A 60,948-nucleotide genomic window follows, 5' to 3' on the forward strand; every position below is an offset into this window, starting at 1 on the left:
GAGGGTTCTTGGGCCAAAGGAGGACAGTGGCGTGCCCACGACTACCCAGCATGCGTCTCGCAGGTCGCTGAGCTTGCAGACCAGGCCAACATGGCGCTCACCCTGGCTGAGGCTGGTGGCCAGGATCTGGACTCACTGCCTCAGGAACATCACACACACACACACACACACACACACACACACACACACACACACACAGATTCACTCCTGAGACCCACCAGAGGCTCACACTCCTCCCTGGGGGCCACAGGGTCCCATCACAGGCCATCTAACGCATACAGCACTCCCAGGCTCGGCCTGGGGCCAGGCCTCTCCTGCCACCCACCTGGTCTGTTGACTTCCACCCTATCGGTTTCTTCCTGTCCTTCCACCATACACTTACTTATCTCCTCTTTCCTTCCTTCCTTCTTTCCTCCCTTCCTTCCTTCCTTCCTTCTTTCCTCCCTTCCTTCCTTCCTTCCTTCTTTCCTTCCTTCTCTCTTTCCTTCCTTCCTTCCTTCTTCCCTTCCTCCCTCCTTCCTCCTTTCTTTCCTTCCTTCCTTCCTTCCTCCTTTTCTTTCCTTCCCTTCTTTCTTTCCTTCATTTCATTCTTTCGTGTGTGTGTGTGTGTGTGTGTGTGTGTGTGTGTGTGTGTGTGTAATGCCAGTCCTGGGGGTTGTACTCAGGGCCTGAGCACTGTCCCTTAGCTTTTGTGCTCAAGACTGGGGCTCTACCACTTGATCCACAGCTCCACTTCTGGCTTTTCACTAGCCAATTGGAGGTAAGAGTCTCCTAAACGTGCCTTCCTCCGGCTGGCTTTGAATGGTGATCCTCCAATCTCAACCTCCTGAGTCGCTAGGAGGCCCAGCTCACTACACACTACGGCTGATCTCCCCGTGTCCCCGTGTTCTCCTGTCACTCGACTGAGAGGGGTGACGTTGGCCGCCATCATCACTGCCCCCAGCTCTGGACTTGGACTGTGGCTCGCATAACTCGCATGGACAGCCTGAGGGGGACTGGAGCCAGGACATCTCGGGCCGAGGGGCTGATCGGTGGCCACCTGCTCACCTCGTCCCCGGGGCCCCGTGGGGACTTCAGAGTCCTCCCTGTGTGTCCCCCAGAAGGTTCTATCCTCAGGATCCTGCAACACCGAGTCCAGTCCCTTCTCTCACGGGAGGGGAGACTGGGGCTCAGAGAGGGTGAGGTTCGTGTGGACTAACACACAGCAGGACTCAACTGGAAGCCAGGACCCGAGCCAGACTCGCAGCTCAGCTCTTTACTCAGCCTCACTCTGAGGGGTGCAGGGTAGATGCCAACTGGCCTGGTCACCAGCCTGACCCAAATGCTGCCCTGCCCCGGGGGCCTCTCTCACAGGGCAGCGTCTGGGACTCTTGGGCCGGCCAGCCAGGCTCCTTGGTGACAGTGTCCAGAGTTGCAAAGCTTCCCAGAGCTTGTGTGAGTTAGCCCCTCTCCTTTCCTGTTTATTCAGCCCCTTGGCCAGGAGCCCTGGGGGAGGATTTATGAGAAGAGGAGAAGGAAAGGGGGGCAGGAAATCACGTAAACGACATGCAGACACCCTTCTGCTCAGGTCCGGGAGTCTGGGCTCAAGGTGGCTGGGGTAAGAGGCTTAGAGTCAGGAGGCCTGGGGCCGAACTTTAGGGTGGCTGGGCTGGAGTGACTTGGAGACCTGGGATTGGGGGGGATGCTAGGGGTCAGGAAAGGGGTGACGAGTAGCCACCCCAGGTAGCCAGGGACCTCTGTCATTCTCAGGGGGGCCCAGGGCACTGGGCAGGCAGCAGGGGCTCCACAAACACTAGCTGGACCCCAGGCTGGACACAGGTCAGTCCCTGGGCTCCCCAGTCCTCTGGCTGATTCGATACAATGGCGTTGAGCGGAAGTGCCCCCTCCCTGGGCCTCGCTCTCTTCCTCGGTGGGGTCAGGGAACCTCACGGTGGTGGCTGCCTCTCTCTCTGCTCTGACAGCCCAAGGTCTTGTGATGCTAAAAGCCAACAGCAAAACATCCTCTGAGTGTAGTCGCCCTGACCTTCTCCAGGCTGCTTCTGGCTCCAGAGCCCCCAGGAAGAGCAGGGACTCCCCAAGTTTCCCGTGCCCCCTAGCCCTGCTGTCTCTTGGATGCCGGCTGTCCCAATTCTCCAAGGTGACACTGTCCGTCCATAGGAAGCCAGCCGAGCACGGCAGCCTGAATGGAAAGCTTCAGGGAGCACAGAGTGACACGGGCGTCCCCATGCCTTCCGGTGCCCAGAAACCCAGAAGGGGAAAGGGCTAGGGAACTGGGGGGGGGAGGGGAAAGGGAGGTGACAATCCTGGCATCAGTAACCTACACGGAGCTTATTGTTGACAACCCCCTATAAGTACACACCCCTGTGAAATGCATAGCAGGACTTATTGCATCCTCTCCATCCTCCTACCCATGGTGGCCACACTTGACTTATGAAATGGTAAACCCCTTTCTACAACTCCTGCAAAAAGAACCATTGAAAAGAAAGAAATGAGTATTTATTTGCAAGGGTTTGTCATGATTTCTCCAAGGCTCACTTAGCCACTCCACTCCAAAGAACACTGCCTGATTGCTACTCTTTATCTTGGTGTCATGAGAGTGACTCTTTGCCTATTTTTAATTAACTGTGTCCAGAGAATTTATAACTCCTTATTCTTGAAGGGAAGAGGGAACCACTAGAGAGTCACAAGTATTTTCACACCATTTAAGAGAAACCTAAGCAGGGTGCCAGTGGCTCACACCCGTAATCCTAGCTACTTAAAGAGGCTGAGATCTTGAGGATCAAGGTTCAGAGCCAGCCTTTCATCGCCAATGGTCCACCAGAAAATGGGAAGTGGAGCTGTAGCTCAAAGTGGTAGAGCTCTAGCCACGAGCAAAAGAGCTTAGGGACAGCGTCCAGGCCCTGAGTTCAAGTCCCATGACCAACCCAAAAAAGAAAAAGAAACCTGTCATCCTGGGTCTGCCATCCTTACTTAGCTTCTCGTCCTTGCTCTCTTCTCTCTCCTCCTCCTTCCACCCGCTGGGGGGGGGGGGAGTGTGACCCCACCCCTCCAGGCCTCCCATGCCACATCCTCTACAAATGCTCAGCACCACTGTTCCTGCTCCATGAAGAGTCCCTTACCCACAGACCTCAATGTAGGACCTGGCAGCCCACGCATGTATGGGAATGGGGGAAGGGCCGTCAGCCCCTATAGAAACATTTCTTGTCCAGGAGAATGATTGCATTGCAAGCAATTTAGGGACCCGTGTTCTGCTGTGCCCAAGTTTCTCCCAGGGGATGGGTGGTTCTGCTGACCCCAGACCCAGGTTCTACAACCTAACCCAGCACCAGAACCAGAGCCAGATAGGATCCAAGGAATGACAAGGCTGAGGACTCACTGAAGATAGGAGGAATTCCCACCCAGAAAGGAGACGGCGCTGCTCAAAGTCGCATGGCAGACTGTTCAAGGCTTAGACTGTTCTCCTGAGTAGCTAGGATGACAGGGGTGAACCAGATGGCAAGATGGCAAATGACAGCCCTTCTCCCCCTAGTTTCCAGTAGATTCTCATCCACACACAGTGAGCAACTGTCTCATCAGTCTGCCCCCCAGGTAGAGCCAGGGTCCCTTCGTTAATAACCAAGGAGCCTCCTTCCTGGAGCAGTTCCTAGGTGCCGTGTTTTCTCTACAGGTTGAATGGCTGAATAGATGGATGGGTAGCTGGAGAATGGATGGATGGGTGGGTAGATAGGTGTTGGGTTGATGGGAGGGGTTGATCAGTGGGTAGAAATGAGAAGGAAGAGGATAGGTAAACGAATGGTTAGGTGAGTGCTAAGTAAACAGATAGGTGGATGGATAAGTAGCTAGATGGATAGGTGGATGGGTAGATGAGGCATAGGTAGGATAAATGATACCTTGGTGACGCTGGGGCTAGGGAAAGAGCACTTGCTTGCTGCTCTGGAGCTGAGGACTTGGGTCCTGTTGGGAGCCTTGGCCACTATGACCAGAGGGTCAGCCACTGAACTCCAGGCAAGTGCAGAGAGGTAGACTAAAGAGGAGGCATTGGCAGAGAACATAGGCGGAACAGGGAGGAGACTGGACAGGGCAGTCCAAAGCAAAGTCAGCATTTATTGGGTGGGGAGAATGGCAAGAGGGACAGAAAGGGCAAAGCCGATGCTGGAGTAAAAGAGGACTTAAAGAAGAGGCACAGGGGGCCACCACGAGCCACCACTTGCTCCTTCCCTCTCAGCACTTCAAGAAGCCTGCTTGTGGGAGAAATCTCTACCTTCCCCCTTAGCTCCTCGCAGGCTCCTAACACCCCTCGGTGGGTCTTGTTCCTATCCTCCCCCACCACCACCCCAAGAAATGAAGACTCAGCATTTGCTCCCTGCAGGCTGGGTGACCCACCCTCATCTGGGGGTAACTATCTGGCAGGGCATCATGGGAAAGAAACAAGGGTGGAGGGCTGGTGTCTGGACATCGTGTCCCCCTCACCTCCCTCTGCTCGCCCAGTGTCTTTGGTCCTGGTGGAGGCTCTGGGACTTCTGAATTCCCAGGGGTGCCCTGCAGCCCAAGCTGGGCATCTCTGATCTCGGTGCACACGCTGGGGGAGGGCAGAGGCCATGAGCAGACAAAACCTCTGCCATGACACCCATCTCTGGGGAGGGCAACCAGGCAGCCAGAGTACACAAGGGATTGTGGGAGAAGGAGGCAGGCTTTTCTCTGGAAACCCTGGGCCCTGTGGGGTTTGCTCGTAGGCACGTACCGTCTAGTCAAGAGCAAGTCAAAATGCTTCTCATGGCAGGCGAGTGGGATGTCATGAGGCGCAGTCCATTCCCACGATGGGCAGGAAGTCCTTGGCCAAAGCCTTTTTAGGTCTTTCCTCCTGGACAGTACCAGAACCCCGGGCGACCTGCACCCCAGAAAATGGAGGTGGTTGCTGGCACCGTCTCTGCCCCACAGCTAACATGGGCTGAATTATGTACGGTCCCCTAAATCCATATTTTGAAGTCCTAATCCCAGGGCCTCAGAATGTGACTGTAGAGTTGATTTTGTTGTTGACTGTTGTTAGTTGTTTGTACCCAAATGGGAGCTTGCACTCAGGGCCTGGCCACAGTCCCTTCACTCTCTCGCTAAAGGCTGGTGCTCTGCCACTTGAGCGCTACACCTCCACTTTTAGTTTTTGGGTAGTTAATTAGAGATAAAAGTCTAATGGACTTTCTGCAACTCTGATCCTCAGATCACAGCCTCCTGAGTAGCCAGGATGATAGGAGCAAGTGACCAGCTCCCAACTAGAGATGAGTCTTTGGCAGTTACTTGTTTTGTGTTTTGAGACAGTGTCTCAAATTCATGGTCCTTCTGCCTCTATCTCCTAAGTGCTGGGATGAACCCTGAAAGATGAGATTGTAGTTTTACAACGTGACCTGACAACCAGGAATTAATTCTCACCCTGACTGACTATTCTATAGACTTTTGAATGTGGCCACAAAGCCACAAAGCTTAGCCTGCGTAGTGACTTCACTCATATAACATTGTCTGCACAGCTGCATGTGGATTTGCTGGGGGAAGCTCCTGTTGCTTTGGCCCAGACAGATGTGCAGGGCTGGCTTCCATGACCACAAGTGGCAGAGTCCCACATCTCTCGAGTTGTCTGTCTGAAGGCAGCTTCTCAAAGCCCACTCCGTGAACAGGTTTGGGACTGCAGATAGTCTTTTCCAGGGTGTGCCAGCTTTGGGGCTCCCTCTGGGAGCCTCAAGTCCTTGCTGAGCTTAATTGTTCACTGCTGGTACTCTCCCACTAGAGCCACACCTCCACTTCCAGCTTGTTTTGCTGGTTAATTAGACATGAGAGTTCATCAGATTTCTCTCAGATCTCAGCCTCCTAAGTAGCTAGGATTACAGGTGTGAACCACGGGCACTGGGCTCCTCACCATCTCTTTAATGGCAGACTGGCACTTCTCACCACCCTCCTGGGAGTCGCTGAAATGTGGGGTGTGACAAAGCTTGGAGAAAGCAGATTGGCAAGCAAAGTGGAGTGAGCCTACACCAAGTCCTCCCTCCTCATGCGGCCCTCCACACCTCTCAGATGCTCCCAGCTCAGCTGCGGACAGGGACTGTAAAGAGGAAATTAAGCTACAAGATAGTCCTTAAGGCAGGCCAAATACAGTAGGAATGGCGTCCTTAAATGAGGTTAGAATACAGACACACACCAAGGGGGACCAAGTGAGGACATAGCAAGAAGGCAGCCATCTGAAAACCATGGAAAGAGGAAATCAACCCACCACACCATGACTCCAGCCTCCAACTTCCAGACTCCTTGAGCCAATCATTTCAGTGCCCCTAGCACATCCATCCTTCAAAACATGAAGGCCTGGCTAGTACATGTGTGTGTAAACCCGTCTTCAAACACCCGCGGTAAACAACTTAACAGGAAGGTCTCCTTGGACTCATGGTTTCAGTTCATGGTCTCTTGGCTGTACTTGGGCCTGTGGTGAGGCAGTGCATCATGGGAGGAGCTGGCAGTAGGGTAGAGCTACTTACATCATGGTGGCCAGGAAGCAGAGGGAATGAAGGGGTTGGGGATAAACAGGGCCCTCAAGAACACACCTCCAGGCACCTGCTTCCTCCAGCTAGGTCACACCTTTTACAGTTTCTACTACCTCTCATTCCAGCCATGAACAGGTGAATGGATTCATCTGTTGATGAGGCTAGAATCCTCATGATCCAATCGCCTCCAAAGGCCCCGCCTCTGAACACAGGTACTTCAACGGGTGAGCCAAGGTGGACAGTTCAGATCCCAACCCTTAAGCCTTCCTTCTGCCCTCCTGTGAGGTGGATTCTCAGTCTTCTCCCTTTTCTCCTCCCTCCTTTCTCCCTCACCACTCCTGCAGGTTTAACCGACACTTTCTCATCGCAAACTCGCTTAAGATAATCAGCTGACTCATAGAACTCAGGGAAAGACCTAAATAACAACAGGTATGGACTTCAGGCCTGGCCGCTTTACCCCAACTTGTGAAAGGATTGTGTCCACACCAAACACAAGGCCTACAAGAGTGCCAGTGACACATCCTCAGAGAGGATGCCAGCGGGGCGGGCTAGTCACTGATGTTATTCCTCAGCTAAGGCCAAGGGCTGGGGACATTGTGTTGTCAGCCTTCCCCCCACGCCAGTGCTATGCAAGATGGAGGATAGAAGCATTTGGGCCTCATCCATGTTTCCCACACGAAAGGGGCATCGGTTACCAGATAAAGGAGAAGGGGAGAAGGGGGTGTGGATGTCCACTTCTCATCTCTTTCATACACCAGGTGGTAGGTGCCTAGCTTCTGAGTCCAGTCTTTAGCTGCTCTTTCCTCAGCCCACCACAGAAGTTCCGAAACAAGGCCACGGCGCCCCAGGCAAGCAGCTCTCGGGCCTCTGCTCCAGCCACGTCTGCTCCAACATGGCGGGAGCAAGTGCGTCGTACAGCCTAAATCAGCGAGGCTGAGGGAGGAGAATGGAGACTGATCGGAGACCAGCAGTGAGGATGGGCAGGAGCCCATATTGTTCCAGTGGACCTAAGCAGGCCAGCAGCGATCTTTGCCGAGAAACCCCAAGAAATAGACGAAGTCATGCTGCCGGTGGCTTGTTGTGGCCAGTTCTTCAAGGTGTCCCCGGGGTTTTCTGGCTCCTTTCTTCTCTTTGCACATTTGACCCCCAGGGACTCTATTTCCCACCCTGAGCTGAAGTCCCCTGTGGTATCATTTGGGATACTGGGAAGGAGTTGGGGAGTGCACAGATGTCCTAGCTGTGACCTTGAGCACATTGCCCACCTTTCTCTCCTGGGGCTTCTGCTGGAGCAGAGGAGGAAGGATGGGTGTGCAGGAGGAGGGGGCTCCTTGGGACTCTAAGCAGGCAATCCCCAGCCTCCCAGAAGCTGTAGTTCATTGAATCCTATTTGCCACACCCGGGGGGGGGGGCTGACAGCAGGAAGGAGCTCAGTGCAGAGACAATGAACTTGAGGAAGCTGGGGAACGTGAGAGCCGCCTGCAAACACCGGGTGCCAGCAGCTTCTTCCTGTAGCTGTTACAGCTCCTGGAAGCTGGGGCAGCTTAAAGCAGCGAGGTAAGTCGCTCCTGGGGACTCTGTGTCCTCCTGAGGGTCACGGAGAGTGACAGGCAGGGCAGTAGCAGTCAGGTAGGTCCTGGGGCACGGCGCTGTCGCCGTGTCTCCTGGGAGCAGCCCTCGCTGGCACCCGGCACCCCGCCCACACTCTGTGACACGCTGGGTGGAGGGGGCAGAGTGGAGATGTCAACGTGTCTGACACGCCAAGTGCCACGTGAGCCCCGGGGCTGAGAAGACGGCAGAGAGGCTGCTTGAGGCCAGGGAGATTATGGTACCAGCTGCCCCGGAAGGCTTCTCCGCTTCTCCGCTTATGCAAAGTTCCAGGAAGAGAAGCTGAGCTCTCCCCAGGCGCGCAGCTAGGCAGTGGTAGGCGCCCACTTGTAACCTGGGTCAGCCACCTCATCCTTGCTGTGTCCTGTGACCGCGTGAGGCCTCCGTGTCCTCCGTTTGTCCCCTCCTGCCAGTCCCCCTGCCCATCGCCTAACCCCAGCCTGGCAGGCCTCCAACCTCTTCGGCTCCCTCCTCCTTCCATCCGCAGAGGTGCCTTTGTCCACACAAAACTTGCACTGTGATTCCATTCAGACCCTGCTGTGGCTCCCTATCACTTCTAGGAATCAAATCAGGGGTCCCCAGGCAAGCATAAGAGGACTCTAAAGCACCTGATTCCATCTTGCCTACAGTGTCCCATGTCTCCCTTACCCAACCACCCTCCCAACCTTTATCTCTACATGCTGTCTGCCAAGCCCTTCTTCTGAGAAGCTTCCGGCTGCGCATGCCCACGATGGCTTCTGGCCTTCCTGGGCAGTGGGCAGAATAAGGGCTCCTCAGAGGAGTCTGAGTTCTAATCATGGAGCCTGTGAACATGTTGTTATACTGCAAAAGGGATTGAAGGTTGCAAAAAGGAATGAATTGCACTTGTATTTCGGAGACGGGAGCAAGGAGTATAGCTCGGTGATAAGAGCATTTGCTCAGCTTGCAGGAGGCCCTGAATTTCTTCCTCAGCATTGAAAAGACGCTAGACAGACAGACAGACACGTGGGTAGATGGAAGATAGATGGATAGATAGATGGATGGAACAGACAGACAGATACGTAGATGGGTAGGTGGATGGAATAGATAGTAGATACATAGAACAGAGCAGTATCCTGGATTATGCAGGGAGTCCACAGTCATCCATGTCCAATGAAACTGCTCATACCTGTAATCCCAGCTACTTGGGAGACAGAGATCAGGAAGATTGAGTTCAAGGTCAACTGGTGCAAAAAGTTTATGAGACTCCATCTTAACCAATAAAAAGCAAAGCATTAGCTGGGTGCCAGTAGCTCATGTCTGTAATCCTAACTATGCAGGAGGCTGAGATCTGGGGATTGTGGTTCAAAGCCAGCCCAGACAGGAAAATCCATGAGACTCTTATCTCCAGCTGACCACTAGAAAATCAAAAGTGGCACTGGGGCTCAACATGTTAGAGAGCTAGCCTTGAACAAAAGAGCTCAGGGACAGCGCTCTGGCACTGAGTTCACACACCATGATCAACAATCAGTCAATCAATAATTTGTTTGTTGCCAGTCCTGGGGCTTGGACTCAGGGCTTGAGCACTGTCCTTGTCTTCTTTTTGCTCAAGGCTAGCACTCTACCACTTGAGCCACAACACCACTTCCAGCTTTTTCTGTTTATGTGGTGCTGAGGAATCGAATCCAGGGCTTCATGCATACAAGGCAAGCACTCCCGCTAAGCCATATTCCCAGCCCATAAATAAATAATTGTTGATGGGAGTCATAGCCATGTTTCCTCTGGTAGCTTGTGGCCAGGGTCCGTTATGACTGTAGGGGACATTTGACAATGTCTGGAGAGTCTTGGTTGTCACAAAGGAAGGCTGCTGGCCTCTAGTGGGCAAAGGCCATGGATATGTGGGATGTGGCCACCACAGAAAGCTCCACAGCTACTGGTTCCCTGGTGCAGGCCTGAGAACTGGACTGCTCGTGCGCTAGGACCAGCTCAACGCATCTATAAGCTTTATGCAAGACACAAACTCTGCCTGTGACACTGGATCCCTGAGGTGTAAACACTGAGGCCAGGACCCCAGGGTCCCATCTTTTCTAGCCTATGTGCACTCTGTCCCTCATGCTGGGACAGGACAGGGCTGGGCGGGGCTGTAGCAGGTTGAGGAAGGGAGGCCTCCTTCCTCAGGAGTCTGACTCCCCTCTGAGTATCTTTGTGGCTCCATCTACCTCTGACTCCGCCCTACCGGGACTGCCACCTCCCTATGTCCTCTGCCTCCGTCTGTCTGTCCCTCTGTGTTCTCATCCCTCTCTCTCTCTCTCTCTCTCTCTCTCTCTCTCTCTCTCTCTCTCTCTCTCTCTCTCTCTCATTCCCACTGTCATTCTCTCCTGGCTCTTTGGTTGTGTGTGTGCTGATGCTGGGGCTTGGACTTCAAGCTTCATACTCTTCACTTCACCTTTTCACTCAAGACGGGTGCTCTACCACTTGTGCCACACCTCCACTTCTGGCTTTTTGCTGGTGAATTGGATATGAGAGTCCCATGCACTTTTCTGCCCAGGCTGGCTTCGAACCCCAGCCCTCTGATCTTAGCCTCCTGAGTCACTAGGGTCACAGGCATGAGCCAACAGCACTGGGCTCTCTCTTGGCTTCTGTCTCCATCTCGGATGCTCTCTCTGCCCATTCTGTCTCTCTGTCTACTGTCCCACCTACAAGAGCTCTGGTGGCTGGCAGTGGAGACCCAGGCTCTGTGTGTGATGTCAGGAGCTATGTGTCTGCAGGAAGGGCGGTTGGCTGGGCCACCCAGGCCAGGGCTAGGTGTTGGGGACTACTGGGCAGCCCAGGACAAAGGAGCTGAGGCAGGACGCAGAAGCTGCGTGGGAGAACCCTCCCCAGAAAGTACAGGGGCCTCCACGTACATTTCCCACCTGCCTGCCTCCCTTTCCTGTCTGCGAAGTGAGGAGAGGAGAGGGCTGGGGGAAGTGCTCAGGTAGGCGACGAAGCAGGGTCACGTTGGTAAAGCAGCCAGGACACGTGCATTTACCCCTCCCTTTGGGGGTTGGACACCCTTTGGGACTGCTGAGCAAGAACTGATTCCACAAGTGGCAGAACTGTTTCAACCGTGTTCTATTTGCACAAGAACAGGCCACCCTGGCTTCCTTGATGGGGGCGGGCTGGGGAGGTTTGACCTTTAACAAACAAGCACACCCTGAGCTCACCAGAGCGGCAGAGAGGAATGAGGCCCCCCCCCACCGCCCCCCTCGGTAACTCAGTGGACAAGGCAGGACTCAGCATGCAAGGGTCGGATACCCCCAGTTCTGGAGTCCCAGCACGCTGCAGTCAGGGAACCTCGGTGAAATCAGGCCGTGAAATGTGTGGCCAATGTCCCTAGCTAAGGAAGACGGGAGCCAAATCCATCCTTAATCGAGCCCAAGCCCCGCTTGTTGCCTGCATCTCAGTGCCTGGTTTTCACACACACACGTCAGACAAGCAAGAAAGGAATGGCAAAAGGGTGGAAGGCAGGGCTGGCATGGCCTTGTCTGGGCTTGGATCAGACCACCTTTCCCCTTTTACCTGCCAGCCTCAGTTTCCCCATCCTTTCATCTCCTTGAAGAGAGAGGGCTTCCTTCTTCTCAGGCACTCTGTGCCCACTGTTGCTGCTAGAAGCCAGGCTGCCAGAAGTCGCCTCTATCATCTTCAAGAGCCCTTGTCTGCTTCTACGGGGGACCAGGGACAGGCAGTTAAGAGGGCGGCAGGAGGGGCGGGGGGAGGCAGAGACAGAGTCAAGCAGCAAAACCCAACCTGCAACCCAATGAAGGAAGATGGCGCCCCAGAAGCCTCTGCAGGAGAGGAGCTCGATTCACCTGGAGTGGCTGGCCATCTTGGCCAGGCAGCCCCAGGCTCCTCAGAAGTCGCACAAGGGGTGGGAGGGGAGATGGCCATCAATCAGTGTCAGGCCCCGCCCCCCTCCCCCCATGAGCACACAGTGTGGCTTCCCCAGAGCTGCCTGGCGAAAGGGGCCGAGCACGGGTGCCTCGTGAAGGATCATCTCCCCACACGGAGACCCACAAAGTTTGACTTAAATATTCCTGTTGCCCTGGCAACCCTTTCTTTCTGCAGGTCCCCCCACCTACCCCCCCTCCCGTCATTCTCCATCACAAACCATGGTGGAACTTTGTGCTTCAGTTGGAAACTTGCAGTTGCCAAGGCAACTCCTTAAAGCATCGTAAAGATGCAGGTGGGCGCAGGTGATGGGGGTGGATGGATCTGTCTATTGTTTGGGCCAAGAGGGCTAAGGAGAAGAGGGATTCCTGGCATTGGTGGGGTCAGGTAGAGTGATGCTATGAGAGAGAGGCCAGTGGGTCTTTCCTTCCTTCTTTCACATGCTTCTCATTCATTCATTCATTTGCTTAGTTGTCTACACGCTCAGTCACACAACCCTCTGCCTTCCCACAGGCCAGGTGGATGGAGAGATGGAAAACTCCAAGGCACACAGCTCTGGACATGGAATGACGGAACAGGAAGAGGGCTGGCTTTGGAGCCAGGCTGTCTCTGGGAGTGTTGGGGGAAAGTGTGTGGCCAGTGTTAGTCCCCAGCACACCACACAGGCAATGGACCTCCACCCTAAGCTCTGGGTAAAAGGACTGATCCCAAGGGCAGGCCGCAGGTGGTAGAAGGTTTCCAAGATGGACTGAGAGAGAGAGAGAGAGAGAGAGAGAGAGAGAGAGAGAGAGAGAGAGAGCACTCGCTCCCCAGGTCTGCCCCAAGAGGGGGATGAGCAAGAGAGAGAACCGTGTTGGGACAGTCCAGGCCTACCCTGTGGCTCTCCAGGCCTCTTTAGCTCTGTCTAAGGTAACCCCAAAAACCTCCCAGGATGTTTTCTTTCCCTCATTCTGCAGATCAGGAAAACTGAGGTTCGAAGAGGTGGGATAAGGTTACCCTGAAAGTGCGCAGAGAATTCACCCGTAGGCTGGGTTCTTTCCAGATTTCCACATTTAATTCGCCAAACAATCTTAGGAGGCGGATTGCATTATCCCTCTCCCACCGAGGGGAAGCCAGGCAGTTCCGACAACTTGCCTGGGATCTCAGGGTGCCTGGTGCGGAGCCGCAAACCCATCTACCCTTGGGACCAGTCTTCCCTTTTCAGTCTCAAGTCACCCCTGGGTGGATGGAGGGGACCAGTGCCATCCATTACCTCTGGCTAGCCCAACCTCCACTGGCCTGGCTTTGTCAAGTCCTGGGCCTGGCCACCATAGGTCAAAGTACCAATGAGGGACAGAAGCTGGGCAAGGTACAAGGTTTGGGGGGGGGCAGAGGGCAGGGGGGAGTAAGACTGGGAAGTCAGGCAGGCTCTGGAACAGGGCAGCCCTCTTTTCTGATCCTTCATTCGCCTTATCAATAGCAGACATCCCAGAAACACAGATCAGGAAGCCCCTTGGAAGGGTGAAGAAGAGAGGAAGGAAGGGAAGGTCTAAGGGTGGAAATGTCCTCCTCCCAGAGGGAGCCATAGCTCTGCAAGTGAAGGCCCCAGAGCTCATAGTGAGCAATGCACACAGTGTGGGGGCCCATCCCTGGGCTCTGGATGCAGCACCCAGGGATTCTCCAAGTTGCGTTGATTTCTGCATTCCTCTCTTGTCCCCACTCAGCTCCAAGGGATGGTGGGTCCCTCCAGCCATGTTCTGCCCCTATATCCACCCAGCTCCAGCTCCCCAGAGGCTGTGGCGTGTCTCCTGACACCCAGACAGTCTTCTCCAAGATGGCCTCCCAGTGTCCTGACCACAGAGACCTTCTCTGCCCAGTTTTCCCAAAAGGTTGAGACTCCTAGACCTAGAAATGGGATGAGGCTGGGCTGATGGCTCCTTGCTCCCTACTTCTACCTTTCTGTGTTTTCACTTTTCCCTAATAAGTGTGCGATGCACTCGTAAAAGCTGAGATTTCTTCCATTACTGTCTCGCTGGTCACCCTGTTTTATTTTCCTTCATAATATTTACTGGCATTATGTCATGGGTTGATCTGTCCAGTTTGTAGGTAGCCCTGCAAGAGTCAGGGCTTCGGCTTATTTGTGTGTGCCCCGAGGCTGTTTCCGGCCCATCGCTGGTACTTAATAAACACTGACTAAGTCCTTGAAAGTCTCAGACACCGCTGGGGAGGATGAAAGTGTGTTTTCAAGACCAGACATGCCTTGGTGGGAGGCCCTGTCTCAGGCTCAGTCCCGTTGTACCCACAGCTGTGGGATTCAGAGAAAGACTAACACATTCCCTGCTTGGACTCTCCAGTGATGTTTTTAGATGCTCTTCTTGCTAGCCCTGGTCCCCCGGGGAGGCCCCTGGCTCTGCTGGCTTCCTGCTGGGCCCTCTCCCATGTGGGCATCAGCATGGACTCTGGAGTACAGTCACCGGCATGCAGAATATTTGTGTTGAGTGAGGGAATGAATGAACAGAATGTTTCAAAGGGCCTGGAGCCGGGGAGCGACAGGATCAGGCATGGCGTTTAGAAGGGGAGGCTGGTTGCTGTTAAGAAATGGGGGGCGGGGGCCAGTGAGGTGGCTCCTGCTATAGTCCAGAGAGCAACGCAGGTGGTCCAACTCTGGCTGGCTGGAGCAGGGAAACAGATAGCTCTAGGGAGGGCACAGACAGAGCTAAGGACAAGGCAGTCTGCGGTGGGCAAGGCTCCCCAGCAGGGTCACTGCAGTAAACCCTCAATCGTGGGTGATGTGGGGGTGAATAATCCCTACTTTCTCCAAGAGGAAACTGAGGCACAGAGAGTCTGTAACCTTCCCAGGTTGGATTGCAACCCAGGCCATGCTGACCTGAGGTACCAAAGGGAAGCCCCTGCCCCCCACACCCTTACCTTCCAGTTTCATGTTTCAGGGTAAGCATCGGTGGGGTTGGCGGCATTGAGGAGGCTGAGAAAGTTCCCAGTGAATGTGAAAGGAAGCAGCAGTCCCTCCCCCCGACTTCCGCCGCCCAGGGAAGGGCACCTGTGCGGTTTTCTTGACCCACTGGGCACTTCCCAGGGTTGCTGGTTAGGCACAAACTCCTGCCCCAGAGGCCCTTCTCTTGGCTGGGGGAGACTGGCTCTGTGATGATGTGGGGGTCCAGCGGGCGGGGGTGGGGGGCAAGAGGCCTTCACCAGACCATGCACACACAGCTGCCCTCTGCTTGAGACCACAGTGTCTCTGATCCCTTCTTCTTGCCACCTGCTCCCCAAAGACTGTGGCTGTTCCAGCCTAAGAAGTCAAGTGTGCGGGCAGTGAATCCACCCATCGCTGCCCACATGCTTCTCAGGAGACCAGACTGGGGAGGGACGGAAGGAAGGAGCTAGTTGCTGCTGCACTGCGCTGGTGAGCCAACCAAACCCTCCAAACACAGGCAAGAAGTCCAGTCCATGCCACCCAGCCAGCCAGTGTGGGATCTGTCCTTCCTGAACTGACCTGGCCTTCCCCGCCCCCCCCCACTTCCCCCCTGACTTGTTCCTGGGCCACACCGAATCTATCTTCCACACTAGGAACATTTCAGTGCCATTGCTGTGTCCCCTGAGTGCCCTTGCCTTTGAGCCAAGTGGCCTCATCCCTCCTCCTGCCTCTCCCAGGTGTTCCTGTCCTTGGGCACAGAATGTCCCCACTGTGTGCCTGAGCAGGGTCTCTGTCACCACACACTCCCAGTGCTGGACTGCCTCCTGTTGGACTCTAGAGATACCAAGGCAAAGAAGGCCTGCCCTCCTCCGGGGCGGCTCCCGCCTCCCCTGGTCTCTCTGGAGGCACAAGCACTACTATGGCCAAGTCAAGTTCAAGCGTGACTGTGCACCTTGCTGGGATACCTTGCTGGGATTCTGCACTCAGCGTCCAATGTCCTTCGCTTGCATTGGGCATTGTGGCCCCTGGTTGACTCTGAGGTCCCCGAGGGCTGAAGCCACACCTCCTGCTCTAACCCCATAGCCATGGCAAGACTAGTCACTCCTGGGTCACAGACCCCTCAAGGGGTCCTAAGGATGAAGTACTTGAACCTCCTGGTTCCCAAAGGGGAAGCTGAGATCCAGGGTGCCACCTGGATGGTCCATAGCTGCTTCCTGGCCTGGCCCCCCCAGAGGCCCTGCCATATGCTTCCCGGGGTCCTAGCAGGCCATGTGTTAGCCAGGCCCCTCTCCCGGCCAAGACCCGCTTCTCCTAATGTTGCCTTTGATATCCTTTATTAACGGTGCAGGAGTCTAAATGTCATGACGTGACGTTCAGGAAGTGCCAGGAACCCATTCTGCAACATGATTCAACTGTGTAAAATGCTGTCTGCCTGCATGTGAGTTACAACTGGAGAGAAATGTGGAACACTGACTGTAGGAAATGAAGATGCAGGGGGGATTCAAGAGCATTTTTCCTCGTGTGTGTGTGTGTGTGTGTGTGTGTGTGTGTGTGTGTGTGTGTGTACTAGGACTTGAACTTGGGGCTCAAGTGCTGTCCTTTAGCTTTTTTGCTCAAGGTTGACATTCTGCCATTTGAGCCAGCTCTCCTTCTTTTTGCTGGTTAGCTGGAGATAAGAGTATCACAGAGTTTGCTGCCCAGGCTGGCTTCAAACCACCATCCTCTCAGATCTCAGCCGCCTGAATAGCTAGGATTGTAGGCATGAGCCCCAGGCACCTGGTACTTCATGCCATTTCATCTTCGCATTTCCATACTGCTCTGTGATGGACATATAAGAAAGGAGGGTCTGGCAGGGTACAAAGTAGCGCAGGTCTGTAATCCTAGCTACTCAGGAGGCTGAGACCTGAGGATCAAAATTCAAGGCCAGCCTGGGCAGGAGAGTTCATGAGACTCTCTTACCTCCAATTAAGCACCAAAAAAAGTCAGAAGGAGAACTGTGGCTCAAGTGGTAGAGAACTAGCACAAAAGCTCAGGGACAGCACTCAGGCTCTGAGTCCAAGCCCCAGGACCAGCACCAAAAACAAGGAGACGGCCTGCAGCAGAGGCAGGACTAGCACCCGGGTTCTCATCTGGGGCCCATCACAGAGAGACCAAATTAGAGAGGCTGGCAAGAGGGTCATAGAAAATTCTGGGGGAGTCAGGCATCTGCCCTCCCAGCCATGTTGAGCTCCACACCACTGTGCCCCGGCACCAGAGGACATTCCCACAGACAAAAGTTGCAGCAGGAGGGCCAGGAAACAAAGCGGCTGCTGTACAGACCAAGTTCCAAAATAAGCCGGACTTGTACTTGCACAGAGTCTGGTCACCATGGCAATGGAAAAGTTGTTCTGTAGATGCTGAAAGGCCCATCAGCCACAGCCTTCTTCCCTCCCCCAAGGAATCAATCCATGGCCGCCTGGAGGAGCCCAGGAGGGCCAGACCGCAGCACAGGCCCTGCCATAGACATGCGGTCGCACAGAGCCACCTCCCTTCGGCCTTGTCATCTTTGCCCTGCAAGCATGAGCTCTAGGGCTCTGGGACAGAGGCCTGGTTGGTGACACAGCACTTGGGAAGCCTGGATCCAAGCACCTATTTCCCCCTAGGGGGTGCCTTCCTGGGTCTCAATTTCCTCCTCCCTACCCACAGCAGTGCTGTGTCCCACCCGAAGTGTGTAAGTGGGTAGCGGCATGATCACGCTTGAGCAAGGACACCTGTGTAACTATCTCCTGCCAGCAAGGTCCTCAGAAGCTCTATTGGCGTGATGGCCAATAGACTGTGGCAGTTAATGTTTTACGTGTACCCCCCCCCCCCCCAGCTTTCCCATACCACTTCTAGGGACAAGCCCTGTCCTGCCTGGTTCTAAAGATAGGAAGTAATCCAGACCTGACTAGTTGAACACTGTAGCTCATCTCTCTGGCAACTGCGATTGGTCTAAGAGATAATGACTGACCCAAGAAGAGCCAATCAGAGAGCTCCCCTGGGACTGTGAGACTGATACTGAAAGAAGGTTTTGCTTTCTTGATCGAGGTGGGGTAGGGGTTTAAGTTGCTTTCTGGGACTTCCAGTGACCTTGTCCTATATACCATGGAGAAGCATATTGATCTGAGCTAGGTGACAGTCAACTCAATTCACTCCAGCATGTTGAGCAAGCTGCTCTTAGCTCCTTTGTACCAAGTGTGCCCAGCCCTGGTCCTGCTCATAGGAACTGCATGGACATGAAGCTGCACTTGGCCACCATTTGTCCCCTGCAGGGGACAGGGAGGAAGAAAGAGAATAAAGAACATGGAATAAAGTCACCAACAAGGGCAACAGATGTGAGAACCGCTTAGATTACACTTCCTCGCTAAATGGCCCCAAAAGGCAGCACTGTATCATACAAGGAAGTCGTTTTATTCAGAGTCTGCTGGCCCTATGGAGATCCAAACAAGCTGTGTGTCTGTGAATGAGTCATACGCCCTCGTTGGGCCTCAGTCTTTCTATCTGCAACCCAAATAGATTAGATCCTGCCCAGGGTCACTTAGCTACAGGATCAAGTACTCACAAGTCAGGCCTTGATCCTTCGGAAGGTAACCAAGGCTGATGCCATGGAGACCACCAAGGGGGCTTGGCCTGACCCCAGCAGCCCTCTCTCTCCATCTCTCTACTCACACAGCCAGCCTACCCTACACCCAGCCCCCTCTGCTTTCCTCCAGCCCCTTACCCCTCTCAGAATCAGAGAAGGCTGGGCCAGGATGGACACAAGGAAGTGCAAAAGAAATGGCTGGAGCGTGGACGAGAGAGAAACCTGAAGGAGCCGCAGTGGAAGATGCTTCCAGACTCTGTGAAGCTCCCCTCCCCTCCCAGCTCTGCTGCTGAGGAGCCCATTCTTGTGGGGGCAGTGAACAGAACTGTCAAAACAGTACCCTGGCTCCCAGGCTGGGGGCTTATGTAACTCATGCAGCCACCCCCATTCTCAGCCAGCCCCCACCTGCCACCCCTGGGCTGTATCTCACAAAACAGAACCACCTGGAACTCACACCTCAGGCCTTCGGAGTCCTGTCCTCTTGGACCACACCACAGCACCTGTGCTTTCTCACAAAACCCTTTTGTGCTAGCCCTGGCAGTCTGGGTCTTCCTCCTCCAAGGCAGAGAGGAGCCTACTTTGTTCTCTGTATTCCTAGTGTCCAGGAAATGTGACTGCTTAGCAAATTTTGTTGAATGAACTAAAAACATCAATAAGCGTAACAGACTTACAGAGAGACATGCCTGGCATGTTTCTCAGAACCATAATGCGCTAAAGCATTTAATCCTCATTAAAACCCCACCGTGTGGGCAGTATTATTCCCATGATAACCACCCACCCATCTGTTATCCATACATATGTATGGATAACGGATGGATGGGTGGATGGTGTGGGTAAATGGATGAATAAATGAATGGATAGACTGGATGGATGAGAGAATGGTTAGTGGCTGGGTGGGTAGATGGATGGACAAGTACAGGTGGCTGGTCTAGAGATTAGAAGCAGCTTCTGAGGGAAGAACTATATCTCACCAGGCCAGAGCCCCCTCTCATTAGGGCTACCTCATGAGGCATGGAGTCAAGCCATAGCATTTCCACACTTCCCACAACTCCGGGCACATCTCTCTCCTGGGAGAAAAACAAGTGGTCTCCCAAGAACAAGCTTGGCTTTTCTGGGCTGATGACTCCTGGAGCACACAAGCGGGGGGGGGGGGGGGGGGGGGGGGAGTGGGGAACCAAGGTCATACACCTCACTGCCCTGCTGCTGGGGGGCTTAAGTACCACGAGCTGGGAACTCGGAACCAAGAAAGATCTCAAAGTCAAGGTGATGTGACAGGAATCCAGAGATGAAAGGGCTCTAGCTGCAGCTGCTGCCTAGACAGCAGTCTAGAGCTCTTGCCAGATTCTAAAATTCTGAGTCTCCATTAGATCTGTGTGGACTTACAATGAGTCACCACCAGGAGAAAACTGTAGGGCTGGAAGAGAGGATGGTTTCTGTTTTTGTTTTGTCACCCATGTGTTGTTACCTGAGCAAAATACATATGTGTGTAGGTGTGTATATATGCAAACATCTGATCTGAATTTTTAAAAATCCAATGAGTTTAGTCTTCTAAGATGGTGAGATCATTCTAAGAGACGGCAGCAAAGGCTCGGAGGTCAGATGCCTCTGGTTTGGACCCTGGCTGTGCACAGCCTCAGTTTCCTACAGTGATGGGATGAGGATGCCTACTTCCTGGGAACATGGTAGTGATTAAGTGACTCAGTGTGCTAGGAATACTCCCAGAGGGGTTGGTACCCACAAGGATTTTTGTCCCAGTGGTGAACCCCAAGGGCTCACTGGGCTGCAGAGTCCAGCCAGGGCTTTTGGGATTCCCAGGACAGAAGGCTCCAGAAGCCCTGCCAAGAGCCACCTGGTGGCCAAACCCAGCTGCCTACAAGGCTGTGGCCTGTGTCTGGTGCTCTGGTGCCCCCTTGTGGAAGCTGTCAACACACACCTGGGAGAGCAAGAGAAGAAAGGGCCCCTTCCCCAAAATGTTCTGTTATGGGTTTAAAAAACAAAAATAGGAAAGCCATCCACGCAGGAAAGTCCAAGAGACTCTTATTTGGAATTAACATCCAGAAAACTCGAAGTGGCGCTGTGGCTCAAAGTGGTAGAGCACTAGCCTTGAGCAAAGAGAGGTCAGGGACAGCACACAGCCCCCCCCCCCCCCACACACACACACAGAGAAACACACAGACACATACACTTGACCTGGACTGGACTAGGGAGAGGTAAGCTGCTTCACTGGTTGCCTGAAGTTCTCTAGCTCAGCTCCCAGCAATTGGTAAATGTTCAGAAGCTCTGGACACTTTAGAAATGGAGGTCTGGAGACGACTCAGTGCACAGCTGACAAATAGGGTCTTCTGGTTTCTGCCCTCTGTTTACTAAAAGTGCCCACCACAGGACCAGCCTACTCCTCTACATTCTGGGCTAGAGACGTGGCTGCAATCACTCTCCTCTCCTTCCTTGAAGCCACAAACTCAGCCACATCCCACACTGAACAAGACATGGCTCCTAGGGAAATCCAGCCCGAGGTCCCTCCTGAGCCTAGAAGTCCCATGCCATCCAGGTCCAAGAACTAAACTGATTTACAGGACTGGACCTACACCAAGACCTCCCTCCCCGCAAGTGACAGGAGCTTGAGAAGACTCCAAGGACCACGGAGAGGATCATATACAGTTCCTAGTGTCATACTAAGTAAGAATGGGAAGAGTTCTAGAGGCCCTTGTCTTGTTCCTGAACTTAGGAGAAATGATTCATTCCCCCTCCACTTACTATGTAGGCTACAGGTTTGTCATAGCCTTTATTAAGCTCAGGTACATTTCTTCTATTCCTAGTTTCTTTCAGAGGATTTTATCAAAGGCTTTTTCTGATGTTTTTGTTCCAGATTTATGTGATTTATTATCTATGTCTATTAAACCATCCTTGCATCCTTGGGATACAAGGCATGTGACCTTTTTAATGTGTTGTTGAATTTGGTTATCAAGAATCTTATTGAGCCAGGCACCAGTGGCTCACACCTATAATCCTAGCTACTCAAGAGGCAGAGATCTGAGGATCAGGGTTCAAAGCCAGGCGGGGCAGAAAAGTCCATGAGACTCTTTATCTCCAATAAACTACTCAGAAAAAGCCAGAAGTGGCACTGTGCTAACCTTTAGCACAAAGAGATTCAGAGATACTTCCCAGGACTTTAAGCCCCAGGGCCAGCCAAAAACAAAAACAAAAAGAATCTGAGACTTTTTGCATAGATGCTCATGAAGCTTGATCTAATGTCCATTTTTGTTGTGTGCCTCTTGTCTGGTTTTGTAACAAATGTAACATAAGCCTCAGAGAATTAGTTCAGTTACATTCCTCTCCTTTCTTTTTCATGGAAGAGTATAAATAGTGCTGTTAATCCTTTTTTAAAGGTTCAAGAGAATCCTGTAGTGAATCCATCCGTTCCTGACTTTTCTGTTGAGAAAATATTGCTTCAATTTTATTGCTTGTTCCAGATCTGTTTAAGTGGCTCATATAGTCTTGGCTCAATTTTGGTAATAAACCCTATCATGCAATCTATCAATTTCCTCTCGATTTTCCACTTGGCAAGGATTTCCAAGTATTTTCTAATTCTTTGTATTTCACTGGCATTTGTTGTGATTATTCCCTTTCATATCTATCTCTTATTTTGCTTTTTTTTTTTTCCTTTGGCCAGTCCTGGGGCTTTAACTTTACTGAGCACTGTCCCTGGCTTCTTTTTGCTTAAGGCTAGCACTCTAGCACTTGAGCCACAACGACACTCGTGCTTTTTCTGTTTACGTGGTGCTAAGAAATCGATCCCAAGGGCTTCATGCATGCTAGACAAGCATTCTACCACTAAGCCACCTTCCCAGCCCTGTTTCTTCTTTTAATCAAACTAGTTACGGATTTTTTTTTCCCTAGAAAACAGCTTTAGGGACTGGGAATATGGCCTAGTGGCAAGAGTGCTTGCCTCCTACACATGAAGCTCTCGGTTCGATTCCCCAGCACCACATATATGGAAAACGGCCAGAAGGGGCGATGTGGCTCAGGTGGCAGAGTGCTAGCTTTGAGCGGGAAGAAGCCAGGGACAGTGCTCAGGCCCTGAGTCCAAGGCCCAGGACTGGCCAAAAAAAAAAAAAGTTAAAAATTCTTTTCAACTTCAGCAGTGGACAAATGCAGCACAGACACTGTTGAAATAAATAAACTTACGGATTGAGATGGAAGGGGAAAACTGGGAGAGCAAGAGAAGGGGTGACACTGTCCAAAATGCAGTATATTATCTGACTTCTGTAACCATAACCCCTCTGCACATCATCTAAGAACAACAGAAATTTTCAGAAATTATCCTTAGGCCAGGAGCCAGTGTCTCATGCCTATAATTCTATTCAGAAGGCTGAGATGGATGATGGTTCAAAGCCAGTGTGGGCAGCAAAGTCCATGAGACTCTTATCTCCAATTAACCACAAAAGGCTGGAAGTGGAGCTGTATTTTAAGTGGTAGCACAGTACTCTTGAGCACAAAAGCTCAGGGACAACCCCAGGCCCAGGAAAAAAGAAAATCCTTAAGTGGTCCTATAAAGGAGTTTCTATTTTACTAGTTACTAAGATAGAATGTTGAGAACTTTTCTTCCCAGGCTGATCCTTCTGTTGTTTCCTGGGTAGCTAGGATTCAGGATTAAACCAGACACCCCACCTCATTGAATAGTCTCCATTTTATTCATCTCTAACAGTACTTATTATCTTTCCATCTGCTAATTTGGGCTTCTGTTTTTAGAAGCTCGAGGTGCATCGTTAGACTGAAAGCTGTTCTTTATGTAGATACTCACAGAAACTTCTCATACTGCTTTAGCTCTATCCCAAAGCTTTTGGTAGGTTTTTCATTGGATTCCAGGGACTTTTTGATTTCTCTCTTTATTAGTCCAGTGACTCACTTATAATTCCACAATATCTTGTTTAGGCTCGGTGTGCCTGCATCTGTTCTGTAGTATCTTGCTGTTGAATTCCAGCTTAGTTCCATTATGTATGGTCTGATAAAATACAGGGAGTTGTTTCACTGTTTTTGTATTTGCTAAGAATGCTTTGTATTCTAAACTACTTTGGAGAAAAATCCACGGGCTGCTGAGATGAATGTGTAGTGTGCAGCTGTTGAATTAAACAGCCACATTCATGAGGTCTGTGGTCTCATGCAGTTCTGAGCTATTTGTTTGGGTGGCCTAACTCTCGGTGAGTGGGGTAATGGGGCTCCAGACTATTTGCAAATTCTTCTCAGCAGGAACCTCTTCATAAATATGTCATCAGCACTCTGATCTTGTACAGATTTGTATGTCCAATAAATAAAAATAAAAATTGGACAGAAGCTTCATTATTCTTCTTCAGTGCTGGGGGTCAAACTCAGGACCTTCTTAGATACTAGGGAAGAGCTCTTATTCCTCCCACAGCTATACCTTTCCCGATATTGGGTTTTAGTAGGTTATATTAGGAACCCATTCTTTTGTCTCCAAGTAGTAGCCTGTATCTCCTAACCTGCTAACGAGCAGGTAGCATGCCCAAGATAATCTTGTAGTTCTGTGTACTCAAGCTGCTGGTCATCCCAGCCATAAACTAGGGGCCCACACTGGGAATGAATCAAGTCACTCAGTGCATAGTGATGTTTGATCAGAGGTGGGTAGCATTTCATACTTGTCTGACTAGACAGCTAAGTCAATGCAAGATGCAAAACCAATGCAGAGCTCACATCAATCCCAAGGAAAACTGGGTGAAATTACCACTTCGTGGACAAGCTTGTCTGACTGAATTCTTTTCCTCCAGGTGGTTTTGAGCTGGAGATTGCCAGAAGGACCTTAGGTATGGAAGTTAAAATGCCTAAAGAGAGCAGCTAGTAACTACCAGGACAGGTCTGAGCATAGTCAGAGAGGACGGCACCCGATGGCAGAGAGGAAGCAATGAATCAGACATTCCCGGTGGGGTGACCACAGATCTATGCTCTCAGCTGACTCCTTACAACCAAAGAAGTGCCAGTCACTCACCAAGCTCTGCTCACGGGTGCTGCTCAGGAATGGCAGAACTTCAACAAGAGAAACTGAAGTGATGGGTAAGATCTGAGAGGGCAGAGCTGGCAGAACTTAGCTCCAGATCCTAACAGTCTGAAGCTTGCCCAGGTTAGGATTCTGGTCCTTAGAGACCCAGCCTCAGCATTCTTGGCCTGAGGACTCCCCCTCTCCGGCCCTGACACCAGGTTTTTGGAGCCCAGCATGTACCAACACCCAGGGACCTTCTAGGTGTGTTTTCATGTTAGGCTGCTGTTCTATGCCTTGTGTCTCACCAGGTTCCAATCCCCATGCCAGCAAAGAAGCCAGTCTTGCCATTTTGGCCTCTCGGCATGTGTACCTACCAGATTGCTGTTTGCCTGATCAAGGGACAGTGACCATGTCATCTCCCTGTCACCACCACCACCCCCCCCCCCAGGGCCAGGCCCAGAGGCTGCCCAGGGAGGACATAAGAAGCTTTGTTGCATGAGGTTCAGATCCTGCACCCTGTCACTCAGTGGCCAGACTTATGACAGGGAAAGGCCACTAGCAATGCCAAGGGTGGCCCAGGTCCACCCGCAGAACAGAAGGTGCAGTCTGAGATGGAGCCAGCCTCCACATCAAGATCGGAAGGCTAACAGAACAGGAAATCCCACCCCGGATGCAACCCACACCAGCCTCATCGAGCAGGCCAGCCAGCACACACCGTTCTGGTTCTCTTCAAAGTGATCAGAGAAGAAACGGTCCCTGCGCAGGAGTGAGTCAGGGGAGCTGGGCTTCGCTTCTGCCCCTCACCTGTTTCCCAGAACAGACAGGAAGGGCTCCAAACTGCCAACAATGGCTGCACAAAACATACTTGGGATGAACAATGGCCTCTGAAGTACCCGGGGGGCGGGGGAGGCACTTTTCTGAGAAGAGTCAGTCTTCTTCCAGCTCCCCTCAAGTATTTTCATCTTTTCATGGGGTCTTTTTCAGATACTTGACCTGGCAGTGACTTACCATAAATCACTTTTCACTTGATACTGCACATCTCTAAATGTACATTAACAAATGTTTTATTGCACTGGCTTGTCTTTTAATTTCGTGAATTCTTCTTAAAAAGAACAAACTCATAGTGGCATCTGGGCATTAGGAAAAACAAGGACTGGGGCGCTGGCTTGCTTTTCTCCAACTATCTGTGGTCCCTAGGGCATGCTCCTATTCAGGGCTCAGAGGCTATAAGCTTCGGTGATGAGCTAAGGCACAGAGAAGCACACTAACCCTGCCTGAGGTCACACAGCAGGGAAGGTAGACAGAAGAATGGTCCAGGAATCCCAGTCTATCTTATCTACTTGAAGGCCCAGTGGGAACCCAGATCCCCAGATACTAAAATATCCAGACCCATCCTGGGTACTCCACTAACCACTGCTCATGTTCTCAAGTGTAATCCCACCAAACAGGAGCTAGTATCACCCATGTGTAAACCAGGAAACTGAGGCATGAACTTGCTCTGAGTAGCAGGAACGCTAATAAAACTTTATTTCTCCTCTGAAACATGAAGAAACTGAAGAATGGGACAAACAGTTTGCACAGAAACCTCACCTCTGTGGTGGTCCACCCTAAAAGCCAGTCTGTGGGTTCCAGAGCCTGGTCTTGCCCCTCTCGCACCCTGCCGAGGCAAGCAGGGGGACAGGACCCCAAAGGCAGAGCACCCAGTGCCTGAATATATCACACCCCATGACACCACAGCAATCTCCGCCCAAAGCCGGGTTCTCAAAACGCAGCAGAGGCAGCATCCAGGGACAAAGCAGGACCTGGCGGCCGGGCCTCCAGGGCAGAGGCGTGGTGAGGAAGGAGGCAGCAGATGCGGTGACTCCTGACCGAGGGAGCGGGAACTCACTTGATGCGGTAGAGCACCTTGCGCTGCATGCGGTGCTGGAGTTCTCCGCGGCGCAGCAGGAGCTGCAGCACCTTGTAGATGGCGTGCTCCGGGTACTTCTGCAGGGAGACAGGCTGCCTGTGAGCGTGTCTGCCACCAGGCTCCCCTGCTCAGGGCACTTTACAGCCTATGGAAGGCTTCTACCTCCAGGCACCAGGACACCCGAGCGCCCTACTGTGTGCAGAGCAGGTACGGTCTCTGCATAAGTGAGCCAACTATTCTATGCGGCTGGCACTAGGAACATTCCCACTTTACAGACGCAGAGGGGCTAAGTCACTTGCTTGAAGTTACTAGCAAATAAATGCTGGGATTTCAGTGCTTGTGATTATGGAACTCGCTCTTTTCTCCACCCTCAGCCTCTCTAAGCTGGTCTGCTCACCTGTAGCTGCTACACTACATCAATGTTCCCAAGGCCCGAGTGAGAAGATCTACGGGGAGGTAGGGCTCTCTGTCCCTGTGATCTTAAAGGTGACAGGCAAACGTGCTTACAGGGCGGGGGACTAGTGTTGTGTGGAACCGGCCTGTCCAGAGAAACTTGCATCCCATGCTGGGGGAAGGCCTACCTGCTTGGTGAAGTCCTGGATGATGCTGTGCTCCGACACCTGGGAGCCAATGGCGAAGCGGCGCTTGAGCTGCTTCTCAATGCGACTCAGCATCTCTTGGTCCTCCTGGCTGGTGAAGCCCTCCACTCCTGTGAGAAGTCAGACGGTGAGGACCCCCGTGTGCTAGACAGAAACCGCCAACCCAAGACAACTTGCCTGAGCCAGACCAGGGAGATAGCTACAGTAGGAAGAACGTGCGATGCCCAAGGACAGTGGATAACTCACTCAGGAAGAGCCACCATGTGGCCAACATGGAGAATAATGTTCCAGGCAGAGAGCGCAGCAAAGGCAGAAACAGCAATGTACCTGATACATTCAAGCCAGGGCTAGGGTGGCAGGGACATGGCCAGGGCTTATAGCCCCTGGGGACCAAGGGACAGGTTAGCTTTCATTCTGGCCAAAGAAGCCACTGGAAAGCACTGCAGAAAACCATGAATTGCCTTTGGTTGATAACTGCTAACAAGCCACAAAGTCACGCAACCTCTAACACACGGATTCCACCTTGCTAGAGAGACTGGGACAAGAGCCTGAGGTCCATCTGAGACAGACAGTGAGGCAGGACCCAGGAGGGAAGGCAGGCCATCCATCCTGAGAACCACACCTGGGTATCTAGTATCCCAGAAAGCCCGCAGGAAGTAGAGGCTTATTTCCAACTTCTACTACAGGTGAGCTGCCCTGATGCCAAACCCTGCTGCCTCCTGGGTAACTGACACAGCAAAACCCCTCCTTGGCAGAGTAAGAAAGATGCTAGAACTTATAGGCACAGGAAGGAACTTCCTGAATAGAGTCCCAGGGGCACAACAAATAGGGGAGAGACTCAACAAATGGGACTACTACAAATTAAAAAGTTTCAGCACAGCTAAGGACATAGCCACCAAAACAGAAAGACAGCCAACCATATGGGAAAGGATCTTTACCAGCACAGCAACAAAGGCCTAATATCTGTCATCTACAGAGAACTCAAAAAACTAAGCCCCTCCAAGCCCAATAAACCAATTAGGTAGTGGGCAAAGGAGCTAAAGAGAGACTTCACAAGAGAAGAGATAAAAATGGCAAAGAAACATATGAGGAAATGTTCAACATCCCTGGTAGTAAAGGAAATGCAAATAAAAACAACCCTGAGATACCACCTCACTCCAGTTAGAATGGCCTATACTCTGAACTCAGGCAACAACAAATGCTGGAGGGGGTGCGGGGAAATAGGAACCCTTCTCCATTGTTGGTGGGGGTTCAAATTAGTACAACCACTTTGGAGAACCATATGGAGGTTTCTCAAAAAGCTCAATATAGACCTACCCTATGACCCAGCCATACCACTCCTAGGCATCTATCCGGAACAGCAGGCCCCAAGATATCAAAAACACGTTTGCACTTCCATGTTTATCGCTGCACAATTCACAATAGCCAAAATATGGAAACAACCCAGATGCCCCTCCACAGATGAATGGATCCAAAAAATATGGTACCTATACACAATGGAATACTACAGAGTGATTAGGAATGGTGAAATATTGTTATTTGAAGGGAAATGGTCACAACTTGAACAAATAATGTTGAGCAAGACAAGCCTAGAACACAGAAAACAAAGGGGCATGATCTCCCTGATATATGACTGTTAACAAAGGGAGACGGAGAGACAGTAGAGACCAGGTCTGTGAAACCAAAAACTGCTTGTCAAATGGTATTTCCCACAGGATTGGGTCAGCGACCCAACATTATGTAACTAAAACCAAACAATTACTCAACATATAAAAGTCAAAAATTGACCTCTCAGTGGAATACAATAGCTCAAAAGCTAAGTATGTACGTTCATATAAGACTACTGTTGACATATTGTCTAATGTCGACATTACATTTAAAGCCCTAGGCAAACTTTCTTGGGCGTGGCCACGTGGCTACTGCATATGTTCTTAATACATTGTATACTGTATATATGTCTACCTGACCTAGGGAAGGGAAAGAAAAACAGGGTGTAAGATATCACAAGAAATGTACACACTGCCCTACTACGTAACTGTACCCTTTTTGCACAACACGTTGTCAAAAAAATTTTAATTAATAAATAAATTTAAATAAAAAAACATAAAAAAAACAACCCTCCTTGGGCAGGCACACCCCTTTGGGAGCCACCAACCTTTGTTCACCCAGCTCACCATCGAGAGGCCATCTACCTTACCACCTAATGCAAAGTAGCATCCTTCCCCCCGCCCCCAACATACCTGGTCCTGCCATTGCCCCTTTTACCACTTGGACTGGACATCTGTCCTCACTGTCTCACCTTGGCAAGCAAGAGAGGACCAGATTTGCTCTTTTATCTCTAGCACCTAGATGGTGCCTGGCAAGCGGGAAGCTCAACAAACACTGGCTGAGGAAGAAATACCTTCCACAGGACAGTCTAGTAAATCACCAGTGCTTCAGGTCGGCTGAAAGGCTGAGCAGAAACAGCCAACGTGAGCTCGGGGTCAGGGTCCAGGAGCCTGGATTCCTGCTAAGACTGGGGGCCCTGTGTGCTACCAAAAGGGCTCGGTGAACACCCATCTTGTGATCTCGTAAATGGGGAAGGATGACCAGGGAGTGGCTGTCAAGACGAGAGAAGCATTGACACGGTTCTGAGCTCAGCAGCACATAGGATGTGATGGACTGCTATTCCTCGGCAATGACAGGCCACAATTACTGTAAACAAACTGGCTTCCGAGGATGGCATTCCAGGGTCTGGAAAGAAGCTGATTCCTCCTATTCTGGGGGGAAATGGCTAAGGGAGAGGTGAGGAAAGAGCTGTTGTCGAAGATGACCAGGAAAGCTTAGCACACAGAAAAGCAGTGCCCTGCCCATGGTCCCCAAGACTGTGGCCCAGCACCCGCTCACCTGCAAGGGTGCCCGATAAAGCGGCATCTAAGGTGGACACCTGGAACAGCCGCAGGGCCTCCTCCACATCGGCCTCAGTGGCAAAGGGCTGCAGCTTCATCTTGCTCAGGGCCTCGGAGATGCGCACGATGGCCTCCAGCTGCCTGTGGGCAAAACGGGGTGCTCAGAGGACCTCAGCCAACGACCCCTCCCCCAGACACCAGGGTGTGCCCAGGGGACTTAAGGACTTGGTGGAGACTGCTGGCTGTCCCATCCCCCACCACGTGCTCCTAGGGGTGGACTCTCCCCCGCGCCCCCCCCCACCCCAGCCAAGCGAGGCCCCACTTCCTGCTCACCGCACAGTAATGGGGATGCTGGAGCGGCGATCCCTGTCCCGCTCATGCTGGCGGGCTCCACTCCGCATGATGACATAGCGGTTCTTCAGCTTCTCCGCAGCTTCAGCGGACAGCCGGGGACCACACCTCCTGCAGGGTAGGGCAGGTGGGGAAAAATGAGTGCGAGACCAAGAGGAAATTTCTCAGTTGCTAACCCAGCTCCCTGCCCTCCACTGGCTTTCCCTCCACATCCCTGCTTGCTGCTTGCTGACAGGGGCTGGCAAGTCATTTGGGGGATTCAGGTGAAACCTGTTGACTGGCTAGCTATGGGCAGATGCCACAGAGATCAGCAACAGGTAGCAAAAGGCCTGGCACAGGTACAGCAGTGACAATTCTACCTCCTACTAAGCGCACTGTGGACCCGGCCCTTGATCAATCACTAAGGGAGCAACAGGCAGCCACTAGGTGGCAAGCTTCCTGGAAGTCTCTGCTCCTCCACACCTAGCATCTGACTCTTTATCTCCAATGAACCACCAAAAGAATGGAAGTGGAGCTGTGGCTCAAGTGGCAGAACACTAGCCTTGAGCCTAGAAGCTCAGGCACAGTTCATGAGTTCATGGGCCCCAGGACCGGAAGCCCAGGACTGGAAGGAAAAAAGAAATGATGTGAGCCAGACTCCAGCAGCTCATACCTGTAATCCTAGCTAATCAAGAGGCTGAGATCTGAGAACAGAGGTTCAAAGCCAGCCCACGCAGGAAAGTCCATAAGACTCTTCTCCAATGAACCACCAGAAAACAGGAAATGGCACTGTGACTCAAAGTGGTAGAGTGCTAGCCTTGAGCAAAAGAGCTCAAGGACAGCACCAAAGCCCCAAGTTGAAGCCCCACAACCGACTCTCCCAGCCCCCGCCCACCTCCTCCAAAAAAAGTTCAGGGACAATAACCCAGGCCCTGAGTTCCAGCTCCAGGACTGGCACAAAAAAATGGTAACTGAGCTGAATGCTAGTGGCTCATGCCTGTAATCCGAGGTACTCAGGAGGCTGAGATTTACAGGTCATAGTTTGAAGCCAAATGGCAAGAAAGCCCTTTGGACTATTATCTCCAGTTAAGGGCCAAAAAGCCAGAAGTGACACTGTGGTTCAAACTAGCCTTGAGAGTAGCCCTGAGTTCAAGGCCCAGAACTGGCACAAAAATATAAAAAGAACAGATAACGGAGAGTTTGGTTGGGCGTGGAGATGGTGGAGATCCATATGTATAAACTTAATATTCAGGAAGCTAAGACACGAGGATCCTTAAATTCTAGGCTAGTCCTGGCTACAAAATTCACTTGCCTCAACAAAGCAAAAGGGAAAAAAAAATACCTTAGAAAACATAACCTAGGCAATGGAGGCTCCGGAGGCTCTTGAGCAACTTACCAAGGTCGTGCTGTGGTGTAGATGGGCATTATTCAGATTTCATCTACAATGACCTGCTTGCATCCCAAAACTTGAGAGGGCCTCACATCAAACCCTACCCACCTCCTGAGGATGGGAGAGACTGAGGCCAAAAGTCAGTGTCATCTGAATAGATGCCACAGAACCAAAACCTCAGAGTGGCGCTGCTGGGATACTCTGCACACGAAGGTCCAAGCCTGGGAATTGGGCACTCTTTCCACTCAGGGAAGCCATGCAACCTCACCCCCACGGGGCTCGTGTCAGTACTCACGCTCGGCAGTAGGCAATGAACTTCTTCAGCTTCGCCAGGTCAATCTCTCCTTCCACAGTCTGGGTCTGTGTCAGAGCACTCACGTGCAGAGTGAGCACATGTTTAGCCAGCATCTAAGGGGGCAGAAGGGACATTAGATCAACCCACAGGTCCTTCTGAGCCTAGAGGCCCCTCGCAGAGGAGGGGTGGGCTGAGAGAGCTGAGTGAGCCCCACTCAGAACCAGACAGGCTATTCAGATATCAGGCCTATGCTGCCTGCTGGCTTGGCCCCACCCACCATTTGGGACACAAGTCTGCTTTTCAGAGGGACAGTGGGTCTAGTCTCGCCAATGACAGTTCATGCTAGGGCTTCTACTAGAACTACTGGCTAAGAAGAGGCCTCCACTTAACACAGGAGCAGGAAAGCTATCGACTGGTAAGACAAAAATCATACTTTTGTCTTTACCACAGGAAGAGTAGTGGCCCCCAAGGGATCAAGCCTCCCCTAAAGGGAGCAACAGAGCTGTCCAAAGGCAAAAACAGAGCTAGCCAACAACCTAGACATATGCATTACATCTCTGGACTTGTTGATTCTTTGAGCCATTACATTTCTTTTCTTCCAGGGTTTTACCATCAGTTCAAAGGTACTTGCCTAACATGTGTGAAGCCCTGGGGGAAAGTTTACCAACCAGAACTGGGGTTCTCTGACTTGTAAAGGACTGAGGCCTAGAGAGAGAGCCAACCACAGAATACCCAGCACCTCAGTGCAAACACGGACCCAGCCATCGGACTCCAAGGCCCTTCACCAGCACTGCAGGTGGTGGCTATGTGAGTGGCCAAGTGCTCTGTTCACCTTTCCCCCAGGACGATGAACCTCTCTGGAGCCAGGCCCTGTGGTCACCAGCCCTACTGTACACATACCACATCCCTCTCCTCATTGTGCTCATCCTTGACAATGAAGATCATGTCGAAGCGGGACAAGATGGTGGGCATGAAGTCGATGTTGTCCTCCCCCTTTGTCTCATCCCAGCGGCCAAACACTGAGTTGGCAGCAGCCAAGACTGAGCAGCGTGAGTTCAGGGTGGTGGTGATCCCAGCCTGAGGAGACAAGAGGGTGGGAGATGACCAAGAACCCTGGGACACTCACTGACTGACTCTTTCCTTCCCCTTCCTCCCCTTTCCTTCTCTTTTCTCCCAGGCCTACTGCTGCCAGCACAGCCCTAGTCAAACAGAACTCAGCAAAGCTGCTCAGAGCAGCCAGCGTGCGGAGGAGTCAGCCATGCTGGAAAGCAGCAGGGCAGGCTCCCAGCAAGGCTCGCTCACCTTGGCTATAGAGATGGTCTGCTGCTCCATGGCTTCGTGGATGGCCACACGGTCATCTTCTCGCATCTGCGTAGGGGACAGAGAGGTCCATCAGACCCACCGCCGCCGCCCCCCCGCCCCCCATTCTCCAAGCAGGAGGCTGTGGCAGCAGAAAAACAAGCAGCAGCTACCATTCACAAGTACAAAGACAGAGTCACCTGTAATCACAGTGACCCACATGCATGGCTTTCCTCTTCCCGGTCTCCAGATACAGAAACTGAGGCTCAGAGAGGCAGAGCAATTCTCAGTTACCACAGAGCAACAGACCCCAAGGCCAGAACATCAGTCTTCCAAGTTGGCAGTAGTGGCTGCCAGCCCCACCTGCAGTCACCAGCCTGGTTCTGACTGTGAGGCTCACACTCACCTTGTCAAACTCGTCGATACAGACAACCCCACCATCAGCCAGGACCATGGCGCCACCCTCCATGAAGAAGTTCCGGGATGAGGGGTCTCTCATCACCGATGCGGTCAGGCCAGCGGCACTGCTACCTTTCCCAGATGTGTACACCTGGGAGACGAGAGACAGGGAAGATCAGTGCCCAACGCTTGCTCCAGACGAAGCTGACTCCATTAAGTCAGGAGGAATGCAGAAGCCCCGAATCACACTTCTGACTAGAGAGAGCACAGAACAGAAATCAAGACTCCATTGAGGGCTCTTTGCTCTGGAAGGGAAGGTCACCCTAGATGTGGTCCCCTAGAGGAAACATGGCTTGAGCCTCATCACAGCCTTGTGAGGTGGGTGGGCACTGAGACATAAAGGAATGATCACCTGGAACTGGCTCAAAGTGGGATGAGGACATCATTGTCATCCACATAGATTTCTATATGTGGCCACTGAGACCTCACAACATGGAAGTCAGGCTGGGGTGTAGCTCAGTGGCAAAGCACTTGCCTAGCAGGTGCAACGCTCCAGGTTCAATACTCAGTACCATTACAACGCACAAAAAGTGGATAGTCCTAGCTGAAATGCCCTTAAGAACAGGACAAGCTGGGCACCAGTGGCTCATGCCTATAATCCTAGCTACTCAAGAGGCTGAAATCTGAGGGTTGCCAGCTTGAAGCCAGCCCAGGCAGCCCATGAGACTATCTCCAATAAACCACTCAGAAAAAGCCAGAAGTGGCACTGTGGTTCAAATGGTAGAGTACTAGCCTTGAGCACAAAGAGGCTCAGGGACAGCACCCAGGCCTTGAGTTCAAGCCCCAGGACCGGCAGGAAAAAAAAAAAATGAAGAAGAGCAAGACATAAGCTGGGCACAGTGGCTCATGGCCATAATCCTAGCTAGGAGTCACAACAAAAATAGAGACAAGCTGGGTGCTGGTGGCTCACACCTCTAATCCTAGCTACTCAGGAGGCTGAGATCTGAGAATCAAGGTTCCAAACCAGTACAGGAAGGAAAGCCCGCCCATGAGACATTTATCTCCAATTAACCACCAAAAAGCAAGAGTGGAGCTATGGTTAAAATGGTAGAACACTAGCCTTAAGCAAAAAAGACAAGCTCAGGATAGCACCCAGACCGAGTTCAAACTCCAAGACCCCCTTTCCCCCCAACACACACACAAGAGGACACACACTGATCATGGGGCTACTACTAGAAGACATAACATGCTCCTATTTGCAGCTCACAGTATTTCTATGACAGTGCCAGTGTGAACAACTTGGCCTATCTCCTCTATCCAAAAACCATCTGCTGTACAGCTGTAGCCTACTAACCACAGTAGTCAGGTGCCCTTCCCGTTGACCCTCCCAGACCCCCATCAATGCATCAGAGACCCCTGCTCATCAACCGCAGGACTTTAGGCAAGACACTGTGCACTGCTGGCCCTGTGTCTCCCTAGGCACTTGGGGTAATCCCATCTCTCACAGCGCTGAGGTTGGATGAGTAAATTCCCATCAAACATATAGTGTCTAATCATTGACTTTTAGCTAATATCATTTTGAGTACCACTCATGCAACAAATGGCTAAGTTGAGGCACAGGAACACCAGGTGACTGCTCCAAACCCAAGGCCGATCAATGGCTGGGCTGAGACCCAAACTGAGTCTGACTGAGACCAGTGCTCTTGCATGTCCCCATGCGTACTGGTTCCTCCTCACTACAGAACCTGACCAGAGCCAAGAGGAACGAGGAGGTGGTGCCAGGTGCGCCCGGCCCATGAATGAATGTGCTGGGGCCCAGAGGCTTTGTCTTCTTTCCTGATGAGAGGCAAGGGGGGGGGGAGGGTGTCCCCAGCACTTACTCCAATGGGAGAGCACTTCTCCACAAACTTCAAAAGCTGGGACTTTGCGGTCCCAGGGTCCCCCAGCATCAGCAAGTTGATGTCCCCGCGGCGAGTGAGTCCATCAGGGAGCCTGGGGAGAGGGGTGGGTGAACAAAGTAGAGTCCACTTGAAGGCTACACACTGGCTGGTCCATCCGAACAGCAGGCCAGCAGTCACCCCATCTCTAACGAGCCTCAGAGCAAGTGGGAAGGCAGGGGTTCTGGCCCCATCCCGTGTTCACACCCAATCTTATGACTCCTGTAGGCTCTGCCCAGCAATGGAGGTTGGAGCTTGCCTTCCAGCGAGGGAGGGTGAGGACTGGCATTCAGACCTGCACTCAGGCACAGCTGCCATCTGCAAACACTCTTCTCCCCCAACCCCCCCCCCCAAAAAAAACCAGAGCCATCTGTAGGCAGGGCACAGCAGACAAACAGTGCCACAGGGCAGCCTCCTGGCTCCACCCACGTGCCTAGGAGCAAGTCCCTTCTTATCTGCAAAAGCAGTATTTTCAGGCTGGGATTGAGTCTTCATCAAGGGTTTAGAAAAATGTTAGGACTACAGTTAAGTGTATTATTATTGCTACTGTTGTACCTATGCTATCTTTAGAGTTCCAAAAAGATATATGTTGCCTTTTTTTTAAATAAATAAGCTCTTGCTCTGTAGTCCAGGTGAGCCTCAAACTCTCGATTTTTCTGATTACTGCCTTAATGTATAGGTTTTCCATCTGTTTCACTCATGAGACAGAAAACTTTTGCGTTCAGAAAGGTAGGGTCGGGATCCCATCTGAGAACACACAGTAAGAACAACAGTGATTAAATTTTTGGTCCCAGGACTCAAAGCCCACACCCCAGTCCTCTTTCACGGCCTACCTAGAGCCAAGATGGCAGAGGAACCTCTGCCACAGGTATGTGACTAAGCAGATGTCAGCAAGCCTGGAGTAGGCAGCAGGCTGAGGGTCCGGCGGAATGTGGAGAGAACAGAACACTGTTCACCTGCCAGCTGTTTTTCTGTGGATCATGTCATTATTCCCCTCCTCCAACCCCCACCCCCAGCCACTCACCTCTTTCGGGAGCCTCCAAAGAGCAGACAGGCAATGGCCTTCTTCATGTCCATGCCCCCAAAGATAGAGGGGGCAATGCTCTTGGAGATGACCTCATAGACATTGGGGAGAGAAGCCAGACGACGGAATTCCTCCTCCTCCTGCGGGCTCACTGCCCCCACAAAGCTGCGGCCTAGAGTGGGGAGGGCAGGCACTTGGAGTGATTGTGGGGAGACTATCTGCATCCAGCCCACTTCCCAGCCTGGCCCCAGTTTAGGAGCTCCCTTGGGGAGGCACTTCTGGGCAAGGCCAGCCAGGAGGCTCAAAGCACAGTCCCACATTCCCATTATCTCGAGAGAGCCTGGCCTCTTCTAGGTCCAGTAAGTGAAGGGTGAAGTGGAGGAAGGTCTGAACAATCAAAGGCAAAATCAAGCCGGCCTATGAGGACCACAAGTCTCCCATTTGGTCAAGATGGGAGAGGCACTTCCACCAAGGAGTTACACCTATGGTCACATTACCACCACAGGGGAAGTCAAGGGAAATAGGATCTACAACCAAGCAGACATGAGTTCAGATGAGGAAGGGGTGGAGAAGCAGCTAGAACCTAGATATAGTAAAAGGGGGAAATACGGCAAATGAGGTAGAGAGATGAGAGAAACAGCCAGAGGATTTGAGGGGGGGAGGGCATGTTGCTGAGCAATTGGGAGAGAGGAGGGGACGGTGAGAGGTGAGCACACAGCTCTTCAAGGTCTAAGTGGACACATCACATCAGGCTAGCTAAACAAGCTGGGAGGCACACGGGTGGTTTTTGCATACACTAGACCACGGGCAGAACTGGGGAAGCCTCCCTTTGAAATCAGTCAGTTGTAGCAGCCAGAGACTGGAATCACCTTATATTCTTCACACTGGGCCCTGCTGCCCTGGGTATAAGCATGAGGTCTCCATGCCAGTTGGGAGCTCAGGACTTTTCCAAGGCCGCAGCTACTCACACATTCTCCAAATCCCTACCTGCCCTCAGCACCTGGCCAGACCAGCATCTTCAGGTCCTGCCATTCTCCCCCTACCTCCATCCTTCGAAGGCAATGTAGACTCCCTCTCGGAGTAAGCCTTCACACAAGGCCCAGACCACTCTTTCCTCAGCCCCTCCCTGGAATCCCATAGCAACATTTCTCCCCAACCACGACTCTAAGCTCCTGTAGCCTATATTTTCTTGTCTCTGGCTCCTGCTACTAGACTGAGATGTTCACAGCACTCCCTGTGGATTACAGTAACTCTTCAGCCTTGATCTTACATTTAGACAATGCCCTCAGTATAAAAAAAAAAAAAAAAGCATTCTAGCTGGGCACTGGTGGCTCATACCAGTAATCCCAGGTATATTCAGCAGAGGTTCAAAGCCAAACCAATTAACCGGCAAAAAGCTGGACTAGAGCCATGGCTCAAGCAGTAGAATGCCAGGCTCTGAGTTCAATCCCTAATAGCAGCACAAAATTAAAACTGATGTAATCAGCAAGTGGAAGGCAGTGGTAACAAGGTGCCTGTTAAGGAAGCTGAATAAGCCTTGCCAATTGGCAAGGCCAAGCCAACTCACCAGAGCCATCTGTGTCTACCTGGATGCCCAGGACACGGATGTAGGAGCTTCGGATGCCCACGCCCACCTTGTCACGACCCCTATTGGAGTTCAGGCCAAACTTCTTGATGGAGTAGATGCCCATGATGGTGACCCTGTTCCCAGGAACAACCTTGTCACACAGGTACCTAATGAGGGGAGGAGGGGAAAGAGAAGAGGATGAGATCCTGAGGAAGAGAGTCTCTGATCTGCCCACTCCCACAGACTCATTGCCAGCTTAGCATTCCCCCCAAGCCTGGGCTGGCTCCACTCTTCCAGGGCACAAAGCACCCTCTCCTCTTCCCAACCCCCTCAAGCCTGGATGGTTCAGCTGTTTGGAGCAATGCATTGACAATGGTGGGGTCCTAACTCATCTGCTGGTTGAGGGAGAGGCTTGGTAACCAGCCCAGTCTGTCAGGCCTACAGCCAACTCAAAGGAAAACTTCCTCCTGCCATCCCACCCTCCTTGCTAGGACCACACCCCCGTGTTCTGTCTGAGCTCAGCCAAGTCAATCTCTGGGTTTTCATTTAGTCTTGGAAATATGACACTGAAAGTGGGAAGTCTCCAAGCTCCTCTAGAGCCAGTAAGGCACAAGTGGGGCACAGAGCAACTGTGTGACAACAAAGAAGCCACCACACCTCTCTGAGCCTGAGCAGAAAGTAAAGTGACCTGTCTAAACTGTTATAGAATCAAGCAAGGCACAGGAACAAGACCCAGTTCCTCTACTTAGAGAGTCATTTAAAAGCCTGAAATCCTAGCTGCTCAGGAGATCTGAGATCTTCCAGGCTAGGCAGCACTGAAGTGCCCTGCAAGTGGTCAGAAGCACCAGGCCCAGAGGAGTCGTCCTCTCCTCCCCACCCAGCACGCTCCAGATGGCCCACACCCAGCACCCAGGTTAAGGATGCAGCAGGATGCTCCGGTCTTTCGGTCCCTCCCACTTACCTGTCGCAGTAGAGCTGCAAGTGTCTGGGCATCTCACCATGGGGCACCGCATCGGGCAGCTCCTGCAGCTTTAGGGTCTGGAAGTCCACACACTTGCACTTGTCAGGCATGATAAAGTATGGGTCCAGTGGGCACTTGGGGAGCCCAGCCTGATCCCTGTGAGAGGAGTAAGGTGTCACCAGAGCTACCAGGAGCATCTAAAGGCTGGGGCTCATGCATGGAGTCAGCAACAAGATTCGGCCAATAGCAATTTAAAGTACAACTGGGATAAGCTAGGGAAAGGCCTTGAAAGGAGGCCGGCTCCCTGGAAGCTGGAGCACCACTGGAGATTGGGAGAACCGTGAGCGGCCTGGCTTCTCCACGGGCATGTTAGGAGGTGGCAGACAAGTATCATGTACAGTCTCAGTGTCCATACAGGTTATAGAGCAACTAGAGCAGCTGGGTTCTACTGGCTCACATCTGTAATCCCATTCAGGAATCTGAGGTCTAAGGATCACAGTTCAAAGCCAGCCCTGGCAGGAAAGTCTATAAAACTCTTATCTCCAGTAATCACCAACAAGTTGAATGAGGAGCTGTGGCTTGAGTGGTAGAGTGTCAATCTTGAGTGACAAAGCTAAGGAACAGTGTCCAGGTCCTGAGTTGAAGCCCTAGGACCAGTATACATGTATGTGCACACACACATGTACACGCATGCACACACAGCAGCTAGATCCTCAAACTCCCTACTAAATAAAACCCATTCACAGGGTTTTCTTCAGTGAGATTCTAGATAGCATTCTGAGCATCCAGTTCTCTATGGACCCTATACAATAAGTTAAATAAAGATTCAACAACTCTAATAGCAACATATGTAACACCACCAGAGAAAAACAGTACACTGCAGATGTTACTCTAGGTGAGGTGACACAGTAGCAAACAAAAAGCCCACACTCTGCGGAGCTGAGTTCTAATCAGAAGACCGAAAAGCAAGTAAGCCATTAACTACCTCATGGAGCCTAGGTCTGTTATGAAAGAAAGCAAGGCATGTTATGGTATGTCATAAAACAAGGTGGATGACAGTGACCAGGCATTGTCTGCCAAATACAAGAGGATGAGTGAAGCTGAGTGCTAGTGACCCACACCTGTAACCCTACCCACTTCAGGAGGGTGAGATCTGAGGATCATGGTTTGAAAGTGCAGAACGTGCAGGGCTGGGGCCACCTAGCTGCAGTGGAGAACACCAGGGGAGGGGTGAATGCTGGGGACAGTGAGGAATACTACGCAGCTTCAAGTAAGGCTGACAACAGCTGGAATGAGGTATAAACTGAAGAGCAGCCAGCAGAAAGGCCGAGTAAATAAAGGCAGCCAGAATGAAGGAGTCCTCTAGATGGGGACTGGCAAATACTTCCTCTTAAGAGCCAGACAGAAAATAATGTAAGTTGTGTGAGCCAAGAGGCCATACACTCCACCTCTGCACTAGTGGGCAACACGTTAAACAATGGAATGTGGCTGTGTCCATTGGCTCTGTGGCTGCTGGCCTGGGTCTAGTAAACAAGTTTGCTTTTAGAAGGTTTTGACCCACGTTTCCTACCCAACTCAGATCTACTCAGCAGTCTGAATATCCTGGTGGAGGAAAGATCCCGCCCCCAGGGCCAGCCCTTCTGCATGAGCCTCTTAACGAGCAGCCGCAGACCAGCTGTAGAAAGCCCTTGCCACTGTTCTCAGACTTCCAGATCTCCACTCCCGCCACCTCCCCAAGGTGACTCACGTGTTACACTTCCTGGGCAGGGCGTAGCCCTCCAGGCCAGGGCGCATGGCAATGTTGGTGAGGGTGTTGCGGCAACTGCGGCACTGGATGGAGATGCGGGTGGCCTTCGCGCGGACGGCAGAGGCTGCGATGACGATGCCGGGAATCTTCACCAGGTGTGACATCATGTCTGACTGTAACACAGCCATCGGGAGGCTTGTTGGTTAAGGAGTCAGGAGACAAGGGAATAACCTGGCGGCATTGCAGGAGGTAGCAGCGCTGTGGGAAGGACCCACAGCTTTCTGTTCAGCTAAATAATACCCAGAGCCGGGCGCTAGCAGCTCACACCTGTAGTCCTAGCTACTCAGAAAGCTGAGATCTAAGGACAGAGGTACAAAGTGGCCCTGGAAGAAAAGGCCATGAAGTTGTTACCTCCAATCAACCAGCAGAATAGCCAGAAGTAGAGCTGTGGTTTAAGTGGCAAAGTGTGGGCCTGGAGCACAAAAGCTCAGAGACATCTTCCAGGCTCTGAGTTCAAGCCCCAGTACTGGCAACCAACAGAGCACACACAAAATTTCTTTTAAGAAAAACATTTTGCTTAAAACTAAACTGCATATTAAAGCATCTAGTGACAAAGTATCATGTCTGTAATTTAAAGTTCTTTAACAAAATAATGAGAAAACAGCAATCATTCAATGTACCTGAAGGCAAATGGATCATAATAAAAAGCAAAAAAAAAAAAAAAAAAAAAAAACAGTAGTAATGACAACAAAATTAAAAGTTTCTTTTGGCATCTTTTCATCCTACTCCAAGGAAGATCTGTGCTAGACCCTAGGAAGCCCTGAGTTGGGAGATCACCTCCGGTAAATGGAGCCAGAGCTCCAGGGTCCTGTCCAGGCTCTGAGGGTAGAGTCCCTGGAACAAGTCCTAGCGCATGAGTGTGGCCCAAGTCCTCCAAGATGACAGAAGAGGACGAGACTGAAGTTTGTCTCAGCCCTCCTAGGCCATCCCTAACAGGCAGTTTCTTCTGGGTAGCCCACCTTGCTGAGAGCAATTCATTTGGGAGGCCTCCCAGCAATTCCAGAACAAGGAGCCACTGCAGGGAAATGACTGCCCCATGCATGCCAGTCAGGCAGAGCCTTGTGAGACTTGCCTCCCACATATTCATAGAGCCCTCATGATGCCAACAACAAACACCTCTCCAGGGCCTGCATATGGAGCCCAGGGCCTTGTTTCTGGAAGGCTTGCTACTTCCACTCCCAAGACCACCACCAACAGGGCAGCAGACTGGAGGTCTACCAAACATAAGCATGGCTTCCTGGGTGTAGTGCATGACACAGATGATATTCCCTGATACTGCAGAATCTACCCCGCTGAGTCGCATGTCTCTTAACAGACCTAAAAGCAGCCCACACTTTACTTTCTCCTCACTGCTCTCCCCGCGTTTACCTCTCTTCCACACAGCAATCAGGGATTTCTTCTGTAAGTTAAGTCAGGAGCTGGGAATATTTTGCAATGGCAGAGCCCTGTCCTAGTATTTACAAGGCCTTGGGTTCTATTCTTAGTACTGCTGTAAGAAAGCATAATCAGGGCTGGGGATGTGGCTTAGTGGTAGAGTGCTTGCCTCGCCTGCATGAAGCCCTGGGTTCAATTCCTCAGTACCACATCAATAGCTCAGGGGCAGTGCCCAAGCCCTCAGTTCAAGCCCCAGGTCTGACAAAAAGCAAGCAAGCACAATCAGAATGTTCCTCCACTGCCAGTACTTTCTTGTGTTCCATACAAAACCCGTACTTCTGTGACAATAAAGGCCTTGGCCACCTGGCCTCTCCACCTTCTTTCCTCCAACCTCATGACACTGTGCATGCACCAGCCACACCGGGTTACTGGCCACCACCACAGGGCCTTTGCATCTGCTGTTCCCTGAGCATGGAATGCTCTTCCCTTGGCTGCATCTGGCAGGGTACACATTATTCAGAGCAGAGGCCTTCTCAAGTCACTTTCCACATCCCTCAGCCATGGTCACCTTACCCCCATTTTCTTTTCTTCACATACACCTGGTCATATCTAACCACTCCTTGGCTATTTCTCCCACTGTACGCCCCAAGAGAACAAGGGCCTGTTTTACTCACCATACTGAGTAGCCAACTATGGGATAGGAAGCAGCCACTTGGTGCAACACACACACACACACACACACACACACAATGTTCTCTTCCACTGCTTGCATGCTGCTCTACCTCTTCAGAAGTCATTTCCTCCAAGAAGCTTCTCCCTAGGGGCCCCCATACTTTATCACTTCCTTGATTGCTTTTATTGCATGTCCAGCCATCTAAAGTTATGGTGGGTGATGTTTACAGGTTATCCAGTCTCCCCCCCTCCCCCCAGGAGACCAGGTACTTCACTTCGCCTTTATCTCTTTATCCAGAAGGAGCTCAGTAAACATCTGTCCAGTAAGTTTGTTTTACAAAAAAGAAACGGACTCAGAATGCTAGGTGCCTTGGCTCAGGATCACATAGCTGGTGCCTCCCACCCCACCTCCCCAAACCCCACTCCCCTGCTGCCTGTCCCCAAAGCCCTCTCCCTGGCCTCCCAGTGGACTCACCTTCAGGCTTCGAATGCTCGACGGGCTGGCATCTGACTTAAGCATGACCTGGATGTCCTGGAGTGCCTCCTCACCAGCGGGTCGGGGGCGGGTCACCTCATCAGCCACCTCCTTGGCAGCTTCCTCCAGCTGGAGAGGAACAAGGACACAAGCTGTTGGTCACAGGACAGGACCGCGCCTGGGGGCGAACTTCAGGGTGAATGGATTTCACTCACCAGCTGCAGGTGCTCGGCTGGCTGCTTGTACAAGAAGTCAGCCAGATCCTCATCAAAGCTGGCCAGGTCCTCCATCTCCACCTCGATCCAGTACTCCCCCAGGTTGTAATGCCGCTTGAGTTCATCTCTAGGAAGGATGCAGAGGAGGAAACCAATGCTGGCTGAGGTACACACACATTCCACCATCTAGCCCTGTTGAGGCTCCACTGGCAAGAGAAGCACCTCCAAGGAAAATCCCTGGATTTCCAGCAGGGCTGAAGGACATCAGTGCAGTGCACACAACAACAAACAACGCAGGTCTTTTGCTGCTGGATGCTTCAGAGCCTTGTCTCGCTCTTGGAGACTAAAACAGCACAATCTCCAACTATGAGACTATGTTTAGCCATGAACTACTATCCCAAGAACCTATTTGGGAACCATGACCTATGCACAGCCAGTGCCTCAGTGTCACAGTATCATAGACCCTCGTTCCCTTCTACCTAACATCCAAGAACCAACCTAATACCCAGTTTGGCACTGAACACCCCTTGCTGCCAGAGAATACTCCAGACCCCTTAGAATGTCTTCCACAACTCAAAATGCCAACTTCTCTGGGAGCTTAACTCCTTCCATATTTTCCCTTGAAACAAAGATTCATTGTCAGTCTCTACCCATCATTCCCCTGACATAGGAGCTTGAGAACAAGGTTGTCTCAATGCTTGGCACACAGGTGGCAGTGCCAGTTGCTGCATGATTAAATGGAGATAGAAATGGCTTTACTCATCTTTCTGATGAAGACTGAAACCCAGAGACTGATGATGCACAGAAGTCATTCAGCTAGAAAAGGCTAGGGCCCAATACTAGACCTACAAACCATGCCCTCACATCTTATGGTCTCCAGAGTGGAGGCCGGACCACAAGGATTTAGTGATATGGCAGGCTGAGCAAGGCAGACAGATGCCCTGGGCCAACCCCAGGGTCAGGATGTGCAAGACAGGGATGCAATTCCCCTTCACAGCACCCAAAAGATAAACCCCCAGGCCATCCGACAGCATGGAGTCAGACAGCATGACTAAAGACAGAAGGAGCTGGGCACCAGGAAACCTAACGATTTCAGAGGTTGAGATCCCAGGATCCCATCACGAAGCCAGCCGGGGCAGGAGAGTCCTTAAGACTCTGATCTCCAATTAACCACCCAAAAGCAGTTAGTGGGGTGTGACTCAAGTGGTAGAGTGCCAACCTTAAGCGACAGCGCCCAGACTCTGAATTCAACTTCAGCCCCCCCCCCAACCCCACTCCCCGGAAAAAAGGCAGAACGGGGCGGGGGGGGGGCCCGGGTGGCTCCAATTCAGCAAGTGGCAAGGATGACCTGAGATCGCCCCACGGCGGGGTCCCGTGCCCCACTCCGCCATGCCCCCCCGCTTCCCCCGGGCTCTTCCTCGTTGGGTCCCCAGGCTCCCACCTGTACTTGAAGGTGAAGCCCGTGCGGTCGGTGCCCACTCGGTACTGCCGCAGGAACTCCTTGAAGCGCCTCTGCAGCTGCGACTTGCGGGCCTGCCCCTCGTCGGCGCCGGGGTCGCCCCCGAAGCTGTCGCTGAAGAAGACGCCAGGATCGTCGAAGCCCGACATGACGACTTCTGGAGAGGAAGCGGAGCTGAGCGGGCGGTGGGGGGGGGGGGGGGGAGGGGAAGGGGAAGGGGGCCGCGCGGCGCCCCCTCCCGCGGACGCCGGGACTCCGGGACCCCGGGCTCACCCACCCCCCCACACCTCCCTGGAGGCCCGCCCCCACTCCCGGTCCCACCGGCTTCACCTCAGCCTTCCCACACCAAGCACACCGGCAGAAACACGCAACCCCACGCTCCAGGAGTTTCGCGGGGAAAAAAAAAAAAAAGTTGTCGCGTTCGCCGCCGCGGCAGACGCGCTCCTATTGGTTGTCTTAGGCCCCGCGATCAACGATTGGGCCGCTCGGTACGGGCAAATCCCGCCTTCCTAGGTGGATTCTCGAAGAGGATTGGGTGCGCCGCGCGTGACGTCACGCCCCCGCCTCTTGCCGGGTTCCATTTTGTGTGTGGAGTAATTTGGCGCGAAACTTCTGAGCGCGGCGGAAGCCCGCGGCTGGGGCGTCGCAAAGATGGCGGAGGGGTGGGTGGACTTGGTGAGTTTTTCCTTAAGTCTTTTTTAAGTCCTATGAGAAAACGATCCATCCCAGAGCCACGTAAAGGAGGGACTAGGAGTTCAGAACTCCTGAGGCCCCCATTGCCCCGTTCTGCACACAGGGATGGGCCCTGAGAAATGCTTTCCCGCACGGCCCGCCTCCCGCCGGTGCCCAAGGATGGGCGCTTTCCCAAACTTGGGACCCTGATGTCTTTTTTGGCCCAGGTCCCGATGATGCAGAGTGCTTGCCAAGCATGAGCAAGGTCCTAGGTTCAAATCCCCAGCACCAGGGCAAAGAAGAATGACAATGATGATTGTAGGATGTTTCCATTTCTTTGGCAATGCTTAAAATGTATGAAAAAGGGGCTGGGAATGTGGCCTAATGGCAAGAGTGCTTGCCTCGTATACATGAAGCTCTGGGTTCCATTCCCCCAGCACCACATATATAGAAAAGGCCAGACGTGGCGCTGTGGCTCAAGTATGAAAAACAATCAAGACTAGACTTCTAAGTGGAAATCTTGAGGGAAAAAATGGAAGAAGTGGGCTGGGAAGGTGGCTTAGCGGTAGAGTGCTTGCCTAGCCTGCATGAAGCCCTGGGTTTGATTCCTCAGTACCACATAAACAGAAAAAGCCTCTTAAACAACCGCTAACATATCTAATGGTCCAGTTCACATCAGGAAACAACTATAACCCTAGTCAGCCTGAAAACAAAGCTGCCAGCAACTCCCAACCTGTGGATTCTGTCCCCCTGACACAACTGGCTCCTCGCAGGCACACTGAGTTTCCCCTTAGTGGCATTTCACTTCCCTAATTCTACTCAGTCCCTCAAAGAACACTTCTCCTTTTCCACTCTCTTTTTAAAAAATGCCCAGTTGGGCCAACTGCCAGTAGTTCACGCCTATAATCCTACCTCCTCAGGAGGCTGAGATCTCAGGATTACCGTTCAAAGCCAGACAGGGCAGAAAAGTCTGTGAGACTTTTATTTCCAATAAACTACTCAGATAAAGCCAGAAGCACTGTGGCTCAAATGGTAGAGCGCTAACCTTGAGCACAAAGAGGCTCAAAGACAAGCCCAGAGTTCAAGCCCTAGGATCAGAAAAATAAAAATTAGGGCTGGGGATATAGCCTAGTGGCAAGAGTGCCTGCCTCGGATACACGAGGCCCTAGGTTCGATTCCCCAGCACCACATATACAGAAAACGGCCAGAAGTGGCGCTGTGGCTCAAGTGGCAGAGTGCTAGCCTTGAGCAAAAAGAAGCCAGGGAAGGTGCTCAGGCCCTGAGTCCAAGGCCCAGGACTGGCCAAAAAAAAAAAAGAAAAAGAAAAATTAAAAAATGCCCAGGGCTGGGAATGTGGCTTAGTAGTATAGTGCTTTCCCAGCATGCATGAAGCCCTGGGTTCGATTCCTCATTACCACATAAACAGAAAAAGCCACAAGTGACTCTGTGGCTCAAGAGGTAGAGTGCTAGCCTTGAGCAAAAAGACACCAGGGACAGTGCTTAGGCCCTGAGTTCAAGCCCCAGGACTGGCAAAAAAAAAAAAAAAAAGCCCAGTTGGATATAGTGGCATTAGTCTTAGAAACTGAGGCAAGAATATTCCTTAAGCCCCCACCAAAGCAAGACCTTGTTTTAACCAAAATGTCTCATTCACCAATGTCCAAATCAAAATCAACTTCCATTCTTCTTGACCTCTTCCCTACTGCAACAACTTTTACTGATTAAAACCTGTCCCTGCTGAGTACCAGTGGCTTGCACCTATAATCCTAGCTACACAGGACACTGGATGGGAGGGTCCCATTTCAAAACCAGCCTGGGCAGGAAAGACCTTAAGACTCTTATCTCCCAATTAAAACACCAAAAAACTGGAAGTGACACTGTGGCTCAAGGTATGAGTGCTACCCCTGGGGCTGGTGATGATGAGGCTTAGTGGTAGAGTGCTTGCCTTTTATACATGAAGCCCTGGGTTCAATTCCTTAGCATTACTTATATAGAGAAAGCCAGAAGTGGCACAGTGGCTCAAGTGGTAGTGTTTGCCTTGAGCAAAAAGCCAGGGACAGTGCTCAGCCCCAGGCCTGGCCAGGAAAAAAAAAAAAAATAGAATGCTAACCCTGAGGAAAGAGCTCAGGGGCAGCACCCTGACCCACCACTAACAAAAATAAATAATCTGTCCTTACCACTGTAACTAGTGCCAGGCTTTGTTTAGCTTTTACAGTCAATAGAAAGTATTTGGCTCTTCTCCTTTTGCACAATTCAAGGTGGTTTCTCTCCCTACCTCCTTCCCTCCTTCCTTCCTTCATCACAATGAGTATTTGTCGTGTTTCCACAGGAGGAAACCGGGCCCAAGGTGGGAGAGCCACAACTGCAGTCTGATGCCTAGGCCTCGGGTATATGTATGTGTTCTCATGACATGTGTGTCCACAGTGGCCGCCAGACCGGAAGCACACCTTTCACAAAGGCAATTGGAAGCCCCTCTATCACCCCCCACACCCGGGCCAGATCTCCTGAACCCCTTAACACAGAGCCCCGGGCTCTTATGGTATGGGGGGGGGGGTCCTCTGATGTGACCATACACAGTAGTAGTTGTTTGGACAGCTGTGGGAGGCAGCTATATTGCTCTTGTTTTCCCAGGAAATGGAATGAGAGGCGCTAACAAGGAGGGTGAATGAGGATGAACATGGGCAAAGTAAGCAGTTGGCATGGATGGAAATGGAACAGTGAGTGTTGGAAGTGTTTTGGGGGAAGATGGAAAGGAGCCTGACGGGGGGTGGGGGGTGAGATGTATTGTATACTAAGTGCAAATGCCACAATAAAACCCACCCCTTTTAATTAATATATGCTAAATAGTAAAGAAGATATGAAGCATCTTGCCCAAGGATCCAGACTTAATAGTAGAGCCAGGAGGGATGATTTCCAGTCCCAATTCTCACCTGCTTGCTGGTAGTCCCCTGCTCTGCCCATCCCTTGAAGGGTTTCACTTCCTCTGATGGGGAAGCTGCACGTTTAGCATCTCAAGGGCCTTTGTGACTGGGGGTGGCAGAGGAAGGGCCTGGGTTTAGGACGTGGTAAGATCCTCTCTGACAGGGGTCCAGTTACTGAGAATGAATGTAGGGGTGTGAGGTGATTCCCACAGTACAAGAATGAGAAACACAGGCCCCTGACAACACTTTCAGACAATGCCCTTTATTATTTCACATCCACATGGAAACTAAAGCCACACTCTTGTTAAAACATCTCCCTCCCTCCCCCCACCCTCTCCAAAAAAGATAGCCCCACCTTGTTATAAAAACAACAGAACATAAGACATCACCACACTGTTCAAGTGGAACCAAGAACAAAGAATGGATCTAACAAAAGACATAAGACACAACATCTCTGCACATAGAAAAAAATGCCTTCCATGACCCTTGAGAAAGCGGTCATGGTCGTGCCAAGGTAGATACAGGGACCAGGGACATAGGAAGGCTCAGAAGAGCTGCTACTTTCAGCCAGGCCACGTCTTCTGGGCTCTGTTGCAGGAACCTAGGCCGCTGGGTTTGGATGTCCAGGCCACTGGCTGGATGTGCTTTTGCGGGGGGGGGGGGGGGGGCCCAGGAGGACATGCCACAAGCACCTCCCTCCATTTCAGAGGGCTATGAGGAGGTTAGATAGAAGCTCTGAAAGCTTCCAGTGCCCCAAATTGAAAAATCAGGCAAGCGATTCTGCATCACTCCAAGGAGAGGGTCCTTCACTGGACAGTTCATGGCCCCCGAGGACTGGTACTCTGGTATTCATATGGCATAAAGTCCCACAGCCACTGTTGCCACCAGAAAGCTGAAGGTGAGGACCCATCGGAGGAGTGGCGTCTGGGAGAGTCTGCTGAGCTGGGCGTTCCCTCTAGAAGCCTCTGCAGAGGTAGAGTCTGAAAAAGGAAAGCAGACATGGTCAATACCAGGGGGGCAGTGTCTGACATCCCAGACCTACAGAACACAGAGGGGCCTCGGCAACTGTGCTACGGTCCCTGTCCACGGCCAGGATTCTGCTAGAACACAAATGGGTGTCCTCTAGTTATTGAGTGAATCCCTCCAGAGGTGGGAAGCTCACTACCTCACCTCTCCAAACCATTTGTCCTTCCATGCTCGCCCTTGGGATTCCTCCTGGGCCCAGGGCATGTTTCCCAAACTTCTTTCTGTGATCAGGAAGGCTCTCCCTTTAAGTTTTCCTGGTTATTAGGTCTGAGTTGTACATTTTCACCTCAGAGGCTGACACGTTTTGTAAGAACAGTGGTAAGGTAATGGGCAGGATGGGAAATAAAGGGACACCACTGGGGTCAGAATTTAAATTTAATTCCAGGGCTACAAGCTCTGGCCCCAGCCCCACCAGAGAAACTTATATCCAAGACACAGATACGTTCCATCAGCCACCAGATCTGTGAAGTCCCAGGGATCTGACATTTTAGAAAACTGCAGGGGCTGGAAATATGGTAAAAGTGCTCGCCTCATATACATGAAACCCTGGGTTCGGTTCCTCAGCACCACATACATAGAAAAAGCCAGAAGTGGCACTGTAGCTCAAGTCAAAAAAAAAAAAGCCAAGGACAGAGCTCAGGCCCCGAGTTCAAGCCCCAGGACTGGCAAAAAAAAAAAAGAAGAAGAAGACTGCAGCAGGAATTCATGAGCCAATGAAATTCCAAAAGAGAAAATAAGCAAACGAACAAAAAAAAAACCCCACTAAGTCAGGTGCTGGTTGCTCATGCCTTTAATCCTAGCTGCTCAAGAGGCTGAAATCTGAGGATTGAGGTTCAAATGCCAGCCCGGGCAGGAAAGGCTCTGAAACTCCTATCTCCAATTAACTGCTAGAAAACCCAAAGTGGCTCTGTGGCTCAAGTGGTAGAGTACTTAATAGCCTTGCAGAAAAGAGCTCATGGACAGCACCCAGACCCTAAGTTCAAGCCCTATAAGCAACAACAACAAAAAGTTTCATGGCCTTTCCTGCCTGGGCTGGCTTCAGAAATCCCGACCCTCAGATCTCAGCCTCCTGAGAAGCTGGGATTATAGGTATGAGCCAGTACCTGGCCTGTGAGACTCTTATCTCCAATTAACTACTAGAAAACTGGAAGTAGAGCTGTGGCTCAAAGTGGTAGAGGCACTAGCCTTTACAGAGCCCAGGCCCTGAGTTCTAGCCCTATAACCACACACACAAATGAGCAAGTCCCCCAAAGAAACAAACAAAACTAGGACCTCACTGTTCATCTGCACCTGTTGACAGCCATTACCTTACTGCAAAGTCTCCTTATACCACCAGGTGGCCATCTTGTCCCATCTGACTGGCCACAAGCTAACCCTCCAGGCCCAATCCTGTCACTGGGGTCCCCTGTGGCCCTGGCATAGGACAAGTGAGTTCCATTGTCCTGCACCACCCTTCTTGAGGGTGCTGGCTGGGCAAGGGCACATTTTGTGGAATACTTTGGCCTTGTTTCCACTACAGCCATACCTTCTGCAGCTCCTGAGGAGCAGGAGGAGGGGTGACAGGCAAGTATAAGGTCCACCCCCTGGAGGGCTCCACACAGATGCTCCTGTTGAAGCATGTACCCAGTACCTGTGTAACCTAGGTAATTGGCACATCTGGAGTCCGTTACCACCCCCTTCTCTGAGGTCACATCCAAACTACCTGGCCATACCTCCTGTCTCTCCCTATAGAATAGGGCTCAACACGAGACCCCTCTCTTTTCCTTTGCTCTCTTACTCTCTCTCTTTTGCTCTTTTTCTTTCCTTTTCTCTTTTTTCTTCCTCCTTCTTTGTCTCCCTGCACATCCATCTTGTGTGGGTTGGCAGTTTGCTCTCTCTCCCCAATAAACTCTTCTCTGCCTGAACCAGGTGGCAGGTTTCCTTTCCGGCAAACCTTACAGCAAGACCCAGTCAATTCTGTGTCCTCCCTGCATTCCTGGTGGGTAATACTGAAAACAAGTCCCTTGAATCCTGCCACGCTTGGGAGACCAGCTTACTAGTTACAGTCTCAAAAGAAGTCAACCCATTTCAGTAAGAATAGCTGGGTGTGGTGGTGTCGGTCTGTAATCCCAGCTACAAAGGCATCCATCATAAGTAGGAAGATTATGGGTCTAGGCCAGCCGAGGCCAAAAAAAACCCTTTAAAACCCTATTTGAAAAATAACTAAAACCAAAGGGCTGGGTGTGCCTGGAATTACAGAACTTGAGTTTAAACCCCTGTGCTAGCACGCCATTGGCTCATGCCACTAGCTACTTAAGGAAGCTGAGATCTGAGAATGGCAGTTCAAAAGTAGCCTCGGACTGGAAAATCTGTGAGACTATTGGGCCAGCATCCATGCCCTGAGTTCAAATCCCAGGAAAGCACAAAAAAAAAAAAACAACAACCTAGTACTGCCCTCCATAAAAGAATTCCACATAGAGCTGGGGAAGGGAAGACTGCTAAACTAGACCCAACTCACTGTCTCTTGATTCTTAAGGTAGGGAAACAGTCACATTGAAGGTTAACCTTGTGCCCTTTAGCCTGCACCTCATTTCTCAATTAAAACATTCAGAAGACAGAAGAGTAAAGAAAGCCAGGTGCCTGTGGCATATACCTATAATCCTAGCTACTCAGGATCCTCATGATCTGAGGATCACAGTTTGTAGCCAGTCCAAGTAGGAAAGTTCATGAGACCCTTATCTCCAACAAGGCACCAAAAACAAACAAACCAGGAAGTGAAGCTCAGACAAGCTTTAGAGAGCTAGCCTTGAGAAGAAAAATCTCAGGCCCTGTCCCGAGTTGAAGCCCTCTAAAGCAACACATACAAAAGAAGTATTCAAGATGAACAGCGCCATTCCCTGCCAGGAGAGATGCCCTCCTCACCTTGCACCTTGCGGCTGGCTCGCTGGTGGAGCCCAGGAGCTTGAGAGGAGCTCTGGTCCTTTGACTCCTGGGGCAGCAGTCCCTGCAACTCCTCAAACAGCTGCAAGACAAGACATACACACACACCCTTGTCAGCAACACAGCAACTTTACCAGACCCCAGCTGAGGACAGTTTTAAAGCTTAGTTATGAACTATTTTGGCAATGATAAAATTAGAAGAAAAATGTAAATGCTCATTTACATTTTACTCAGCATATCAAATATGCAACAGGCACAATCCTGCTCTTCCCAAATACGGAGTGTACCTGACCCAGGCCCCAGAGTAACTAACAGCTGTCCTGGATGCAAATTCACTGTGGCCATTCATGCCTTTACCGTCCACATGGGGAAGCATCACTCTGCCTGTGTTGAACAGTAGATGGGCACTCCTGATATCTGCATTGTACCTTAGCTTCCCAGGGCTTGGGACCTGGGATGGGCTGGAGGGCTTTGCCTGAGTCTAACCCAAGTCAGAATGCAGAGCCAGCTAGAAGCCATTGGCTTTTTCTACGAGTGACTGGGTGTGAGGGAGTGACCGCTGAGCACTGCTCTAACGAGTGTCTGATCAGTCTCCTCTGGGACTCCCAGCTGGGCCTCCAGCCCCATGGCATACTCAGCAATGGGACACCACACCATCTAGGGTGAAGAGGACCCCACCCCTCGAGAGGCCTTGCTCCAACCTCACTTCCTACTTCGTCCAGTACTGGAACAGCTGTAGAAAGAAGTGAGAGGCCCCCCCCTTACTGGCCTAAAGACGGGCTGTGTCCAGTGCCTGAAACCCTTGCAGTGCCAACTTGGCTACCCATGAGTGAGTGTGTGGACACCTTAGAGGCTCCCCAGATTTGTCACCACTGGGATGATCACACCGCACAGGAACCGCAGCGGACAGTGCTCGACTTACACTGTGGCTAGCACTCCTGCAGGGACTTCACTAGCACCAATGCTCTTCTCCCTCACCATGCTAAAATGGGGTGTTATCATCCCTGTAATGCATACAGGGAAACTGAGACATGGAGGAATTATGGGATTTTCCCAAGATCACACAGCTGGTAAGTGGCAGAACTTGGACCCTGGTCCATAAGTGCCTACCTGCTGAGCCCTGACCCATAACATTAATGATACTCAGGGCCTGGAGACTCAACAGGGGGCAGGACGTCCTGGGCTGTGGGTCCCTCACCTGGATATTGAGCAGGAATGCAGTCTTGGCCTCTTCAATCACCCTCTGCTTGGTCTTGGGGGTCATCTCCAGCGTGTTCATGCGGGCACGGTAGAGCTGCTTGAACTTGGTGGCGCTCTCAATGTTGGGGAAGGTGAAGAAAGCCAGGCCTTCACCAGAGGTGGGTAGGTCCAGGGCCTTCTGTGCAATCTTCTTGAGGACCTGGCCCCCAGACAGGTCACCCAGGTAGCGTGTGTAGGCGTGGGCCACCAGCAGCTCAGGCTCCGAGACTCCCACCTCGTGGAGTCGCTTCACATAGTGCTGGGTGGCCGGCGTGTAAGGGATGGTCTTCTGCCAGCTGGGCCCATACCAGAAAGCCATGTCCTGCTCCAGGGCAGCCTTGCGGTGCAGCTCCTCCGGAAAGTAGAGGGGGGCGAAGACAGGGCTTGCCTTGTTCCGCTCAATCTCCTCCTCCAGAGCCGTGTAGATGTGGTACAGGGAGGCCATCACCAGCTGGAAACACAAGGACAGGGTCTGGCTCTCCATTCCTGCCCTGGCCCATGCCTCTGTCACCCCCTCCCTGCCTGGGCCCCTGCCTCCTAGGACCCTCCAGTCCTCTCTAGCTGGCACGTAGGTGTCTCCCCCAGGGGAACATTCCACTATGGCTTTCTCAGCTAAAAACATTTTTTAACCTTACTGAGTAACACATGCTGCCTTGTTTAATTTGGACACAAATCCATTAAGAGCGATTCTGTTCCCATTTTGTGGAAAACAAATGTTCAGAAAGGGTTTGAGATCTTGGGGTTGCACAGGGAATAAGAAATTGGGAGCCTGGAGCTGGTGGTTCACACCTGTAATCCTAGCTACTCAGGAGGCTGAGATCTGGGAATCACGGTTCAAAGCCAGCATTGAGTGAAAGAGCTCAGGGACAGCACCTCCTGGCCCCTAGGTCAAGCTCCAATACTGGCATGGCACACAAAAAAAAGAAAGGAAGAAAGAAATTGGGAGTCTGGTGCTGCCAAAGAACTACCATGGCTCTGGAGCAGGGCAAGACATGATGAAAGTGCTCAGAGGACACTGGCCAGGCATCTCTGGGCTCTGGGTGGGATGGCACCTGCAGAGCAGTTCTTCCTGTGGCCCCAGTTCTGCTGTCTTTAGGTGCTGAGCTGAGCAACAGGTCCAGCACTTGGGAAACACCAGGTACACATAAAGAATCCAGCTTGAGTTTGCAGGAGTCAAAGTTAGGGAGTTCTCGTGAAAGCTGAGTTATTTTTAAGCCCAAACACTCTTTTTATTTATTTTAATTAGTTATTATTTTCTTTTTTTTTAGTCATGGGGCTTGAACTCAGGGCCTAGGTGCAGTCCTTGAGCTCTTGTGCTCAAGACTAGCACTCTACCACTTGGAACCATAGTTCTACACAGTTGTTCAACCACAGTTCAACCACAGTTGTGGTTTTTTGGTGGTTAATTAGAGTAAGAATCTCACAGACTTTCCTGCCGAGGTTGGCTTTGAACTGTGATCCTTAGATCTTAGACTCCTGAGTAGCTAGGGTCACAGGTCTGAACCACTACTACCTGGCCTTTACTACTATTAAGTAGTTGTACAAGGGGTCACAATTCCATAAGCCCAAACGTACTTGGAAATCCCATTCCAGACAACTAAGAAGCCTGGTGTAAGAGAGGTGAGACTTTCCAGTATGACAGAGAACCAGTTCTAACTAACTCAGCTCCCGCAGGCCCCAGCTGTGTAAGCTTGGCTGAGTCATTTGCCCTCTAGCCTCAGCTACCCAACCTAGGGCAACAGATGGTTCCAGGTTAGTGACTACAAGTCAGGTGGTTCCTGTCCACCTCAGCCTTAGGACATACTCTGAACACCCACTCTATTATGGGGTTGCAGAAGGTAGAATTAAGTTTCAAGTGCAAGCCAGGGAGTGGCCTGGCACTTAGTCTTCCTATCAGCTGACTGTACCTATCATCCCAGCAGCCTAACAGCAAGGAGTTCAGGGCTGCCTCCGTCAATGGTGCTCACTGTGACTTGTGAATTACAGGCAGGATCCAAAGTCTACAGTGGCTTTGGACAGCACATTCCAACAGTCACTTCTCTGCCCCCAACAACTGGGCGTATATATTCTTTTAGAGATGGGAGAGGGGAATTGCAAAGACCTTCCAGCCATAGGACACAGCCAGGACCCCCCAGCACTGCAGGTCAGACCTCCTCGCACCAAAGCATCCTTCATGATGGAAGTAAGGGCTCAGGCAGGGGTAGGTGTCACAAGTGGTAGAACCCAGCTCTCTTCCTCCACAACGTGGATCACCCTTTCCTAACACAGATTGTGAGAGCCAGTTCTGGGGCTTGAACTCACAAGCCTGTGCACTGTCCTTCAGCTTTTTTGCTCAAGACTGGCCATCTACCATGTGAGCTATACCAAAAATTAAGAGCTTTCTGGAAGCTAACTGGAGATTAGGCTCACTAACTTTCCTGCCCATGCTGGCTTTGAACACAATCCTCAGATCTTAACCTCCAGCACGGCACAGCTAAGATTATAGGCATGAGCCCACTGGTTCCAGGACAATACAGACTTTTTTTTGTTTGGTGCCAATCCTGAGGCTTGAACTTAATTACTGGACACTGTCTCTGAGCTTTAGTGCTTAAGGCTAGTGTTCCCCCACTTAAGACTACAGCTTTACGCTTGGCTTTTTTTTTTTGCCAGTCCTGGAGCTTGAACTCAGGGCCTGAGCACTGTCCCTGGCTTCTTTTTGCTCAAGGTTAGCACTCTACCTCTTGAGCCACAAAACCACTTCTGGCTTTTTCTACATATGTGGTGCTGAGGAATCAAACCCAGGGCTTCATGTATGTGAAGCAAGGACTCTACCACTAGATCATATTCCCAGACCCATTTTTGGCTTTTTCATAGTTAATTGGAAATAAAAGTCTCATGACTTTTCATGTCCGGGTTGGCTTCAAATCGTGATCCCCAGATCTCAGCCTCCTGAATAGCTAGGATTACAGGCATGAGCCACTGGAGCAAGGCAACAGATGTTTTTGATGGTGTGAAACACCAAAACCTGCCTGTTTTTTGGTAAGTTTTTCCTTCTATTGGCACAAATTGCACAACCATGCCAGGAAACACCAAAACCAGGGCCTAGTGTACATTAAGTGCTTAGAAAGATCCTGATGTTGAAATCCCACATCATGGATGAGGGAGAAAAGCAGCTTGGGACAGGCAGCTTGGATTGCTAGATGAGGTGACTTGGGTCTAGTTTTTTTGTTTGTTTTTTTTAAAAAAAAGGTCCTGTCAGGGTCCAAACCCATCCCACAGACCCTTTTGTCTTCAGAGGCAAACTTTGATCAGGAGAGGAAGGAATAGGGGTTCATGCCTGTAATGCCAGCACTAGGGAGGTAAAGGCAGGAGGATCATAAATTCAAGGCCAGCCTTGGCTGCAGAACAAGACTCAAACAAACAACGAAACAAAAAAGGCTGAGGCTGTAGCTCAGTGGCAGAGCACTTGCCTAACATGAGCAAGGCACTGGGTTTAATCCCCAGCATCAAAGAAAAAATCAGGTCAAGGAGCCTAAGGGCCAACATCAGACCCATGTTTGTTTTCTTTGGATTTTTTTTTTTTTTTGGCCAGTCCTGGGTCTTGGACTCAGGGCCTGAGCACTGTCCCTGGCTTCTTCTTGCTCAAGGCTAGCACTCTGCCACTGGAGCCACAGCACCACTTCTGGCCATTTTGTGTATATGTGGTGCTGGGGGATCAAACCCAGGGCCTCATGTATACGAGGCAAGCACTCTTGCCACTAGGCCATATCCCCAGCCCCTTCTTTGGATCTTTTCCATCTGCTTACACAGTTGTGTTACTTTTTGTGAACCACTCAACTTCTCTGAGTCTTCTCATCATCATCAGGATTAAGGAACAAGTATATAAATTGACCAGCACAGACTGGGTAGTCAGTTGATAACACTGTTGTTACCTGAGGGCCTCCACCAACACTAGAGAGCAGGCCCTGAGTCAGCTGTGTGACCACATCAGCCAGTCACCTCTCCCAGCCTCAGCATTCAGATTAGTAAACTGACTTCCTTGATCAAGCCTACTTGGTCCCTGGCCATCCCTGACTCTGGCCTCTACTTAGCAGCTAGCTTGAGCCTTGGGCACACACATCATGTCTCCAGTAGGGTGGAACCCACCAGGCCACTTACCTTAAAGCCCTCTCGGGTCACCTGGCCCTTCTGAAAGTTCCTCATAAACTCGGCATTCTCAGCCTGTACGTGCACCTCCTTGGTGGCCTCCTTCAAGGCTTCTGACAGGTCCTGGGGCATGCTGCAGAGAGAAAGAGGGAGTTCAGTAAAGGGCGATGCACGTGCAAGCCATATCCAACATGCTATACAGTCCCCCCTCCCAGCAACTTCATTTACTCCTGTCAATGCTGTCACTAAAATAGTATTCTCAAAGGGAAGCCCCTGCCCCCAGTCATGCCCAGGGAAGGCCAGGGGAGCCCAGCACAGTCCCATCAGCAGGCAGGGGTGACAAGCCCCAGAGTTCAACACCACTGCTTTTTTTTTTTTCTTTTTTTGGTTGTAGGTCTTGAACTCAGGACCTGGGCGCTGTCCCTGAGCCTCTTTGTCTCAAGACTAGCACTCCACCACTTGAGCCACAGCACTACTTCCAGTTCTTGAGTGGTTAACTGGAGATAAAGGGGGTAGGGGGAGCTTTTCTGCTGGGGCTAGCTTGGAACCACAATCTTCAGATCTCAGCCTCGTGAGTAGCTAGGATCACAGGTGTAAGCCACAAGTGCCAGGCTTGTTTTGATTGTTTAATTGATTTCTTTCAAAGTTGCAGATGGCAAATCTTGTGAAACACACACACACACAGAGTAGAATGCGATCCTCATCAAACTGCATTAAAAGGCCTAAGGGGGGGGGGGCTGGAAATATGGCCTAGTGGTAAGAGTGCTCGCCTCATATACATAAAGCCCTGGGTTCGATTCCCAAGCACCACATATACAGAAAATGGCCAGAAGTGGCACGGTGGCTCATAGTGGTAGAATGCTAGCCTTGAACAAAAAGAAGCCAGGGGGCTGGGGATATAGCCTAGTGGCAAGAGTGCCTGCCTCGGATACACGAGGCCCTAGGTTCGATTCCCCAGCACCACATATACAGAAAGAAAACGGCCAGAAGCGGCGCTGTGGCTCAAGTGGCAGAGTGCTAGCCTTGAACGGGAAGAAGCCAGGGACAGTGCTCAGGCCCTGAGTCCAAGGCCCACGACTGGCCAAAAAAAAAAAAAGCCAGGGACAGTGCTCAGACCCTGGGTCCAAGCCCCAGGACTGGCCAAAAAAACAGGTCTAAGAGGGCTGGGTATCTGTGGCTCCTAGCTACTCAGGAGGCTGAGAACGGAGGATTGTGGTTCAAAGCCAGCCCAAGCAGGAAAGTCCATGAAACTCTTTATCTCCAATTAATCACAAGGAAACCAGAAGTGGTGTTGTAGCTCAAGTAGTAGAGCGCTAACTAGGCTTGAGCAGAAGAGCCCGGGGACAGCACCCAGACCCAGAGCTCAAGCCCTAAGACTGACCAAAAAAAAAAAAAAGATCTAAGAATTTCCCCAGTACTCAAAGAAAAAGTCCCGTGGGGATGTGGTGGGCACGCCCACAATCTCAGCTGCTGAGACCAGGAGCAGAAAGATCCAAAGTTCAAGACTAGCGGGGGCGATTTAGCATGTCTCAAAAATTTTAAAGCTGGGGATGCAGCTCACTGGGGGAGTCCTTGCCTAGCATGTGCAAGATCTCCAGCACCATGAAAGAAAGGAAGGAAGGAAAAGAGGGAACGGAGAGGAGAAAGGGAAGGGAGAGGGGAAGGGCGGGGAAGGGGTCCATCCCTTCCTGAGATGTATTTCTGCTGTGTCTGAATCCCTCTTTTCAGAATTGACATCTCTCCCTTCTCCAGAGCCTTCCCTCTCACAGGTGTGCACAGTTCAAATTCTTGGGAGGAGGATGGAGCCCCCAGCCAGTCCCGGGGTCCCCCCCCCCCCCGCCCCAGTCCTGACATGGCTCGAGCAGAGCGGGCTGCCACCCAGGACGGGGCACACCAGTCCTGTGGACGGGGGAGGGGATGGCCCAGCCACACCAGGCAGAACTACCACCAAGCCAGACCCCTCAAGTTGGCAGTTCTAAGTGCTGACACGAGGGAACACCCCCAACGGGGGGGGGGGACGGGGGGTGTCCGTCCACGCACACCCCCCGCAGGGCGCCAGGCACAACAATCACCCTTTCTCCTCCCAACTGCCCGGGCAGGGCAGGCAGCCCGTCCCAGTCCGCACACAGAGACAGAGGGTCCCGGTGCCCACCTCTCTCGGGGTCCCGGGACCGGGGCCCACCCACACTTGCCTGTCTTGGGGCTGGCGCTCCATCGCTGGGCTGGGGCTCGCTGAGCGGGGAACTGGCTGGGGTGCGTGGCTCGGCGGGGGGGTTCCGAGGAGGTCCCGATCCGGATCCGGGGGGCTCGGGCTCGGCAACCAAGGTTCCGAAGGAGAGGACGGGATGAGGAGGAACGGCAGCCTGGCCCCCTTTTATACGCGCGGGCGGGTCACGTGGCGCCTCCAGGCTGCGCCCCCGCCCCGCCCCGCGCCGCCCGCCCAGCGTTGCGACACCGCCCCCAGACCGGCCGGCGGGCGGGCGGGCGGGCGGGCGGGCTGGGGGGGACAGTCATATGACCCTAGGAAACAAAGCTCTGCCTCGGGATGTTAAAAAAAAAAAAAATAAAAGGAAATCTGAGTCTCTGCTGAGCTTTGGCTGTGATTTAATCCCTGCCCGAGCCCCCCACCCACCGACCCAGTCACTGCATTCAGACACTCCAGGAATCTAGAAGGTTCCAGAAATCTACAGGCAGTGCTTCTCAGAGCCAGAGGCTGAGGGGGAAATAAACACTATGGATACAACCACCACAGGCGACCCGACCCACCCCGGGGGGGCTGGAGACTAGTGTAGGCTTCCTCCCTCCATCATCCTGCAGGGCAGGTGGTTCCCGCTTTACAGATGGGACAGCTGAGGCTGGGTCACCTATCAAGCAAGAACCTGGCATCGGCTGAGCACTGGTGAGCTCACTCCTGTAAATCCTGGCTCTTCA

The 60,948-nt window shown here is 51.8% G+C and overlaps 2 protein-coding genes across 2 annotated transcripts; both read right to left on the minus strand.

The window, feature by feature from the left end:
- Nucleotides 1-26,016: 26,016 nt before the first annotated feature.
- On the minus strand, nucleotides 26,017-45,585 carry Mcm5 (minichromosome maintenance complex component 5). Its single transcript, XM_048356276.1, has 17 exons — nucleotides 45,449-45,585; nucleotides 45,101-45,275; nucleotides 43,660-43,786; nucleotides 43,445-43,573; nucleotides 40,864-41,036; nucleotides 39,117-39,272; nucleotides 38,156-38,322; nucleotides 36,589-36,760; nucleotides 35,508-35,619; nucleotides 33,635-33,778; nucleotides 33,232-33,297; nucleotides 32,830-33,006; nucleotides 31,930-32,042; nucleotides 30,248-30,376; nucleotides 29,913-30,055; nucleotides 27,009-27,136; nucleotides 26,017-26,504 (listed from the first exon to the last, which is right to left on the minus strand). The coding sequence occupies exons 2-17, from the start codon at nucleotides 45,265-45,267 to the stop codon at nucleotides 26,403-26,405; spliced, it is 2,205 nt and encodes a 734-aa protein (XP_048212233.1). The 5' UTR covers nucleotides 45,268-45,275; nucleotides 45,449-45,585; the 3' UTR covers nucleotides 26,017-26,402.
- A 3,366-nt stretch (nucleotides 45,586-48,951) lies between these two features.
- Nucleotides 48,952-60,305, minus strand: Hmox1 (heme oxygenase 1). Its single transcript, XM_048356284.1, has 5 exons — nucleotides 60,210-60,305; nucleotides 58,030-58,150; nucleotides 53,852-54,343; nucleotides 52,636-52,735; nucleotides 48,952-49,688 (listed from the first exon to the last, which is right to left on the minus strand). The coding sequence occupies exons 1-5, from the start codon at nucleotides 60,230-60,232 to the stop codon at nucleotides 49,558-49,560; spliced, it is 867 nt and encodes a 288-aa protein (XP_048212241.1). The 5' UTR covers nucleotides 60,233-60,305; the 3' UTR covers nucleotides 48,952-49,557.
- Nucleotides 60,306-60,948: the final 643 nt, after the last annotated feature.

This window comes from Perognathus longimembris, chromosome 1 (genome assembly GCF_023159225.1).
Source record: "Perognathus longimembris pacificus isolate PPM17 chromosome 1, ASM2315922v1, whole genome shotgun sequence".
NCBI lineage: Eukaryota > Metazoa > Chordata > Mammalia > Rodentia > Heteromyidae > Perognathus > Perognathus longimembris.

Coding starts and splice junctions, on each gene's coding strand:
- Mcm5 (XM_048356276.1), bottom strand. CDS start 45,267: ATGTCGGGCTTCGACGATCCTGGCGTCTTCTTCAGCGACAGCTTCGGG. Junction 33,779..35,507: donor AGAAGTGCTCTCCCATTGGA/GTAAGTGCTGGG, acceptor CTCGTCTCCCAG/GTGTACACATCTGGGAAAGG. Junction 26,505..27,008: donor TCCAGGACTTCACCAAGCAG/GTAGGCCTTCCC, acceptor GTCTCCCTGCAG/AAGTACCCGGAGCACGCCAT.
- Hmox1 (XM_048356284.1), bottom strand. CDS start 60,232: ATGGAGCGCCAGCCCCAAGACAG. Junction 58,151..60,209: donor GAGCGCCAGCCCCAAGACAG/GCAAGTGTGGGT, acceptor TTCTCTCTGCAG/CATGCCCCAGGACCTGTCAG. Junction 52,736..53,851: donor CATTCCTGCTCAATATCCAG/GTGAGGGACCCA, acceptor CTTGTCTTGCAG/CTGTTTGAGGAGTTGCAGGG.